The sequence below is a fragment of the Pollicipes pollicipes genome, unplaced genomic scaffold, assembly GCF_011947565.3.
Source record: "Pollicipes pollicipes isolate AB1234 unplaced genomic scaffold, Ppol_2.1 Scaffold_7231;HRSCAF=8579_pilon_pilon_pilon, whole genome shotgun sequence".
Taxonomy (NCBI): domain Eukaryota; kingdom Metazoa; phylum Arthropoda; class Thecostraca; order Pollicipedomorpha; family Pollicipedidae; genus Pollicipes; species Pollicipes pollicipes.
The window spans coordinates 20,677,212-20,749,300 of record NW_023597034.1 but is presented as its reverse complement, the minus strand read 5'-3'; the positions used below and the strand labels follow the sequence as shown (position 1 = coordinate 20,749,300).

Here is a 72,089-nt window from a genome sequence, read left to right as displayed (position 1 = left end):
GGTGTGAGGTGTGCGGCCCGTTACTGTCTACAGTCACCCGTTCACCGGAGCGGGTGTGAGGTGTGCGGCCCGTTACTGTCTGCGGTCACCTGTTCACCGGAGCGGGTGCGAGGTGTGTGACTCGTTTCTGTCTGCTGCCAGCCGTTCACCGGAGAGGGTGTGAGGTGTGCGGCTCGTTACTGTCTGCGGTCATCCGCTCACCGGAGCGGGCGTGAGGTGCGCGGCTCGTTACTATCTGCGGTCACCTGTTCGCCGGAGCGGGTGCGAAGTGTGTGGCTCGTTACTGTCTACGGTTCCCCCGTTCACCGGAGCGGGTGTGAGGTGCGCAGCTCGTCACTGCCGCCTCGAGTAGTGAGCCCGCCACCAGCCAGGGCGTCGCAGCGATTAGTGTCCGCTCCGGAAACACAGTCGTTTTGGAACAGCTGAGCTGTGTGCCTCTCTCATACCAACGCTGATCTGCCGAGGTGGATGCTTCGTGCCGGGGCGCGTCGGCCAGCGGAGCCGGCGGCTGGCTCGCAGCGGCGGACGTGAAGTGAAGCTCGCTGATGAGACGACGGAGGACGGCTGAAGCCTGCTGACGGGATGATGGAGAACCACTGAAGCCCGCCGACGATACGACGGGGGACGACAGAGGATGGCTGAAGCCCGCTGAAGGGATGATGGAGGACCGCTGAAGCCTGCTGACGAAATGACGAGGGACTACCTCAGCCCGCCGACGAGACGACGGAGGACAGCGGAGGACTATTGAAAGCCCGCTGACGAGATGATGGAGGGCCACTGACCGCGAGGCGTGCACGGTGCCGTGACGTCGGCGGGTCCGTGCGTGCGCGGTGCCGTGACGGCGGGTCCGCATGTACACGGTGCCGTGACGTCGGCGGGTCCGTTCGTACACGGTGCCATGACGTCGGCGGGTCCGTTCGTACACGGTGCCATGACGTCGGCGGGTCCGTGCGACTGTCAGCAACGATCGGCTCCTAGGCTGTCAGAAAGTTCTAACAGTTTTACCAGTTTGATTGGGGCTGTTCAGTTTCAGTTCAAAGATGTCACCGAGGCGGAGCCTCACGACGTTTAACCGAACCGGCCCACGGCGGTGCTCGAAAAGGCTGCACCCAGCCAAACAAAGATGAGGTCTGTGCGATATGTATACGAGCGTTCAACCAAACAGGGCGCCCAAACAGTCCTAAACGCAAAAAAAAATCCCAAACAATCCTATAAACAACCGAAAATCAGGGCCTGTAGCCACCGACAGCGAAACTAAAGTTTGGCAGCAAGTTTGAACGCTCAGAACCTGAAAGCTATTATCGGATATCGGGTACAAAACACGCGTAATGACCTGAAAGAAGACATCTAGGTGCTAACCTAGCCATCGAGGCCATTGTTCGATCTTTGAAAAACTGAGCTCGCTCGGCTGCAACATCCAGCTGAAGAAGCATGTGTCTTACTGTAATAATGCCATCAACACCTGGCGGATGAAGAAGAAAGATGAAAGTATCAATGCGCTGTTCTGAACGCCAGACGAGACGGAGGTGGATTGACCACGGCCGCGGCCCCAGACGAGACGGAGGTGGATCGACTGCGGCCGCGGCCCCAGACGAGACGGAGGTGGATCGACTGCTGCCGCGGCCCCAGACGAGACGGATGTGGATCGACTGCGGCCGCGGCCCCAGACGAGACGGAGAAGACGGAGGTGGATCGACTGCGGCCGGCCGACGTTCGCCGGTCCGGCTGTGTTGTTTCGGCGGGGAGCACGACCGGAGCAGCACCTGGACAAATCACCGTGAGGCTCATCAAGAAGGATGCCCCTTCAACGCTGGCGGCGTAACCATAAAACACAGCCGCAAAATTTCACAGGGTTAGAAGGTTGTCCGTATATTTGTATAGTCAGGGGGAGGCTCATTTAGCGACACTGTATCAACACAGGCTGTCGCCGAATTGGCGCGATAGAAATTAATTGTGAACGAGGTTCCCGCTGAAAGTAGACAGGGAATCCTTCAACGTAAGTTGGAAGAGAAACAGAGGAGCAGACTGCGGCGTTCCACGAAATGGTTCTCTTGTCTGCAAAAGAAATCAAAGGCGTTGCGAATTATGGAGCCAATGACTGGTGCCGGCTATATGAGCTTCTGCCTGTCAACAACACTGGTATGCGGAGGTGGCCGCGGTACCCGCTCATGGTTATGGTATACTTTTCAGCACTGCGAGACGCCAGTTTAAATTTTCTGTCGCGCCAAGCTGATTCCCTCTGATCTTATGTTGTCGCTGTGGCTTTACGAATCACTCAGTAACAGAGACCATGTGAGGTTGCTTGCCTCTCACTCTGGCGGGAGGGGCGGGCACCGCGGATAATCGAATCCCGCACCACTCGAACACAATCGAAGGGCACCGCAGAGAATCGAATCCCGCACCACTGGTTTTTCAGACGCGCAGGCACTGCACTGCCGAACCCTTCTCTGTGGTTGTGCTAAGTTGCACCTTAAAGCGTGCATCTGCTCCACCTATGATTGGGTGGCATATGGCGTGTCTGCCGTCTGGTCGACCAGCGTCTCGTCTAGCGCGGTGCGAGCCTCACCCCGCTGGCTAAACCCGCCGCTGGGCAGACCGATGACTTGTCAGTTCGTTCATGCCCCGGAACATGGCCCGAGTGCCACGGGACACTTCCTGTATACTTTATGGCGCCGGGGCTGACGGCGGAACGAAATTGGTAGCGTGCCAGGCCGGTCAGTTGTGAACTTCGTGGAATCGGATAGCCGCAGTCTGCCGCCGAGTTCCGCAGCGGCTTGGCTTTTCGGAAATGGTCGGCAGCGCCACATGTATTGGCCGATATGTTAACTGTTCGTACATCTGGAGAAAACAAGCCGGCGTAGTAGCTACGCTATCGCGAAACATGTTTTTTTCCAGAGACGGAAGTTGCGCCTCACCAACACGCGTTTTTCGCGTGATTCGCGCCACCGGGTCGGCGTCGGTGCGTCCATGCTTGGCAGCGGCTGGATTTCCTGTGCCTACCACCGCCGGTGAGCGGGGAGGGGGGGGGGGAGGGCGGACTGGACAGCGACCTGTCACTGCTGGCAGGTACCACGAGCACCGGATATGTGCCAGTCTGTCGCGGGCTGCGCATAACACCCACGGGGGACATCCGCAACTGAGCTGTCGTTACATGAGACGCATCTGCCGGAGTGCCACGCCACTCAGAGCTCGTTTCTCGCTGTAAAGTGGTTATGCGCCACCGAATATCCTGTCGCCAACGGGAGGGTCGATCTCAGTCCTGGTCCGTTTGTCAGGCAGCGCGTAAGAAGTCGATACCACTGACAATGGCAGAAAGTCGTGATTCAGGTGAAGAGGACAAACGTCCGCTTCGGTGCTGCCTACGTCTAAGCACCGACTAGTAACTTCCAAAATCAGAAATAAAACGCGAAATCTATATGAAGGTGAGCGCCATCTGTCGTAAATTTACGACTAAAGCAACCGGGTCTTTTGTCAATATTTTAAGATCCACCGAACGCACAAAGACGTGTCGATCCGATTGCAGTACGCCGGTTGACCTGGTAAGTGCTCGGGGTGACCTGGTAAGTGCTCGGGGTGACCTGGTAATTATACTGAATGACCTGGCAAGCGCCTAAGGGAATCTTAGATCAATGCAAGGTGCTACACGTCTGTCCCGACAAGGACGCTGGCGTGTCAAATGTACCGCTTACCGCTTTGCCTGGAAGCGGAAGAAAGTATACAACTGACTAATCGATTCTTTTTTTGAATCACTGGTGAGGGACCAAGGCATGGATGAAATGAAAGTTGAGTGAAAGGTGAGAGGATGGGCCCAGGCACACACAAACCGAATTCGTTGACATTCGAAACAGCTGTTACGTTAGCTGTTATGCTAGTTGTTAGCTGTCAGCGATAGAGATTTCCCCCAATTTTACCCAATCTAACCAGTTGTTTCCCGACATCCACACTGCCAGTCATAGCCTGCCTTACAGCAGCATAACGAAACAGATGGTGCAACCCAGCATGCAACATGATGGAATACAGAACACCAAAGGTATGTACCAAAGAGAATCATAGAGAGCAGGGAAGAGCCGAGCATAGCACAGGACGGGGCGGGACAAGACAGCGCTTGGCAAAGCAGGGTAAATAAATGGACAATAAAGGGTAGGACAGGGCAGGGCAGGACGGATCCTGCCTTGTTGTGGCTCTTTTGCCTGTTTTTGTAGTCCGTCCTCTGCTTTTTGCGCGCAGTCTTCGACCGTCTGATCTCCGCATTCTGCCCCAAGTCCTCTGCTTTCTGACCGCAGTCTTCGATCGTCTGATCTTCGCACTCTGCCCCAAGCCCACTGCTTTCTGACCGCAGTCTTCGATCGTCTGATCTCCACACTCTGCTCCAAGTCCTCTGCTCTCTGTCCTGCCTACCCACTGTTGTGCCCTATCCTACGTCCTGATCTGACATTCGTCCTGTCCTGCACTCTCCATCCATCCCTGTCCCTGCTCTGCTTGTTCCTCTGTCCTGCCTCGTCCTCTGTCCTTACCAGTCCTCTATATCATCCTGTCTTCTGTCTTATTCTATCTTTCGTCCTTTGAGCTGCACGAAGCGATGGTGAATTGGGATTAGGGCGCATCGACTACTCGGTCATGTGACCTCCAGGTAGCGTAGAGGACAGGCAGATGGCTACACATAGGACGGCGCAGAGGACATCGACTACACGACGGTAGAGGACAGGCCAGAGGGCTGCACACAGGGCGGGGCAGAGGACATGACAGGGAGCGTGGCAGATGAGAGGGCAGAACGGGAGGAGGGAGGACAAAGGATATGACGGAGAGCAAGACATGACGAAGCAATACCGGGCAGGCTAGTGCGGACATCGTGAGGCAGAGGGCTTAGCGAGGTAGAGGTGGGCGAAGGCCTGTTGGACACAGCACAGAGAAGTAAAACATGCTAGAAATTACACCATACAGGGTAGAGAGAGAGAGAGAGAGAGAGAGGAGAGAGAGAGAGAGAGAGAGAGAGAGAGAGGAGAGAGAGAGAGAGAGAGAGAGAGAGAGAGAGAGAGAGAGAGAGAGAGGAGAGAGAGAGAGAGAGAGAGAGAGAGAGAGAGAGAGAGAGAGAGGAGAGAGAGATGGAGAGAGAGAGAGAGAGAGAGAGAGAGAGAGAGAGAGAGAGAGAGAGAGAGAGAGAGAGAGAGAGAGAGAGAGAGAGAGAGAGAGAGAGAGAGAGAGAGAGAGAGAGAGAGAGAGAGAGAGAGAGAGAGAGAGAGAGAGAGAGAGAGAGGGAGAGAGAGAGACGGACATAGCAAGAAACAGGACAGAATAGACAGTTAAGAGCAGGGAGAAGGACAGTGCAGAGCAAGGAACAGAACCCGGCAGATAAAAGGGCGGTAAAGAGGGCAGAAGACTGGTGCAGGTAAGAAAAGGCAGGAGAGCAAGAGACAGAAAAGCTCAAGACAGGAATAAGGGGGACAAGATAGGTCAGGACAGGGACAAGATAGGATGGGATAGGACAGGACAGGACCAGGACAGGACAGGGCATAGCAGGTCAGGGCGGAGCTGGGCAAGGCAGGGCAGAATCGGCGTTGTCCTATTCCACGATCTGCCATTTTGTGTCTCATTCCTATCCACTGTATTTAGTACTTCTACGTCTCTGTCATCTTCTTCTTTGATATATGTTTTTGTTTCCTGCGAAATGCTTCGTGTCGTTCCGTTCCGCCCTGTCCTGCTGCCGTCGAAGGACATCTGTTACTGAAAGCAGAAAATAAAGCTGCATGATTTCTGTTTTTTGCATGCTTCACATAAATTCAGACTTTGAAGGAACAATGAAAGTGTCAGTAAACATTACATAATTCTAGCTCAGGCTGGTCCACCTATGCCCCAAGTGAGGTGCATTTCGTCCGCAGCAGCCTCCGCCTCTTCCACGCCACTTAAATAAACCGGTAGTCAGGGGGGGAGACATGTATTACCTCCTTATCAACTTTTTACATGCATTAACAAACAGGTGAATAAATGTAGAAGTTAGAAATATCAGCAGACACGTAAAGGTATATATACTAACAACCTGCAATGCTATTATTTGCCGCGTAGGAAGTTTTGCACACTTACGGCGCAGTAAAACTGGTTTCGCGGTAAAAGAAATATAGCTTTTCCTCCGCGGGGCGAAGGTCTAAGCAGCCCTTACTAGTAACTTGCTCCTCCTGGGTTTCCGAGTAACTCCCAGCGTAAACAACGAATGTTCATTTCCCTGGTTGGGTATCATCGCATATAAATCCTACCTTGCACGCTGTAAACGGGACAAGCGTCTCCAGAGACTTTCTGTCAGTACACGTATGCTGGGTAAACGCCTCAGGACATTCTTAAGCTATTAAGTTTCTTGCCTGAGTATGCTGCACGTTAAATTCGTGAATGCATTCATTCATACTCCCGAAGTTAAAAAGACGAACCTCAATGACGGCTCTTCGCCGCATTTTTCCATCGTCAGTTGCGTGTTAGTGAACCATGTTATTGTCAGTTGCGTTTTGGAGACATATTTCAAAGACGCTACACAAATGTGTCGACCGTCCAAAGGGCCTCATAACCCTACCCTGCCGCGGGCGAGGTCACCACCGGCAGTTGTCAGCATCCATATCCAGTTCGCCTGGCCGAGAGAGAGAGAGTCGCGAAAAGATGTCATCCTCGGCAAATGGTGCTCCTATTTCGTTTCTTTGTCAGCTGCGGTGTCGGTGTTGCGTTGAGTTACAATGCCCACGTGGTTCCTGGCTGACCACTGGTACTCCATCGTACTCATACTCTAAAACTTGATCCATGTGGTGCGGCCCCGCCCCATCTAGCTGCTCACGTCGCTAAAACCACACTTTTCCTGCTAATGTTTACTAACACATGAGCATGCACCAAACCCTCATCCGCGAAGCCAACCACAAATGATTCCAACACCTCGCCACGACGCCGCGTGTGTGTGCCGAACGATGGTTAGCGGTAGACATGAAACGAACGCATAAACGGACTTAGCGTAAGGCACGACAAAAAAACATGAACAGGAACACGCAACAATGATAAGTACAGCGGCCATTGCACACCACCCCGCTGCTTTTGCAGCTGCTTGACGCTGACATTGCACATGTGCGCTTGTATGACAGCATCGTTAGCGCAAGTGTGCGTGTCAATCGAAACATCGTTTGCCGGCAGCCATACAGTTAGTGTTGCAAGGGCGCAGCGGCGTCTAGCCTGATGGCGGCGGCGGGGACGGTGGCAATACACCTTTATGGGAATGCTAGCCAAGCGCTGCCCTTTTAACTTTCCTTTGATGTTCTCTGTTGATGACCGTCAGCTTATTTCATGCTGATCAGTGATGACATTCAGATCGTGCATGCACTGCCACGTCATATTTCAAAAAGCTAGATATAGATACAATTAGGCTGTGTGTTCACCAGGGGTTCATAGCAAAGATGACTGCTCACCTGGTACGGCATGTCGCGGTAAAAATGAATGGAATGCCTGGATGCCACCGCTGCTAAACACGCCTGACACGCGCCGAATGCGAACATCTAAACATTTCAGTGGCGCCCAGAAAGTATCACACTCTTAAGCGCAGAGAGAAATGACAAGTGATAGAAGATCAGTACACACACACACACACACACACACACACACACACACACACACACACACACACACACACACACACACACACACACACACACACACACACACACACACACACACACACACACACACACACACACACACACACACACACACACACACACCACACACACACACACACACACACACAACACACACACACACACACACACACACACACACACACACACACACACACACACACACACCACACACACACACACACACACACACACACACACACACACACACACACACACACACACAAATATATATATATATATATATATATATATATATATATATATATACACACACTCACACACACACACACCACACACACACACACACACATGCACGGCTAAGCAATTTGACCTGGCCACTGCGAAGTTGGCGCTCGCAGCGCCGGCTCGAGCTTCGGGCTGCGTTATGTAGCGTGCGTTTCGGGCGCTGTGGTCTTAAAGCTCCCATGTGCGTGGTCCGGAGGAGTCGCCAATGCGCCGGGTATCCCTGTCGTGATAGCCCATTGGGCAGTCCCACCCCAAGTGGTGACCTTTCTGCGGTGTTGCAGTCTGACCGACAGATGGCGACATGTCTCTTTTTGAACGACCTCTTACAGCTGCGCAGCATGCCACATGCGGTCCTTCACACGCTCCTTCGCTGTAGGTGGTCTAACTGGAAGACGTTCTCCTGAGTATTAAGCTGCTTCTGAAGTCTGTCCTGATGTTTTATCGCTCACAGGTTCTCTTGATCTTCTCTATCAAGCCCTTGTTTCATGAAAATTGTGCTGATGAAGCTGATCTTTCCTTTGGCTGCCCTGCTGACTCAGCATGCTCTTTGGACCTCAGGCCTACGAAACATTTAAACATCCGTTCCCGTGGAACGTCTCGGCTAATTGTTTTTTCCCTCTTCCTAGTTGCGTCATCATCGGCGATGGTGTTTACGTGGTTTTGATGACACCTCACAATGCCGTTCTTGACAGGGTCTGGATGGCAGGACTAGAAATTCAGGCAGCGACCGATTGCTCATGTCTCCAGGCTGGCGCACTTAGAAACGGTAGCCTGTTGTTTTGTTTACTTCCAGTAGTAAACTGGATGGAGGTTCGCAAGTTGTTGATATGGTTGGAGGATGCTGATGAGTCTTCCTGGTGTTGGCAGTGGGCGAATGTATCGTCGGTAAATCACAGCCACACGGATGGTTTGTGTGGTGTCGTTTCCATCGCCATGCTTCGAGACGTTTCATGTATATGTTGGCATTTGCCGGTGGCAGAGATAACCCAGGATGGCTCCCTTAGTTTGCTGGGGATATTTCGTTAGGTCGTCTAGCTGTAACGCAGTGGTGGTGACACACAGCGAGAGTAGCTTCATGACGTTGTCGACTAAGATGTTCTCTCCATTACCTTTTCATCGCTCCCCAACTTGTTCCGCGCAGCAGTTGAGAACTTACGTGTCGGTGCGCTGGTGATCAGACTCACCACGTCGAAGCTGATAATTTGTGTGCCAGGTGTCGGGCATATATGCTGCGCGAACGAGACGAAGTGGGCTGAGCTCTTGATGTACGACTTCCTACTTAAAGGACAGAATCTGGTGCCCAGAAACTGGCTCCGCGGATAGCAAACCGAGCCTTGGCAGCCGATTGTGTATTTTTAGGTACATATATTGTTCTTGTGTACCTTCGATTATTCGAACATGCGGGAAAGTTTGCTGTGATGCTGATGTCTACATCTGCATCGAGTATCTGCCAGGCTTCCTTCGCCCTTCTTCTTTAGGAGCTAGGCAAGTTTCCGTTCGTTTGTTGACTCTTGTCTTCTCGTCTTGTGCCGTTTTGTTGAGTTAAGGTCTCTCTTCAGTTTGCTGTATGCATTATTAGTCGCCATCAGTCGCTTGTGAGTGCGCTCTTTGTTCATAACTTCTGCGGTTTTACCTTTAAGACGATATTCTGACAGCAATAGGTTGGCCCTCCCAATCCGCTCAGCGGTAGAGCGCTGGACTCATAATCAGAACACCGGTTCCAATTTCAGTCTTTCCCAGGAGAAATTCTGCTTGTGACTGACACATGGATGGATATCCAAGACCACCCACTCCTTGGCAGCTCTCGAAGATGCCTGACGACGGCCAGACAATTATCTGGCCGGAACGTTGGGTATAAGCCAATACAACAGAGAAGGACGATAGTCCGGACAATATCTTTTGTGATATCCCTTGCTGCGGGTTGTTGGAGGCTCTTTCATGTCCATAAAAGACAAAATCAAACTAGCAAGAATAGCATGACCCCTGAGGCCAAAATAGACCATCCCTGGCGTAAGCACACCCAGTGATAAGCCTTTCGGTTCGTCAGACGCTCTGCTATTAAGAATTTACTGGAAACCAGTGACCAAGAGGATGTCCGAGAAACTAGATCTTGCTGGGACAGGAAGACTCACCTTCCGCGATTCGATTCACTTTCTTATCCACATCAGATGATCGAAATTCGGTTGCACCAACAATGTGCTCTAGATGAGGGCCACCTCGTTATCCATTGAACTTGAATGCCTGAGCCGAAAGACATGTCTATGATTTCGGCTCGTAAACCCGAAAGCTAAAAACCAAGGTCCCTCAGAGCCTGTTGGTGCGTACATCTGTTGCACGGATGTGGCAACACCAACTGCCTTCGTCCGGCCTCGGTCATTCGTTCATGCCATAAGACGTGGAGGTATGCTGAAAGACCGTGTATTTGCTGAAAATCGCAGAGCACCAAAACTATTCAACACTTAAAGTGCATTAGATTGGAGAGCAGCGTATGGAACTTACCTACATGGAAAATCAGCACCTCTCTTTATGTCCATGGGTTCTCGACAAGTGATGACATTAACACTATGCCAGCAAAACAATTGCTCACTTTTGCGAGACAAGTACGTTACAAGAAGTAAGTTTGTAAGTGACGTAACATATGACGTCAGGTTGCTATTTCGTGTCAATCACCACGGGTGTCGATTTATATTCTTTTGGGTGGGCCACAGCCCCCCCCCCCCTCCTCCAGTGTCCAATATGGCCCCCTACGGCGAGTTTGCCCCCCCCCCTCCAACCTTCTGCAGACTGAGCACAAGCAGAACATTGGAAAAAGTAGATAAAAATCATCTCAGTTTTAAAGAAGGGTACCATTGATTGTTTCACAGGTAAAAACAAGGACAATATGATATACGATGTTATGTTCAGTTACGTGCAGCTAACTGAGCTAATCTCACTTTTAAAACTTTGCGTTTGTACCCTGTTGACTTCAATTTTCAGCTTTCCTTACAGGATGCATGTTTGTAATTTCACGATTAGTACGTCTTGTTGACTCTGACGTGTTTTTTGCTATTGTCGGTTTTGGCACTATGCAGCGATGTTTCAGTTCCTGCAGGCAGCAGGAAGTCACGTTACAATGGCACGACGTCTTATCGTAACTTGAAAACAAACCGGTCGAATGTAAGATAAGATAACATTAATAGTCTTATTCATAGGAGAAAAACCAGGAGAAAGAATATATAGTTAGTTTCATATTTCAGCAACATGCATTTATCGAAACAATAGCAGAAGTGAATTGAAAACCAGCCATTGACACGATACGGTGCCTATCTAAGAATTGAGTAATTCTTATCCATAGATGCGCACTATATCCTGGTAATGGCTGGCAATAGCTCTTTGTTTAATACCCTGAACGTTGGTATCCTGTAAAAAGTTTGGCTTGCCCGTTCAAAAAAAAAAGCAAACTGAGAAATAGAGTAAGATCATCAGCAGGCAGTTTTGAATTCATTTCTGCTATTGTTTTGATAAAGGCATGTTGCCGAAGTATCAACCCAACTACATCTCCATTTTCCTGGTTTTTCTCCAAGGAATAAGGCTATTACTGCTGTATTATCTATGTGAGTAATGTTCCTCGCTAATGCACTGAACATCTTACGGTCGAATGTTAGCACCCAACCACGTGGCCGAGTTATTAGCCGTCTACGATGGGAAGAAGCCTTGAAATTTGCCGACATTCATCTGTATAAGTTTGATATTGCCCTCTGAGGAGACAAACAGCAACAGCAAAACGAAAATAGAGATGTACACGTAAAGTATACCCGGACTATCTTTTAAAAACACGAATTGACATCCTAAGACATGTATGTGAACTCCTCCCGGACACGTCATGTTTTTAGCCAGCCCGCTGACCGCCCCCTGATGTTAGCCGCGGGCCAAAGCCGCGCGGTCTACGGAGACTGCAACGCTGGACGTTAGATTTTTGTTTGAAGACTTGCGGGGGCGCATATTCAAAACTATTCACACAGGACTCACCTTGCAAGTCCTGTGTGAGCCATGTGTCCCACTCTCCACCTTACCAATACTCCAGTCAGCATTCTATCGGGGCGCCCGCTGCGCATATCTTATAGCAGCGCAGCCCAGTCTGTGGTCCGCCACCACCCAGTCCTGCGTGAGCCATGTGTCCCACTCTCCACCTTACCAATACTCCAGTCAGCATTCTATTGGGGCCCCCGCTGAGCATATCTTATAGCAGCGCAGCCCAGTCTGTGGTCCGCCACCACCCAGTAAGCTATCGGGGCGCCCGCTGAGCATACCTTATAGCAGCGCAGCCCAGTCTGTGGTCCGCCACGACCCAGTCTCTTAGATAAAAAAAAGGATTAAGCTGCGGTACTGCCCAGGTTAAACCAAGCTTACTCCCAGCTGGGCATACAGTGCGTTTTTTTACCGCGAATGCCGTCGCGGAATGTGTGTGGGATCTGGCCGGGCCCAGACTGGTTTCCCAGAAGTATTCAAATTCTGGCGCAGCTTGGAAGCGAAATCGAAACTTGTTGAATCGTACAAATATCCATGCAGGCTAATTGCATACCTATTGGGACACTCGTCGGCAACATGCAGCAAGACCAGGTAAGTTCAGAAATTACATTTCAACCGTGGATCACAAAACATTGGCTTTACGTTACCTGTTCTTGCAACAAGCTCTACTATAAATTATCAAATTACCACTATTACACAATGGTGGTGATGAAATTAAAAGGCCACTCAGCCTGTGGCTCCCGGTCTTTCGCAATCTCGTTCAGTTATCCGAACAACCTCACTTTAACGGTGTGGGCAGTGTGGACTGTCGTACACGATACTAGGCCAGGGTGAATCGAGCCTAGTTTTCAGCTGTTCAACTGCGGATGGCGATATTATTGGCGGCGGGGGAACGTTCGAGGGCCAGGCCATCAAGGACAACATGAGGAGGGAAAGGGGCCAGTGGCCTTTGAACACGACAGTTCACCTTAGTATCAGCAGCAAATACCCTGGCCGCGACTCGCACTTGTGGTAAATCGTCGAGGGAAATTATTAACGGGATTGGGTCCCAGCGCCGATCCTGAGGGGTACTACTAGCGACGCCGGTCCATTCAGACTTCGGGCCATGGACCCGCACTATCCGCTGTTGGATGGAAGCATATTTTGTTAACCTTGACAGATTACAGTTTTGTCTGCAACTTTAAAGGGCTGCGGGATATTGCAATCGAATTATTGTCCAGATTCAAATGTCATGCTTTGAAAGGTTGTCCAGCATTTGCAAACCAGCACAGCATATGGCCGAGCTGAAACGGCAAAAAAAAGGATAATTGTTCTTCACACTAGCATCATTAGACAGGGGTATAAATTGGTACCAAATCTGAAAAGCACGAAAACCGGGAATAACAACAGCGAAACCGTGTAAAGCGATACAAAAGTTGCATTCGATGTAAATAATAGTGAGCACCCCCGTGGCAACGCTACATTTCTGGATGTCATCCATAAACGGTCTCCTGGCGAAGCCAGGCCATGCGCTATCCCCCACACGGCCGGGTACGTCTCTGGGGTGGCGCGTCTGGTGACGAGGCGCCAGTCTGGGCTCTATCAGTCACGTGTCGCCGGTTTAGGACTGTTCCTGTGTTGGCATCAAATCCGGTTGGGCGTCGGTGCTTTGCAGCGGCGGAGGAAATCAAAGAATGGAGGCAGGGGCTGGCCGCCTCGTGGCGTATTTCATGCGCTACGGCGTACAATCTCAACCGCTAGTGTCCGGTCAGCTCCATCATTCACCTTTGGTGACTGCTTTGTGCTCTTATTTTCCGGGGCGTTGATGTTCAGTAACATATGGCTGCAACAGACTTTTATCTGGTCCAATTAACGAGGCACCTCCTACCCCGAGACAACATCTGCTCTCAGACATTTACACTGTTCGTGAAACAGCTTTGTCTGGGATTGCGGCGGGCTATATGTGCTACCGCCTTGGCTGATCGGTGACGGCATACTCTCAAAAGGACCAAAAGTAATATCATAAGTGATATCGTTTTGTAGCTTGTTATTTAGCTTGTGGCATTACTTGTTGCTCTTTAGCACGCGTAATTAAATAAATTTCCTTTTCTGTTAAACCTTTCAGAAGACAAAAGAACATGGACTTTTGAGATTAAGACTGCTTAATAGGCCCTTTTAGGATAGGATATATGCCTAAAGTGAGACAGCACAGTGCTAGAAGCTAGCTTCTTAGCTTGAACGACCTGTGCTTTGGCCCATTGGTGTTAGGGCCCAAATCGTGAACTTTAAATCAATTACAATTTTTGGACTTCCCAATACTGGAAATGTTGGGCTAACCATTTCACTGCGTTGGATGCGCTGTGCAATCCATGTACTCCGCTCTGCTGCGCAAGGCTTCTTGCTGGGCCCATCCCTGGCACGGACTTATACCCAGCTGGTATACAGCGCGTCTATCAGATGGAGACTGGCAAGGTTCCAGCTGGAGCCCAGCGTCTGCTCGGGCCACACCGATACCCTGATATTTTACTAGCATGTGCCCAGTTGGTGCCCAGCGAGGCCGCGGGCAGACGAGCAGGATCTGGCCAGGCCGCGGCCCATCAAACAAAGTTGCAAGGGCCATCTGGGGTCGTGCTAGACATTCTGTTACTGCCTACCCAGTCTGCCCTTCTCGGGCCCGGCCGGGGTCACTATAAAATGCTAGCTAGGCGTAGGTGGGTGAGCTCATTGAGTACCGACCATGCGCACCCATGTATAATTGCATGGTCGCTGAGCAGCCAACTCAACTAGCAACGCTGTTATTGACGGGAGTTTCACTTGCCCCATGTTCGAACCGTAGCGGCTGAGTGCCGCTTCCCTTCATAAGCACAGCAGCTTGGAACGGTGCCTCCCGAAAGTGCAGCTGTCTCGCATCGCATTTGAAATGAGCGGGGAAGGGGCATTCTCAACAGGATGGCATCTGCCTGAACGTATTGGTGGGAGGTTTAACGGCCATGTTTTGAGCTGATGAGCTGATGTGTGGGGAGTGCTAATGTTTTGTTTTGACATCAGCTGAAATGCATACGTTTTATTGAACATTTTGGTGTGTTAAGATTGAGAACATTAGTGTCCACGACTTATGATAACCATGTATATATATATATATATATATATATATATATATACATGTATATATAGGTATGACCTATATTTACATATATATATATATATATATATATATATATATATATATATATATATATATATATATATATATATATATATATATATATATATATATATATATATATATATATATATATATATACATAAATATATATATACATGTATATATATAGCTATGAAAACCCTATATTTACATATATATATATATATATATATATATATATATATATATATATATATGTATATATATATATATATATATATATATATATATATATATATATATATATATATATATATATATATATATATTTATATATATATACGTATGGTGGGCGCTCTATTCTTGTGAAAACACTCAGAAGCACTAACGAATTTGCCAAGCACATGCGATGACTTATGCGCAGATTTCCACTCCCAGTATGCTGGAGAGGTGCGGGTGCACCTCTTCAGCTTCACAAAACAGGTGCGTTTATAAGAAATTGATTCAAACTGCCAGCTACCCGCACGTGATTGCTGTGACTACGCACATGAGCTTTAAAAACAGGTAATTAATGCGTATATATGTATACATGCATAATGAACAGTTAGAACAGAAGTGGACGAAATCCGAAAAAATTTGTACCGGTCTCCTTATGGTGGCTTCCAAAACTCTCCCAATCATTTTGAGAAATCGACACCCATGCCATTCGCGAAAGGTAGTCTTTACATCGTGCTTGCAAGGCCATACTAATTGAATTATTTTCGTATGCAACATGGATTTTAAAATCGTCTCATGCACACTATTGCCGTTAATCTTGATTATCAAGCCATGCAAGCCGGTTCTTCTGGAAATTTGCCAAAACATGATTTTCCCGGCCTGCTGTGCAGTCATGCTGGTAACAAACTTCGCAGAGATAGAAATAAGTAATGAAGCGATGGACAACGAAGAAATAAGAATAACAACAATAAGAGACATAACTTGAGACATCAAAATGCAAACGTCTAAGTGTATCTTACCGTGTAAAGGTATATTACGCCTAAACTTATTTCACCGTCTACACGCATTTTACTGCCGAAACGTTTGGCTTATGATGCTGCTGCCCCGCATTCATAACATGTATGATGAATATTGCAAAGCAACAAAATATTACCCAATTTTTGCTAATGTACTGTTGGCAAGCTTACGTCGATTGTTAGGCGCATTTGCGAGGAACATTATGCACATAGATAACGCGGTATTAATCGCCTTATTCCTGTAGAAAAAACAGGAGAATGGAGAGATGTTTGTGAAATTTCGGCTACATGCCTTTATCGAAACGAATATCGGTAGTAAATTAACTGACTTCTGATATTCGTTTTCATAAAGGCGTGTAGCCGAAATATCGCGCCTGCCTCTTTATTCTCGTGTTAATTCTACGAGAAATAAGTATATTGATACTGTCTCATCCACTCATGGCAAACGATCCACTCGGGTACGACTCGGAACACGCCCATCCGACCCACAGTGCGGGGTGTGTGCGTCACACCAGACCCGTGCGTCGACAAGATAGTGTAGCGAATGCAAAATCTGCCTTCCACAACACCTCTCAACACTTTTGAGAACACCTCTGCACAAAAACTATTTTCAAATGTGTCATCCGTTCTCAGTGTGCTGCAAAATGCTTACGGTCTACATGGTGGTTTATTGAACAGAGTTTGCCCCTGATGGAATGAAAAGTCGACTGTTTACCTCCCAGGTCTCGTGGTTAACTCCAAAGCGGAGCGCCGACAGGCCTTCAGCACTACTTCCCACACTGATCGGCTCAGAAAACACCGACACGTCAGCAGCCATCGCACCAACGCTCAGCCCGAACCCATCCACCGCGCGCCTCACCAAAACCTGCGCCGAGCCGCGCGCTTCCCCTTTCTTGGCGGGAGGCTGCTCGCAGCCCGTGCGCCCCGCTGAGGACTGCTCGCAGCCCGTGCGCCCGCCGGGGACCTGTTTGCAGCCCGTGCACCCCGCTGCTAACTGTTTGCAGCCCGTGCGCCCGCCGGGGGACTGTTTGCAGCCCGTGCGCCCCACTGTGAACTGTTTGCAGCCCGTGCGCCCGCCAGGGAACTGCCCGCAGTTCGTGTGCCCGCCGGGGGCCTGTTTGCAGCCCGTGCGCCCCGCTGCTAATTGTTTGCAGCCCGTGCGCCCGCCGGGGAACTGCTCGCAGTTCGTGGGCCCGCCGGGGGCCTGTTTACAGCCCGTGCGCCCCGCTGCGGACTGTCTACAGCCCGTGCGCCCGCCGACGGCCGGTCGCCGACGCCGGCCGTCGGCGTCGGCGGTGGGGCAGTCAGCCGCGGGGCAGGGCCGCGTCGGGAGGGAGCCGGTGCTGTTCGAACCGTCGCCGGCCGTGCGATGGCGACACGCTCCGCCCTCGCGGTGGCCACGGTCCTGCTCTGCAGGTACGTCGCTTGGAGGATGTTTACTGTTCAGATAACAGGGCGCGGCGCCCGACGCTACGGCCGTTGCCAGCTCTGGCAGGCATGTGTTGGCAAACATAATCTCATGGGTGCCAGATGCATTCCACTGTGCATTGTGCTTAATCACAGGTAACTTTTTCAATTAGAGTTAGGGCTAGGGGACCAAAACAAACAAATGATATCAAGTTCATCATTACCTCACCGCTGAGTTCATTGATGTCTTAATAGTTCAAAAAGGCCAGGAGACAATTGCGTCAGACGGAGAGAACGCCGCCCGTTGCGCTGAACGTGTCGGGTGGCCGCTAACACAGTCCTGTGAACGCCCGTTGCGCTGAACGTGTCGGGTGGCCGTTAACGCAGTCCTGTTTCTCGGCCAGGGAATGACACTTTGACACCGTAACGTCGCGCTGCATGCAACGATAACGTCTCTTACGCACTAACAAACGGGATAGCTTAAGGTGCCTGAGTTAAACGGGTTGCGATGTTCAAGCAACGGGTGACTCTTAGCAAGTCTCCCAATTCGTTCAGAGAAGACAATAAACGGAAGTAAAAAAAATGTTCAGAGTACCGCAGAAAAAAAATAATGAATAAGGGAAATGCGTATGTGCGGATCGCACTGCTTTGGATTTGTTTGCGCAGCCATAGTGGAAAGTGAAAAACATTCAACGTGCAGCAAACATTCCACTGGCTGCCTTTGCTCTGCAAATCGTTCGCAATGTTGTGATTCACCCCGTACATGGAGTAACATCGAGTACCTTATAAACGCTTTGCTCCTTGCAACATGTGTGCGGAGCGGTCTATTGTATGGTTTCCATAACTGTATCGATGACTCGCTCTAATGGCACTGTCGTCAGCTTCGTCACGGAATGTTTTAAAGCTCAATATTGTATCATTCGCCGGCTGGCAGTAAGTACTATTTGCATGCCCATGGCCAACGTTTTAAAATATTTATTTTGTTTACAGGATGTCCTTGATTTTCAGCCTACCAGGTAGTTTCACCCTTGAAGTACTTCAAACCAAACTGAGGGCATTGCAGTATGACGCGAACCAGTGGCCGACTTTCAACAGCACGCCAGGTGGGTTTCCTTTGTGTAGCATTCCACCGTCCTGTGCTTTTTATCGCATTTCCTGTGGTGATTTGTAATAGAAAACAATATTATCTTGTCATGGATCTGGTCGATCTCCCAGGAAACCGCGTGCAAATTAATTGGTAACATTCTGATGCTTCCCTTTCCTTTGGACCTGCATTGCGAAACTTTCAACGCTGCCATGAATCTGAACAGAAAGGTGAAGTGCGGAGCCGGTCGAAACATTCATTCCACACTCCATTGCACCATCCGAGCTATTGATCCGCTATGGGCAGATAATCTGAGTGGGGTTCACTTGACTACAAGCAAGGTGTCTGAATGTCCAGTAGGACATCTGGCCGGGTTCCGGGAGCTGTCACTCTTGTCAGGTCGTTACGTCGTCATCCAGTCGGGCTTCCTCGTAACTGCTCCAACTGCAGGCTGCTGACGAGTCTATTTTCAGCGGCGCTCGTCTCTGTGACTTCACGCGTGTAGCTGTGGCATGCTTTGATCCTGTTCATGCGATGAATTTCGTTTGAAGTCCCTACAAAGGGGGTGGGGGACTCGGCCCAGCTCGAGATATAGGGTTCTATTTAGTCGATTTTGACGGCAGGGCATAGCATTGTTTCTGTTGATTTGAACTAATTCTTCATTTGACCAGGACACTAAAAACAATTATACAATGTTAATGGCACTTTCATGGAGAAAAACATGCGCATTTCCCTGCCTTGTTCAAACAATCAAACAATGTATTATAACTAATGTACCGTTTCACAGTTAGGCTGATTACAATGCTTTGACTAGCCCAGACTAGACTACTTTAGGTTTTGCAGGAAACCCAAAGTAAAACCAATTTTATATTTTGTGATCGGTGGCGACGGCAAGACCTGGCAATAGCGCGTAAATTGCAAACGATAGTGTAACCATCCCCTACATGTGGTGACACGGATCTCCGCCTATGAAAGACTCCCGACCAATGACGGATGTAGGATGTGCAAAATTGATGGAGAAGAGCAAGATGCGAAATGTGTTGGGATGTCTGAACACTACAACATCTGCCGTTGGGATGTCTGAACACCATACCATCTCCCGTCGGGATGTCCGAACACTACAACATCTGCCGTTGGGATGTCTGATCATCATACCGCCCGCCGTTGGGATGTTTGCGCACTATAGCATCTGCTGTTGTTCCCACATTCCTGCACCTGGCACCGTCTGGCGATACCGTGGCTCGATGCAGCCACCTCGGTAATGCCCGATACCGTGGCTCGATGCAGCCACCTCGGTAACGTGAACGCATGCCGCCGCAACCGATGTAATCATTATTCTGGTAACAAAAACGGTCTCTTCCAAATCATTCACAACTGAACCTGATGCTGTTTCCAATAAGCTCCTCCCGGTCCGCCCAAGTCCTTACCTTCTTCCGCCCGTCGGCGATGCTCGTGCTTTACGCACCGAACACATGACCAGTAAGATCTCATCAGCTACCATATTAGTGAGCGCGAATGGACGGTAACACTGAAGCCAGCGGCCATTCATGATAATGTTCCCAATACGACGTATCCCCTATCTATGCACATGACAGACCAGGATTTTCAGCATACGTGTCCGTCCCAGTGAGTCAGCTGATGAGAGCGCCTGCCTTCCGGCCCACCCGCTCGGGGCGCGATGGGTTCGAATCGCTTCAGACGCTTACAATTTGCTCTTGACAGGTATGACCTGCGGCCGGTGGCAGGGACCGCGCAAGAAGTCAGTTGATGTCAGAGGACAGGGCGGACCGTGCCGAACATTGCGGCACGTTGAACTTTTGCCACCAGATCGTGCTGTTAACCTGGAAATGCGCGATCAGATGGTAGGAGTCATAGCTCACACAACAAGCATGTTATTTATGCATGAAAGGTTATAAGTTCATTCATGTAGGCTCTGATCCCAGACATTTATTCATTCGAATGGTTCGGATTTAATCTAAGAGAAGAGATGGCAAATGATTAAATATGATAAGGCTGAGGACATTAAAGCTTATTTCAGCCCGATCTTGGTAGCCAGCAGTGACCAGCAGTCCGGCAAAACTTGTGCGTGAAAAGGCTGTGAATCGTTACGTCACGCCTGTCACGGACCAATCTGGTCAGCCGACCAATAGCGGTGCGAGCCGAGCTGTCAGCTGGGGCATTCGCCGATTGGCTGTCGCCCCAGGTGGCAGCGCTGACGGATTTATAATGCGAAGCGTCCCATGAATGTTTCAAGCGCTGTCATTGGCTTTGGCGTGCATGCCAATATATTTGTCGCTGCTAGACGAGAACGCCTAAAAGTACAATGCGATCTTTCTGCGCCACGCCTGTCTCTTAGCAGCTACATGAACTTTTTCATACGGGGTGTCCAAATATCTGGACTGAATATGTAAGAGTGAAAGCCAGGAGCGCTCAACAGAGCTCAACATAGCCCGAATGGTTTGATGATGGGATTGAAAAGCAGGGAATGAGGGCTGAATTGCGTCAGCTAGGTTAACAGCGCCGACACGTCCTCGATTACTCAAAGTTCCGACCATCGGACCTGGTAAATGTTGGAAGCACCCCATGCTAGTCCACCACTTCAAACTGCGGGCTGTGTGGCCTGTGAAATTGCCACCTGGTCGTCTTCTGCAAAGGGTCGTTTTCGCGGCTGACCTGGCCAGTTGGAGAACAGCTTCATGGCGGCTACGGCTCAGAGATCCCCCACGTAAAGTGCCAGTTGGGGGACAGCTTCATAGCGGCTACGGCTCAGGGATCCCCCACGTGAAGTGACAGTTGGGGAACAACTTCATAGCGGCTCCGGCTCAATGATCCCCCACGTGAAGTGCCAGTTGGCCGCTAACCACCCCCACCTGTCCACGAGTGCTGCCTGCCCGTCGCGTAGGCCGCTGAGCGTCTCGCGGGCGATGACGAACATTTTCGCCCACGTGTTGGCTTTGGACGCGGCCGCGGGCTGTCCGTGTGGTGCGTGCCGAGCTGTCACCTGGCGAGACGTGACGCACTCGCCGATCGACTGCTGCCCCGGGAGGAAACGCTGACGGATTTAGGATGCGAAGCGTCTCATTAATGTGTCAGGCGCTGCCATTGGGTTCGGCGTGTATGCCAATATATTTGCTGCTGATGGACGGAAATGAGTAGAGGGTTACTATGTAGAGGGTCGCGATGTTTTTATGAGTAGGGGGTTACGATGTAGAGGGTCGCGGTGTTTTTATGAGTAGGGGGTTACGATGTAGAGGGTCGCGGTGTTTTTATGAGTAGGGGGTTACGATGTAGAGGGTCGCGATGTTTTTATGAGTAGAGGGTTACGATGTAGAGGGTCGCGGTGTTTTTATGAGTAGGGGGTTACGATGTAGAGGGTCGCGGTGTTTTTATGAGTAGGGGGTTACGATGTAGAGGGTCGCGGTGTCTCTATGAGTAGGGGGTTACGATGTAGAGGGTCGCGGTGTTTTTATGAGTAGGGGGTTACGATGTAGAGGGTCGCGGTGTTTTTATGAGTAGGGGGTTACGATGTAGAGGGTGGCGGTGTTTTTATGAGTAGAGGGTTACGATGTAGAGGGTCGCGATGTTTTTATGAGTAGGGGGTTACGATGTAGAGGGTCGCGATGTTTTTATGAGTAGAGGGTTACGATGTAGAGGGTCGCGATGTTTTTATGAGTAGAGGGTTACGATGTAGAGGGTCGCGATGTTTTTATGAGTAGGGGGTTACGATGTAGAGGGTCGCGGTGTTTTTATGAGTAGAGGGTTGCGATGTAGAGGGTCGCGATGTTTTTATGAGTAGAGGGTTACGATGTAGAGGGTCGCGGTGTTTTTATGCCCCACTTGTCGCGTGGTATCTGAATGAGCTTCGCGAAAGATAAATTACAGCCCTTCTTCACATGTCATACTTAAGCTATCTATCAAACTCCAACACAAGCTAGGGCTCATTGCCACGGGTGCCTGTGGGCTAGAGCTCATGGTCGCGGGTGTCTGTGAGCTAGAGCTCATGGTCGCGGGTGCCTGTGAGCTAGAGCTCATGGTCGCGGGTACCTGTGAGCTAGAGCTCATGGTCGCGGGTGCCTGAAAGCTAGAGCCATTGTCGCGGGTGCCTGTGAGCCAGAGCTCATGGCTACGGGTGGCTGTGCGCTTGAGAGCGCGGCCATTTAGAGCAGCTGGAGTTCTCTGGGTTTGCCGTGTCGTTGGGCCACGCAAGTGTTGTCAGGTGGGCGCTGGATTTGCCTGACGATTGGTCTATTTAAACTGCGCGTACCAAATCGAGTTGTGTCTTGAATAGAAAGTGTACAAGTGTTCAATGCTGCTCTTTTTATTAGCTTCGATCACTCGTCTTCTCTTCCGCAGCCTTGAAAATGTGAGCTAAAACTAGACGGGTACATTCGCAAAGTCTCATTTCAGCGCCATTGCGACACCTTTGTGTTTTGTATTGCACAACCCCATCCGTAACCCGTTGTAAAAGAGGTGGCTTCGTCAAGTCTTCATAGCAGACCTTTGGCTCAGCTTACAACGAAAAACATTGGCAGACATTTTCAACAGAAACATCAACAGAAACATAGTTTTCCAAATGCACTTAAAAATCAAGCGTCTTCAAGCACAACATGCCTGGCTGACCGAACGCCATGGATTCTTAGAAACACTTGCAATACTACAGCAGAGCTCCATATACAAAGCCTTTCGGAACCAGTATTGAAAACTGAACGCGAGTAGGACCGCCGCTCAAAGGAGCTCATGGAAGGTTGGAACAAAGTGATTGCGAGCCCTCGGTCGATGTCTGCCTCCCATTTAAGCAACATTGAAATGATGAACATAGAATCGATGTGACATGGCCAATTTCTCCTTAACTCACGAGCCGCACCTCTATTTTGGCAAATCTAAGACGATTATAGCGAACCCAAACTGCATAGCCAGTGATTAACAAAGAACTTTTATCACATGGTCAGCCGTGTTCACGTGGTTGCAGTTCGGTGAGATTCCTGCAAACGCTGTCACGCTGCCAAGTCAGCGCCGCGGCCTCAGCGGAATGGCCCAGAATCACAGGCCAGCTTTGCACGACAGAGCGGCAGCATTCTCGATTCTCGGCACAGTCCGCGGTAGATTTACGTGGCGTGTTTTCAGACAGAGAGGAATGGTAGGAGCACCGTGCCTTCTGCCGGCGCCTTCTGAACGTACGATTTCGAGCACACCTTGTCTTGACAGCCAGCACTTAGCCGTGAGTCACGTCGCCCTACGCATCACAAATTTGGCACACAGTGTTTTTCGTTATGCAGCTGCACACACATGAAGGGAAGACGCTCATGGAACTGAAGCCCGCATGTCTGGTCGTGAGATACCCGTAAGATTAAAAACTGGCCAAGCAGCGCAGCATGATTCACAACATACCGCGGCATATATTCGCCGCATCGGACTTAGATGACCGTTTCAGTCATTGCAGAACCGAAACCTACCAACTCCGCAGAACTCTCCACTTTTCCATTGCAAATGGTCTCATGCACTCGTTCCTCCGCTGAACATGATCGAGGCTACCTCTTACGTTGCGACTTGATGGCACAACATGCGGATATATAGGACTATAGGACTGGACTATATAGGATATATAGGACTATAAGACTGGGACAAATGGATCGCTTACATTTCAATTGCGGAAACGAAATGTTGGGAGAGGGACATTTTACACTGTAGAGATCCTTGGTCGTTTAAATGCATGCGGCTTCTTGCCCTCGCTCCGGGCTCCGTTGGCCGGTTAGGGCGGCTTGGTTGGTTTGATCGAGTTGCAAGTGGTCGCGAGTGAGCGGGGACGGAGGACTCTGCCATGGGCCCCAAGACAGTCAAGCGACCCTTACACGATGAAGAGTCCACGCAGTCCTCACATTACACGACCACCGGGCCGACACAGGCACACTTGCCCGCGACACTACGCGGAACAGTCTACCAACCAGGAGCCACGCGACTCGCGACCGGCACAGTGCAGCAATAAAACGGTTTTCTACAGATCCTGTACTTGCCAAGCGGCTCTGAAAATCCCATAGGTCAAGCGCGTTTACGTGTCCTAAGAGGGTCAGACGACCGCTGAGACCTTCGGGCACTGCTTACGTGCGGACACTCCCAATACAGGTGTGCCGTTTGAGAAACAGCTGCGCGGTTTCCAGAGCCGACACCCTTGTTATACGAATCCAGTAAGGAATCTTGCTAATCTGCTGCGGTTTTAGGTGTTGATGCCACGGCTAATCTAACTGAATTGACAGCAGCCCGACTTATGTCCCTCGGGTAAGTTGTGAGGACAAAAAAGTTTTTTTTTGTCTTCTAACACAAGAATGACTAAACGAAAGTCGTTCTGTGCATTAGCAAGGAACACTATTCACAAAGATAAGACAGTAGTATTAGCCTTATTCCTCGAAGAAAAAGCAGGGAAATGGAGATAAAGTTTGGTTAATATTTCGGCAATATGCCTTTATCTAAACAATAGCTGAAGTGTTGTAGCTCTTCTGCTATTGTTTCGATAAGGCCATGTTGCCGACATATCAACCCAACTAAATCTCCATTCTCCTGGTTTTTCTCTGATGAATAAGGCCAATGCTACTGTCTTATCTATACAAAAAGATATTGAGGCATGCGCTGCAAAAATTTAGTGGTCCGTTCACAAGAATAGTTGGTGCCTGCCCCGAATGCGCTACTCGGCTTCAAACTATTAACCATGTTATGCAACCCAAAAATCGTTTAAACCAAAACAATCATAAACCAAACCTATGCTTTACTTTTGTTGGGTGTGTCACGCTTTTCGACAGCTGTCACTGCCTCACGTTGGATATGCTTCCTGCGTTTATTTTTCATTCGTTCACGTTGTATAGTTCTTTCGAGAAGGGGAGACCACCCAAAAAACAATCGATTGCATGTTTGAATGTCTCGATTTTGTTTGTAGGCGATCATTGAATGTATATTTTTTAGCAGCGAGCTTCGTAGGTCCCTCATGGAACAACACACTTACAGGCAGCAAGTGCATGCAATGACATAAACATCGCCTCACTCATGCACACAAGCACACTCAGCGCCAACAACAGAAATTTAGCGATGAATGAGAAATGGACAGTTCAGTAAAAAGAAACGAAACCACGTAGTAATGCCATACAAAAAGATTACAACAATCGACATGACAAGCGCGTGGAACACAGCACTGACGGCGCGCTGGGAGAAATCTGGAACGACAAGCGCGGTCATCATTTCCTGAGAAGCACGTTAGATCTGAAGGTGGGGCGGTTAAGCTTGCTTGAAGATGCAGTTCCCTTAGCTAAGGTGGCGATCAAGACGTGCTTTGGATGAGTGAAAAGAAAGACTTTTCCTTACTGCGGAAGGGAGCGGTTGTTAAAACTTAAGTGAGTCGGTTTGCGGCGGCGGCCATGAGACGGCGGTCACGATGGAGGCATGAGACGGCAGCCATGACGGAGACATGAGGTGGTGGTTATGGCTGGACAAGAGACGGCGGTCATGGCGGAGACATGAGACGGTGGTCATGACGGAGACATAAGCTGGTGGTTATGGCTGGACAAGAGACGGCGGTCATGGCGGAGACATGAGACGGTGGTCATGACGGAGACATAAGCTGGTGGTTATGGCTGGACAAGGGACGGCAGCCATGGCGGAGACATGGGACGGGGGTCATGGCGGAGACATAAGACGGGGGTCATGGCGGAGACATGAGACGGCAGTCATGGCGGAGACATGGGACGGGGGTCATGGCGGAGGCATGAGACGGGGGTCATGGCGGAGACATGAGACGGAGGTCATGGCGGAGACATGAGACGGCGGTCATGGCGGAGACATGAGACGGGTGTCATGGCGGAGACATGAGACGGCAGTCATGGCGGAGACATGAGACGGGGGTCATGGCGGAGACATGAGACGGCAGTCATGGCGGAGACATGGGACGGGGGTCATGGCGGAGATATGAGACGGGGGTCATGGCGGAGACATGAGACGGCAGTCATGGCGGAGACATGAGACGGGGGTCATGCCGGTGACATGAGACGGCAGTCATGGCGGAGACATGGGACGGGTGTCATGGCGGAGACATGAGACGGGGGTCATGGCGGAGACATGAGACGGGGGTCATGGCGGAGACATGAGACGGGGTCATGGCGGAGACATGAGACGGCGGTCATGGCGGAGACATGAGACGGCAGTCATGGCGGAGACATAGGACGGGGGTCATGGCGGAGACATGAGACGGGGGTCATGGCGGAGACATGAGACGGGGGTCATGGCGGAGACATGAGACGGGGGTCATGGCGGAGACATGAGACGCGCGGGCATGGCGGCGGTCATGGGACGATTGGTGGCGGTTGATTGATCGCAGCTTTCTTGTATATTTTATTACGGATGAGTCAAGCGGATATTTGAACCCGAGGAATGGCTTGTACTGTAACGGGCAGGCGTCTTCTTGTATCGCAGTTTTCGCTATCGGGTACGTATAGTGCGCCACCTTTTCTTGACGTCATCCGCCTTTGACATCACCTGTGAAAGGTGTAAATGCGGTTCCTGTTTTCAATGAATTCAAAATGGATAGCAGAAACTATTCCATACAGCAATCTTCAGAATGATAAAGCAGGTTAGTTTTGGCATAGGGCTGATCTACATACTTGACCCCAGGTCAAAGGAATTTCTTAGTTCAAGTGTTGTGTTGCATAAGCAACTATCTCAGAGATGTATGGCCTCATCTAGCACCCCGTTATTGCATCAGATTGGGAGATTCCCTAGATATCGTCTTCGATGCATCCATGGCCTGACTTCGACGTGCCTAGGTCAGTGCCCTTGCAAGGTTGATCTTATTTTTTACACTAAACGATACGCTATTCAGTTGTCTACAGCTACGCAAAATGTGGCGCGTATGTGGCGCGCCGTTCGGAAACCATTTGAAAGAAAATCGGGAGGGGTTCAATTTGACCCACTACTTGGACGCGTGTTAAATGTATATCAGTTGTTCATGGCAGTGTTTGGTATGGTGCGTTTGCTACCGTGCGCAAGCCATGGAATTTCCGCTTTTAGGACGTTTTCTAAGAATTTAGGTCACATCTCAGCAGCCAGAGTAGATGAAGGCGTGGTGCTGACCGCGCAATTTAAACGAAGGCACCGGTTTTAAATTAGTAATAGATGTCCCAACGGCCCGACCCTGAGACGCCCCAGTGAGCATATCGGTAACGGCCAATGCCTCCTTTATAAAACCCATCTTGACTGCAGTAACCCCTTACTTAAAGTAATATAGCTGCTACCATGAAAACGGCATAACAAATGTATATCAGTATGTTTGTCACAACGATCAAAACCGTGGATCGCTGTGCCCCATCCAATTCGCTTATCAAGCTTGCCCAAACTTTTAGAGACAAAATTAGTCAAAGTTGGCCATTCTCGAAAGGTAGGCCTTTTGACACATTTATCAGCCCGATCGGTGTCAGTGGCCGAATGCATCTGGCTCCATTAGTTAGTTTTGGGCATCATCCATGTGATTTTAGCTGACATATGGCGCATCTGTTGGTGCCTCGCCCGTTCCACGCCGCCCACGGCGTCGCACTAGGCTAGGCATTCGCCCAGCTAGGTATTCCGTGTTTGTTGACCATGGGTTTCCATGGCAAGCACGCTCCGTCGGGCTCTACATGTAAACGAACCTTTGGCCACCATTGCCGGAAGCCTACGTGACTGGGCATCATCAATGAAAAGGCTACACAGATGATTAATTATGGGCGCTGCAACAACGGTTACCATTGTTGTTGGACTACTGTTTGCCATCAGGTGTCGACTAGAGCCTCCAGCGTTTGGCAAGTGCGGTGAAATGTGACGAATCCTTACAGCATCATTGATATGTTTATCATCAGTGCTTAGTTACTAGAAATCGTTCGTAGAAGGAAATGAATGGAAGCAGTTACGCATTTCCTTACAAGTGTGTGGTAATGGCTGGAATCAAAAGCGAAAATGTTCCGTTTGCAGTATTCTCTGTTGTCATTAACGCCGTAACTGCGTACCGTGCCTATTGTATTTGTGTACGTTGTCCTGTCTTGGCATGCATTTTGGCATGGCGCAACTTTTTTAATCTGGTTACCGCCCTTGAAAGTATATAAACTGGGCGATCGTATTATACTGCTGCCACAGCGTTTCGACCAGCGCGACTCATATGTTCCTGTGTTTACAGCTGCGCCAACTAAGGTCAAGATTACAATTCATGTGAATAGTTTCGGAGCGCCGCAAGCATCTACAATGGTAAGCGGCGTCGCGTCATGAACAGCGAGCTCAACCTGCGTTCGAGCAGAAAACATAATGGACAGTACACGCACCTTAAAGTAGATGATGAGCGTATGATGATGATGATGAGGATGAGGAGGAGGGGGAGGAGGAGGAAGAGGAGGAGAAGGAGGAGTAGAGAGAGCGTATGGCTGCAACACGGCCCTCAACGCCAAACGTTGCATGTCTGGTGAGCCAACGTCCTTTCAGCCCAGTTGATTTGCGATTTGATCTACTGCGTTTCTCGACTGAGAGCACGTAATGCAACGGTGACGTGAGAGAATTGTGTGCGGGTGGGTGGGGTATACCACAAGTGTATATTGATGCCATGTATATTCATAGCCAACATGGCGGGATTTTTCTGTGATATGGTGTTGATGGATAGATAGGTATGCGATGCATTATCGAGGCATCGTGATAGTCACTATTTCTTGTTTGGTAAATGATGTCAGGAAATTAAAATGTTTAAGATGCTGCGCATTATTTACGGATAAGGCTTGCGCCGAAGTTGGAAATCTATCAGAAAACAGCACGAACCTTCATTAAGGTGAAGCAGACATCAGCCATCTTGTCTCGCTGTGACCGCTTGCCCAGCAGCATCTTTTTGCGGCAAAAGTCTACCATTTTCATTGTCGAAGAGAGGAGTAAGGTAGTGAAATGGTCAAGCACTTCGCGTCCTCGGCCTTCACGCAGGAGGACGGGTACGACGGGTCTGAGGACGGGTACGACGGGTCTGAGGACGGGTATCCCGTCTGTTCTGTATGGCCCTTGTGTTCTAATGTGGTCACCACAGCAGCCGGTGCTCCGTAAAGAGACTGATTTGATTTGATCTGATTTGATGTTTACTTTCGATTATGGACATTAAGCGGTACATAACATGAAAAGTGGATTGGTGCATAAGCGGAACGCTTAAATCTGAGCGCCTCTCCTAGCAATAACAAGGTATGGTCATCGCCGGCAGAGAACCCACGACACGCCGCCCACTCGCCCGATCCGTAAGCCGACACGGGCCAGGCGCCCGCCGCCACCCCGGTCTACACATAAACCGTCTCGCACATACTGCCGGGCCGACGGCGGACGTCCGGCCCGGCAACGCCACCCAGTGGCCCGTCTGCTGACCGCGCCCGCTGAAAGCGTCTAGGCGAATCGCTTGGTCAAAAAAAGAAGTGCTTGGAAAATTTTTGCCATGTGCTGCCCATTGCGATCCTGTAAACCGTTACCTCTGAGAAAGATACTTAGTCGCTCGTTGTGAGTGAGCTCAGAAAGGTTTGGAATGATGCGATCTCTTTTACGTAGCATTAAAATTCGGATTTCATGATAGCGAGGATAGTTAAGTACAAAGTGTTTAGGGTCTTCATATGGATAGCCACATAAGCAAGAGGGACTAGATGTATTTGGATTTTGAGTTCCGAACAGGTGGGCATTCAGGTCTGACATTCCCAATCTCAGCCTAGTATTTGGGATGTTACCACGCATGGATCCAAAGCTGTGACACACCGGAGGCACGGCCACACCGCAGAGCCGGTAAATGTCCCGACTGAAGGAACGTGAGGACTGGAGGGATGGCACCTCAAGCGAGAGCTGGTTCCATCTTCTCGTAGTTGATGAAATATAGGATTTTTTGGCATGTTGAGGTTTTGTTCGGTGGTAATGTGAGTGTCATTGCATTGCGTAGTGGGCGTCCTGTTGCAAGTGCTCGTGTGTCAGGTAGAAGTGCAGTGACGTTTGTTGGCAGCAGGTGTTGGTTGTGTATGAGGGTGTGGAACAGTGTCAGTTTGCGCATGTTTCTTCGTGATTTGAGAGTGTTCCGTCCCAAATCGTCCAACAGCGCGCGGACGTGTGTTCTGTGGAGTGCACCGGTGATTAGTCTTGCTGCTCTGTACTGTAATCTGTCAAGTCTAGGGGAGTCGCTGGTTGTCACAAGTCCGTTGTATACCACGTCACAATAATCAAATAAAGGAAGAATGTAAGTTGTATATATGTAGTTGAGGATATGCCGAGGGAGAGGTCGCGATAGTGGGTAGAGAGGCCAAGGGCTCTACTGATTTCGGAGATGGTGTCATTAACGTGCTGATAAATCAGTATTTTGTTGTATACTGATTTAATACTTATTATATTATTAATAAATATTTAATTCGTTGTATAATCAGATAAATTGGATAAGTAGACATCGTCAGGCCAGGGAGTTTGTGCCTTGTAACGGAAGGAATTCGTTGGCCATCAAATGCCAGCTGCGGTGGATTACGTGTGTTTCTGTTGGTAAATGTTTGTTGAATTGTTTACGTGGCGTTGAACGTGATGAGCCAGTCTTTGCCAAACTCTTGAATGATATGTAAGTCGTGTTTGAGTGCCGCTTGTACAGTGACTGGGACGTATGAGTGAGCTGTGCATAGCGTAGTATCGTCGGCAAAGAACAATACGTCATTATTATTACGTCATCATTATTACGTCATCAGTTTTGTCGGCTGGGTTGTTAAGATGTATAAGCGCAAGGAGAGGTCCCAGAACAGACCCCTGGGGACACCCAGCATGTATGGTCCTAGCCGTGCTGAAACTGTTGCCATCCTTAACTATCTGCTTACGGTCTGAGAGATACGATTCAAGCCAGTTTAGGAGAGGTCCTGACAAACCACAATAATTTTTGCACTTGAGTGGGAGGCCCTCATGCCATATCTTGTTAAAATATTTACTAGTGTCCAAGTAAATGGCTGTTAAGTCATTACCTCGGTCCAAAGCTGCTTAAATATTGTTGATTATATATACCAGCTGAGTTTGCGCTCTATGTTTTGGACGGTATGCACTTTGCCTCTCAGAGAGCAGCCCATTCTCAGTTAGGTGTTGATAGGTATTATTAAACGTAATTCTTTCAAAAAATTTTGACACACAAGGAGGTAAACTGATTGGTCTGTAGTTAGTACGATCCGAGCTTGACCCTTTGTTTTTGAAAATGGGATAAACCTTTGCTTCTTTCCAGGTGGAAGGAAAAATACCTTGGCTTAGTGACATGTTGAATAGGTTGGTGGGTGGAGTCTTTATCAATATGGCGGTCGTTTTAATATTTTGCCGGAAGATTGTCAGAACCGCATGATTTTTTTGGATCGAGAGTGTTGAGTGCGCTCAGTAGTTCATCCTCTGTAATGGTTATGCCATCTAACGTGGGTGGTGGATCCGCAAGCGCGGTCTCGGGGACAGGTAGGTCGTCAGCTGCGAGTTGTGATTGTCTGGCAAAAAAGTCACATAGTAGGTTAGCTTTATAGTAGGTTAGCTTTAAGTCTTCTGTCAATGGGGTTGAATCAGGTCCTAAGAGCGGTGGCACTGTCTCAGCTCGTGTCCGTTCTATCATTTGTTTAAAAATGCGATGGAACTTGTGTGGTTTTTGCTTTGTATGCAAGAGGTTGTTTGCTTGATGCTGCGAGTGATTGTTCTTAAGTCGTCTGTTGCATGTGGTGAAATTGCTGGTGAAATCTGTCGTCATGCATGTGGTGAAATCGCTTTGTTGTCGTTAGCGGTCCCTGTTGTCATCAGCATATACCTCTGAGGAGGTCTGAAAGGTCTGTCTCTTCTAATCTCTTCTTTATTGCAGCATCGACCCAAGGTTTGTCACTGTTTCTCATTCTGATTTTCTTTGTTGGGATGCCTTTAGCAGCTGCTGCGAGCATGGTCCGCGTGAATTTATTTGTCGCTGTGTCTATGTCATGATCAAGTACTCTGTCGCAGTCTGTTTTTATCAGAAGTTGTGAAAGTTTGTCTGCACCCATGTTTATGTATTCCCATACTTGTTTGGCTGATGCCCTTACGGGTGGCGATGCAACCTTGATAATGACAAAGGTAGGAATGTGATGTATTAGTGAAAGGGGAGGGGGGGGGGGGGGGGAGAACCCCATTGCCGGCAATAATGTTTGTGTTCAAGGTCAGTATTAAGTCTCGTAAGTTGGCTGTGTCTTGTGTAATGCGTGTTGGCTGATCAGTGTGTTGTGTCAGGTTGAGTGATTCAACTGTGTGTTTCAGACTGACTTGAAATGGAAATATATCACTGTGTTTAGTAGAGTAAGCCTTAGTTAGATAGTTATTACCTGCATTAAAATCTCCTAGCATCAATATCGATGCGGGGTTGTACGTTTGTGCCATGCCAACACTGTCTGACAGGATACCTAAAAACTGTCAGTTGACTGCTAGAAAGATTGGGTGTGGCATGCACACAGCAAACCATAATAACTTCTGATTTGATTTTGGTGAGGGACCAAACCCATCCAACTCCCTCCGGTTCGAGATAAGGTAGTCTCTTTGCTGGGAGTGTTGATTTAAAGTACGCTGCTACTCCCCTTCCATGTCGAGTCCTGTGCTGTCATTGGGTTGTGGTAATTGTGTAAATTGTACAAGCTAGGATGGACCTGTGAGTCAAGTTTGGTTTCAGTCGGAAGCAAGATGTCAATGTCGTTATATGTGGTGAAGAGAGCAAGCTCGTCCAGGTGTCCTTGAGATGTGATGCTGTTGACATGGATGACATGGATGACAGGATGACAGGATGACAGGATGACAGGATGACAGGATGAGGAGCGGTGTGCCCCGCGCTTCGATAAAAAATCAATTGGAATGATGAGATGGTTTTAAGCTTGCCCATGGCTCCGATGTATTTCCGTGGGTGTGGGGGGGGGGGGGGGGGGGGGGGGGGCGAGAGAAGGGCTCTCCGGTCGCACCGTCAACCCCGGGCGGCTGTCTCGAGTCACTCAACTGACGCATGGCAGTTTCCTTATCAGTCACTGTACGTGCGGCCGCATACTTGCGACCGGATGAATATTTTAGCGGACATTTGCATCATGAGAGCTGTCTAAAACGCGCCGAACTGGCTCGCAGTATGAGCACGCCTGGGCACGTGTTACGTTTTCTATTCCCTTTATCAGCCTTGAATGACACGCACTTTTCATTGCACTGTATAGGCAATTTTCCCGGTTACTTTTCCTGTTTCCGACACGCTCCATAGCTGGGTGAGAAAGCTGCTTATATGCCTAATACAGGAAAGGTCTTATTCCTCTTCCCACGTCACCGGATTTTGACACGCGTCGTGCGCCCGTCCAACCTGCGTGCAAATAGAAGCGCGTCTGTGTAAACAGATCGTTAGTGTCTGACGTTGTGAAACGTTTAGTGGTGCATCTTTCACGCAGCCTGTTAGTTTTTCTTTGCCGGCACCACGTGACTGGCTTTGCTGCACGCACCACCCGTATTTCTGCGTCATCGCGTCGTGCGTCATAGGCATTGCGCCCACGCTCTGCAGTACAAGTGTGCCGCTTCGCTACGCGCATGCGTCAGTGACCAGCCGCACCATTTCAAGTTGAATCATCCCTAGCTTGGGGCGAAGGCTTGGCGGACCGATATTCGTCCAATGCAAAGGGAAGCGTGGGCTAAGGCTCGGCCACTTTTTGGTCCGGAGAGGTCCCGTTATAGGCAGCAGTCCTGGCAGCGTGCCGTTGTGAGCCGTTGTGAGCCAGCTGCCGAAGGCTCGGACCCCTGATTCCGGGTGTGTCTGCAGAGCCGTGCGCCCGCGCGAGGGGCCGGCTGGATGACGCTCGGGAGGGTACGAGGACATGCTACCCGGCCCAGCCATGACAACATTTCAGGGCCATGGATGTAGCTGCTCAGAGAGGTCAGAATGGCTTCTAGAACAACTGGCTTATAGTGCGTTGGGGCTGACGACTGGGCCGAAAATGCGTCCAACCGAGAATCCGAGAACATAAATTCGTTAAGCTATATGTCCTGTTGGGCGTAACCTTGCGTCGCTGCAGCCTTCCCTTGCCGCGGGACGGGTCGCCGCCGAATCGACCGAAATTCATCCCGTAACCCTCCTTCTTCCTTTACCCTGCATCCTCGCGACGCCCTACCTGTCCGGGGCAGGCTGCACGCGCCAGCCACGAGTGGGCCGAAGGGCCCCTGGTGAGGGCCCGTCCGAACGCTAAGCGCACACCCCGCAGAGGGGTCACCCGTACGGGCTTAGTCTCGGCGGTTGGGTCCCCAGGTGCATGACGCTCTGCCCCACCGTTATCCATTCTCCTCTACTCCATAACCCTGAAATGGTCGTTACTGACCGAAATGCCTTGAATTCAAATAACCAAACAAACTCGGCCGACCCATGACAAGACCGATCGAACGAAAACATTCCACAAAATCGGGTAGCTGCCGGCCCGTGCAGGCATGCGGACGGGATACAGGCAGTCTGGGGGCTTCAGGTGGAAAACACGCTGCGCTTGAGGTGCACGCATTTGTTGCGCTTGTGCGAACCGAGAGCCGAAGCGAAGCACGAAATTACCGGTCAGGCCACCGCACGATGCGGCGGCGAGCATCGCAGCAGGCAGCTACCGGCTGACGACGCTGCATGCAGCCATGGGATGCCTTCAGGTCCGCATCGTCAGGCAAGGTAAAGACGTGCCACACTTGAGTATGTTGTGGCGCCGATTTAAGCTCCTAAGACCACCGTGGCACTCATTACCAAATACCAATTACGAAATGTTGCCGTACGTCTCAATGCATGGAATGTTTTCTAAATATCAGCTTGCTTTTGGCAACTGGAGTAAAACGCCGAACAAAGCTTACTTGTGCTGCATTCAACATTTTGAGATTTTGGTGACAACTTACCACCGTCTCAAAGCGCTGTGCATCTGTTAAAAGTTGTTAAGTCAAGTGATTGGCAGCAGGCGTCTGTTTTCCAAAAACCTACATTTGAATGGAGCAACCTCATGAGAACAGCAATACGGTACAGTACCATTCGACAGTGTTTGCCAAAGAAATGCTTGGATGTGTATAGCTGGTTTAATTATGTTCAGCCAATAGGTCTCGCAATGTTTTTAGAAGGCAGCGAGGCCTGCCGAGGACACTCTCCAGGACGACAATAGACAGAAGGTGTCCCGTTGTTGCCTTTGGTACTGCTCCAGACAGATAGCAGTTACTGGCTGGTGAGAACATATTGTCTCAAAATAGGACATGTAGAAGTCCATTAATAATTCCGTTTGGGATACCATGGCAGTCACGAGCCTCACGCAACTTGGCAAAAGTATGATAAGGTCTGAATTCAGCTATCACAATACAGTGAACGAGTTGCACACAGCGTCGTCCTTGCAGCGTCATCAGCTTCCCAGTCTTAGTATCAAAATGATAACGGCACCAAGTTTGGTGCTCCATCTGAGGAACTAATTGTTGCAATGTACGTGGTTGTGGACGCTAATTGCCTCTGTTCGAATATAAGTGCAAATTAATTCTCCTCTCATCTCAGCTTGGAGAATTGAACCGCCCATGCCCTCACTATAAAACAATGTAATCGATGTCATCAGGTCACTACGTACTCCCGAGGTAAGCTTAGATAGATAAGTCCCTAGTAGTTGCTCCGATCGTCCCTTTCTGTAAAATATATGTGGGTTGGGGAAAAGTCCAAGTTCTAGGTGGGCATTTGTGTGCCCCGGCATCTAACCTTGTCGTCTATTCCATTGTGTGAGAGACAGCGTCGCAATGGTGCTAGAACGCGGTAACTTATGAGCCGCCCAAACCGATCATGGATCTCTTCATGCGCTATCATTATTTCCAAGGGTAATCCGATATGTGAACCGAAGAACGGGTGCTCAAAACCATGCCCCATATTGACTTTTAAGATGATCGCCAATGATCCATAGCTTTTTATGCCGTCAGGCAATGTATTGATCAAAATCACTACTCATTAATGTATTTATATGCTATTTTCTACCGCATACTGCTGTGAAAGAAAGCAATCCCGGCAGGTGGTTCTGTTTTCTGCGCACGATAGCACTTATGTGCACCACGACACCAGACAGCAGACATGTGCCTGGATCCCAAGGGTGGACCCTGGATCCCGTGGGGTTCCATGTTTATGGGATCTCAAGATCCGATCCGGGGATCTTTTTTGGGCTCCCAGTCGTCTGCCGGGTGGATCACAGCACCGACAAGGTCGGCTGTAACATGGCAGAATAGGAGATGACAGTACAGGAGTGTTTCCCTACGTCTATGCACACAGGCTTCCTCGTCAGTGCACCGGGAAGGGAACCGCCCCCCCCCCCCCCGCGGCAGCGTCGGCACTGCCCGGCACCACCAGCTCTGGTCAAACCCATTCAATTCTGGTCTTGTCGATTTTAGGTTATTTGGATTTGCGATCGTATGCCCAGAATGCATCGCAGAATGCTCAAAGAAGGCCAATTTCACCTCATCCGCCAGAGAAGCCACCCAGGTGCTGCCGCCATGTAACTTTTACAGCCCTTGTTGAGGCACCCTTGGACGTTTACGACCGCTGCTGGGACGCGGCTCGGTGTTGATGACGTCCGCAGCACCCGACGCTGTTGTCGAGGCCTGCCCGGGACGGTGCGAAGCTGGATGACTGCCAAACGTCGGCGCGGGAGGCGGTGGCTCGGCGATCAGCTCCGAAGATTGTCAGTCACGTGACGTCGCGGTTGTGCGCCTCCACCACGGCGGTGCAAAACGCTGTGTGACTTGTTTTATGCGAGATGCTATACCACTCTCAAAATGGTAGCATTCCGAATAATGCGGAACCATTTAAAAGTGTGCGCCAGCTAACGGGCAAATGTACGGTGTGCTCTCTCATACACTATTCAAGACTCTCAATCAATCAACAGACAAACCTGCGCTTAAATCGGCGATGATGTTGGGTAAAACATTATGTTTTACGGCCGCAAATATGACGTCTCAAAAATGTCACGCGTCCTGCGCCGATAGCTTTTTTCGTTTTAGCACGAAGTACTACTGAAGGTGCGGAAATACTCAGTCCCGCTGTCGCGAACCCCTACTCCGAGTCTCCCAAATGGACGACGGCAAACAGGAAGCCATGAGATGCACTTGACTAGTTCCGACGTCACAGGAAGGTCCCATCAGTTACGTGAATACCACAGTAAATCGCAGAAGCGGGGATGCCGGAAGGTCATTGACCGGCGACAGGAAGCCCGCGGGTGGACACCTGCGGGGCGTGAGCGGCGACTGGGCACATGTGTGATTCGCACTTGGCTCCCAGGCTTTATGATCATAGATATGCGTTAAGTACACCCAAAAGGGTTTGTGTCACTCCCAATCTCACTACACCGGGATCGCTGATAGCATCGGCAAGGCGGATTTGGGAGCGGACTGCTGCAGTCTGAAGCTGTGGTTCGGCACTTGGCGTCAGTGCGTGTCACCATTTGGGAGCGGACTGCTGCAGTCTGAAGCTGTGGTTCGGCACTTGGCATCAGTGCGTGTCACCATTTGGGAGCGGACTGCTCCAGTCTGAAGCTGTGGTTCGGCACTTGGCGTCAGTGCGTGTCACCATTTGGGAGCGGACTGCTCCAGTCTGAAGCTGTGCTTCGGCACTTGGCATCAGTGCTTGCCACCATTTGGAAGCGGACTGCTCCAGTCTGAAGCTGTGGTTCGGCACTTGGCGTCAGTGCGTGCCACCATTTGGGAGCGGACTGCTCCAGTCTGAAGCTGTGGTTCGGCACTTGGCATCAGTGCGTGTCACCATTTGCGTTGCCCATCATTTGCAGCCTCTCGAAAGCATGTGTGCAGCCCAGTCGTAGACTATTGAACCCCGATCTCCCGCCGCAGCCCGGCCAGGTGGAACGCCGTTGCATCGCACAGCTAGTGGCAGGGACCCAACCCATGACATGGCAGAATATTGCTCCAAGTTTAGCCCTCCTCTTTCTCACAACAGATAGCTCCGTATCTCTATCATGGAACCCTTCCGCGGGACCATGCGGTAAGGTGGCCCGGGCTGCCGCATGGCAGCCAAGCCCATATTTCAAACTGCCCATCGCCAGCCAGTGATGACGTGGTTATGACGAGGTGCAACGGCGGCAGCCAAAATATCTCCAGGCTGATTGCTTATCTGTCGGCCCTTCCGACCACTCACCACGCGTCATTCCGGCGGCCTAGTGGCGTGCGGCTTGCTGATGGCGAAGCCCGAGGAGCAAGTTTTGTTTAACCTGGCACCGCTGTAGCGTTGCAGACGCCTGTGATGCAGCTCAGCACAGTTTCAATATCTAACGAGTGCTACATCGTGCCCGGTGCAGTCTAGTCCCATGGGAAACCGTAAACTGACGTGTTCATGCATGCCAGTGATATGCAACTGCTCGACATCGCTGTTCTACCACGATCAATCACCAAAAGGCTCATCACCAGAATCGCGTTTTTAAGATCTTGAAAAACAGTATGGCTTTCACAATAACCAAGCGCTATCGTGCCGCAGCGTAATAAACTGGCGGACAGAAACAGGAAAACCGTTTTGAGACGAGCAGACTGACAGAAACCGGACAACCGTTTTGAAATGAGACCTTCTTCGTCTGTTAGATGGATATCACTTGCATGCTGGTACATGCTGGTACATGCTGGTACATGCAGTGTTGGTCAACTCGCAACGCCAGGCCATACTCTGGCTGCGAAGGAACACCACGCGGTCGCACGGTCCCCGCCCGCCGGCCGGGCCCGCCCTGCGACGCCTGAACGAGCGCTGCGGCTTGCGGCCCTCCCCATTACTGGCCCGCCGTTACGGCGAGGCCAGTAACGTCTAGGTTACTGCCGAGCACTGCGGCGAGCACCGCGGCCATCGTGCGGCACCCTATCGACCCACTCACGTGAGACACCTGCCGCCAGGCCGCGGCAGGCGTCTCACAGCGACACTACTGCTAACAGTGGCACTCACTCAACACTCGGCAGTATTACGACGACTGGCGCGACGACACATTGAACCTCGTCTCCAACTGCGCACACGTACTTTCAAGAGAAATTGTACGTTGGATTGTACGTTGAATTGTATTGTATTGGAAGCCACAATCATTTGCAATCATGGACACGCCAGGATATTCAGGGCAGCAAGAGCAAAAAATATGTGTACAGTCATGCTGAACACCATACCTTCATAACACTCGCTGGCGGAACGCCAGGCCCGCCGCGTGCTTCGGCGGCTGGAGGTTAATGAGCTCATCCTCCACCACCTGCAAAGGGTCCGTCTGCAGATCACAGCTGCGCGTGCCCGACCCCGCGTGGCGAGGACCGCTCTCGAAATACGGCTCTGGGGCCACCTCACAGAGGGTGATCACTCCTCACAGGTGGTCACCAACTGCTGCAACGGAGGGATGGTGTCGTCACGACGCCCTCGGCCAGCACGTGCGGTCAGCGATCGGGTTGTGACGTATTCATCCGTCACGGTTTAACACACGTCGGCTGTGCAAAAGATCTAAATAGATGATAAACCGCAATCACGTTGAATTAAAGAAGGTGGTTGAATTTTAAGTTCTACACATACCTCACAGCAGCTGAACCTCCAGTACTGTATACGTAATGTGAATACGCATATCACCACTAAAATGAAAGTAAATGCATAGATGCCGGGGATACATACACAGATGTCTCTGTGTTATGCAATCAGAGGCAGAAGATACCTGGAGAAGCTGCCACGCATACTGAATGGGAAGGACAAAAAATAAACATCAAAAACGCGTTTTAGGTCAAGGAAAAATGGCCGTGTATCAAGACGGAAGTTATAATTCGCGTCTTGGAAGGCGATATCAGTCCTTTAGCGGCGTTCATAAATCGCTTTGATGTTGTGTGCAGGAAATGTAACAAGCAAACAGGGGCCATACCGAATATTCACGGAATAAAATGGGAAATTTAGGACAGAAAAAGGAAGCGGGAGTATGTATACATGGAGCTTTTCCTTCAAAAAAGGCTATCATCCAGCATTCAATGGAAAACTTGGAAAACGACGAATGGAAAACACTAAATTGTGAAAGACATATCAAATACTCTCAAGAGATAACTTAGGGGGGGGGGAGTTAAACTTAACTCACGCCTGAGGGTGCGACACGAGGTGCGACACGCTCTGGTGGGTGCGTGGGGGAAGGGGAGGGGGCAATCCCGCCCCATCAGATCTCCTAAAAACATGAAAGAGCTGTATACACAAATTCACGGTGCTGGTAAACTTGTGTGGACTCACTTGCTTCAGATGTTTAGGTCCCTCAACCATACCAAGTCCGTTTTATACCAAGCCAACATTCACGTCTATTGTCAATCTCCAACGGCTGGAAATGCTTTCATTAAGGCGGGAGTGATTTTTCCCAACGAGCGCGAAGCAGGTACTGACATCACAAATCCACTTTTAACTTTCTTCAGCCTAATTGATTTTTTGTTTGTTCTACGCTTCTGGCTTTGCAAAAAAACCTTATCATGCCGACCAAGTGTTGGAAATTGGCATTATTTTTCTGCTCTCGAGATGCTGCCTTCATGTACTCCTAGCCCAAAACCTCTCGAGTTCTAATGCTAGGAAAATTGGGACCCACTCAGCTCGGGATCCTTGGGAACACTCATGGGTGCATTAACACCAGGTTCCAGCAACTTCAGGCAACAAAAAGGGCTCGTAGGGAGATTAGGTGGTTCCAGAAAGCCGGGGGCTACCAAATGACAGAAGACACGAAGTGCAAATGGTGCCCTGGCGGGCAGAGCACCACGAATTAACACATATTTCTCTGGAAACTCCTTCTAATCCCAAGATGTCCGTAACATCGTTAGGATGATGTGAAGCTGACAACCTGAAAATGTTTGCAACAAAGTACTCCAGTTGTTCGGGGACCCTAACAGGCCGAGGAAAGCTTCAGGAAGGGAAAAGTGGTCATGAGGTTAGACAATGTCTGTGGAGTTTCTACGGGATGTAGGATATGAAATATGAAATCTCTATTGGATGCATTCAGGGATCCGGCAGTCACATACTCCAAGAACCGACGAGTACCCAATAGATTTTTAGAAGCCCGATAGGAAGACGGAACAACAGTGCTTACCCGATGACTTAAGCATTACAATTGAACGAGTGACCCCGCTGATGTCACGGTAGCCGAGATGGCCGGCAGTACGTGCGAACCGAACCCAGACGCTAAAACGTTGAAACAACCATCACTAGTAAAACAGCGACTGCTGAGCAGCATTTCCGTGTTACATGACTGACACAGAGCAGGAAAACGGAAGCACTCGTGCGATTCTAGATCGTTTGCGACGGGCTCCCCAATTGGGCCTAAGCCTGTCATGCTGTTCGGGAATAAAATTGCCCTTGACCATCTAACCCAGCGTAAAGAATTTAGCCGGTCACACGGGCGCGTGTTAATGTCGGGTGTGGCCTCATCACTGGCCGATCCCCGTCTGTCCACAGGACTACGAGCTAGACATCTACCTGCGCCAGGAGTGGCAGGACGAACGCCTCAGCTCACCTGGTGACCAGAACGACATGCTGATCGTCAGCAGGAAGCACGTGATCGATCAGCTCTGGACGCCCGACCTCTATTTCCTGAATCTGAAGGTACGCCACGCGTCGGGATGAACGCGTGTTTGTTGTGTGGTTGCGCCTTGCGTCGTTGCGGGCAGCGGAATTCTTTGTGGGTGTGTTCGCTTTGGCGTGCGATAGGTTGCTAGCTACAAAATGTAAAATGATAAATAATGCTTCAGTCACGTCATTCATGCTCAAATGAAAGCAGGGTAACAATGTATTTGTTAAAAAGGCTCGTATGAAACGTGGGCTCTTACGTACGCACAGACCTTAACGCTCTTGTTTTACTGGGACTATTTCAGGATGCGAAGTACCACGAGGTCACAATGCCGAATGTGTTGATGAGGATTTACCGAGATGGTTCGGTCTTCTACAGCATTCGGTATGTTCGTCATTGTGCATTTTTGACATCAGGGAGAAGCAACATACATCTGCTCTCGTTTTGTGTACCAAAAGTTCTTGGCGACCTGAAAACTATCGACTTTTAATATCGTGTGATTCAATGATATCATATTAATCTTTCGAAACAAGTGCAATCATCTCACTCTACCAACCACCACTTCTTCATGCTGCTCATCTCTCCGACGCTTTTTACCGACAAGATCAATTTTGAGCTTATCGTTCTTATGGCGGTAAGATTCGCACCAGGCGTGAGCTTGTATGCGCTCGGTTTGTCCAGCATTGGGTGTTCCAGAGCTGCGTAGACATTCTAAGTCTGTCTTTGTTTTTGTCGAGGCATGTGTTCATTGTATGGGAACTGTGGAGGCCTTACATGCCTGTTGTGCTTTATAAAAATTGAGCCTTTTTCTTGAGGTGTATGTAAAGACCACATTTTTGACATGTTTCTTTGAATGTCCAAAATCTGCTAAGCGGGTGCGACAGCATTGACGTTTTGGGAGAACATAACTTGTGTGGAAGGGCCACATGAGCGACAACGCTAGCCTGTGCCGCTAGGATTGTTAGCCAGACGTTGCTTCGAATGACCGCTTGGTGCAAGTTCTCGTGCCATTACAGCCCAAGCTCAAATGTGCTATGCTTTTGTACCTTTCGTTCAAAGGAAAGTCCCCTCGACAATAAAGTGGGCGGGGCTATTGCATCCCACTGAAGCTATATGCTGTACAGCATATGTTTAAAATCCATGGCACGAGACAGTATATTCTGCATAACTTTGAAGACTGCATTTTGCATTCACTGCTCGTTTCCAGCAAAGAGAAAACCGTGGTGCTTGGCCTTAGAGTTGATATAGCTTTGGTGTCAAAATAGATGTGAAATCCTGTGACATAGATCAGCCGAGAACACGGAACAACCAAAATATTCAAACGCCCTTGTTACCCGTAGGAAGCTAATTATTGCCGTTAATATTATACGCGGCATGTCCTGTGTACGAGGTCGACAAGAAACCTGCGTTTAATACCTGTGAGCAGCATAGGCCGTCCATGCTATCGATTCCAACATGTTTGGTAAAGACTTGTATTAACACGCGCCCAGGTGGCCGGCTAGATGCCCTTCGCTCAGGTGGGTGGTCAATTTGACCCCCCTGAGATCTCGGGAACTAAGAAAGCTAGAGACGCCACATTTACAGAGTGTGTTGACCTGTGCGTGAACTCATTTAGGTCAAAGTTTGAGGTTCCGGGGTCATGATCTTCGGGTCAGATAAGGTCAAACAAGGTTAAATTCCAGGTTGGTCTCCAAAGTGCTCCAGAACCCGGAGAACTGCTCCCAAGCAAAAGGTCACATGCTCAGCTAAGGTCATGGTGACCATAATTATACAAGACTGTCCTGGGTTTTGCATTTGAATAGGCGACAAAAAATACGCCAGGCAGTATGTTTGTAAAAAATGCTGACCTGTGTCATTTTAGGTCAATGACCTATTCTGACCTCTAAGAAGTCCATGGAAGATGCATAATGCAGTTCCTGCTATCAATAAATTCGGAATGAACATCAGAAACTATCCCATGCAGCAAGCCCTAAAGTAATAAAGCAGGTTGGTTTCGGCCGTGGTCTGACCCTTACACCTGACCTTAGGTCAACGTGATTTACTCATCCAATATGTGTGTTACCTAAGAAAGCCTCCTAGAGATGTATGGCTTCGTCTAACACTCCACCGTTGCATATGATTGAACGATTCCTTAGAAATTGACTACGCTGAAACCATGGCCTGATTTTGACCTGGCCTAGGTCAGCGACCTTACAAGGTTCATCTTGTTGATGCCAAACGATCCGCTATTCAACTGTCTACAGCTAGGAAAAAATTGGCGTGGCTGCGCCGCGCTGTTCGGAAACCATTCTGGAAAAACCTTCCGGGGGTCATCCCCGCCCGAGCGCGTGTTAAAGGATCGTCAACATGCGTGAAGGACGAGCGGCTTTATGCTGATGTTGGTTTGATTGACGTTTACATCCCTACTGTAGTAATATGAACAGCATTAAGATAACACAGCAATTGGTGCAGTCAGTCTTATCCAGGCTTGTACAATGTTGTAAAACAAAGCTGCGGCATGTTTGTTCAAGATCGCCAGAGGACCAAGCAAAATGCAGCTTTACTGCCATCGATCCTTCTGGATATCAGTGTCGAGTGGGTTAGAGTCCAATCTCAAGACCAGCATTTTTTTCGACGTGTTACCCAAATTGGTAAGCCATTGAGATCTTTGTGCTCCTCAGCATTTATGAAACCTGTAGCTTCAAACATGATAGCAGACTGCAGGTGTTAATATTCGGTTATCACAAAGAGTAGACCACACTCATCTACCTCGCTTGGTTATGCAGGGCCTCAGTGCCTACCTGCATATGTGATACATCAATTGGTTCGTTTATATCATCCCATTTACATCCGAAAACAATTAATTATACGCTATGCAGAAAAAAGAAAAGTTATATCACGGCGTCCTTTTTACTGAAAGATTATTTGTACGGTGATGCTCAACGGCCTGTAAGAGGGTGTAAAGCTGGTCAATGTCCTTTGCGCCAGTAGCATATTTTTGCGTAACCTTGAAAGCCTTTTCGCCAGGTCATCGACGTTTTTTACGTTCAAAACGAGTGTCTGTAGCTCGCGGTACCCGACATGTAAGGCCTAGTGGCTTGGCTTCACCTGCAGCCATGTTGACTCAATATTAGGATTTGTTGATGTGTTCAGGATCGCAAACCGGCTGGGACAAAAATTTATGTATTTATCAACAGAACGGAAAACTTAGCTCGGCTGATGGCAAAGTCAGCTGAGCATTCGGTTTTGCGGATGGTTTTTGCGACCTCTTCATTCACGTGGTCTGTTGGGACTGCGCAGGCCGATTGGGACCATCTCCTCAGTTAGGCACCATAGGTCGTGTGACAAGACCCCTGGCGGCTTCAGCTACCGCTACCGCGCCGCCCAGAGGCGACACCGTGTAACGCATCGGCGTACGGCGCGGACCGACAATGATGGATGACCAATGATGATGATGATGCAAGACGATGGATGGAGCCATTCGGTGCACTGGCTAATGTCATCGAATATGGCACGCATACCAGAGCCGTAAAGGTGCAGAAGTAGTCCAGTTGTCGCACCGTTTGATCATTGTAAGCCATTTATCGACTCCGGGTGAAAAATGACATGCATCATTCTATTGTAGGCTTTCATGTTCCAGATAATATGAACAATGCTTACCGCCATCCTAGTAAGCGCCCTTGCGCCAAAATGGTCCTTTCCCTCCTTCTTCCCTCCATCCAGCGCCACATGTGCAAACCTTTCCTACATTTTCCGTTCAAATCAGCCAAGTGCTGCCATGTGTTTGTGGCTACGCTCATTTGCACCCCCTGACGCGAAAGCGGAACATGTCTTTGTCGCATCATGCATCCATTGCTAGTGTAATTGCTGTTTAAAGTACAACAATTTGCATTTGGATAGCTGATTGCTGTCTAAAGTGCAAAACTTGGCATCTGGATACCGAAAGGTGTACTTTCTGTATCTGCATTGATGGCACTTAATTCAGTTCACACAAAAGGGGTGTTTGAAAGCGCTCCCTTTTTTCGAAGCTCCAAACCGCTTCTGTCGTGCTACTCTTGTTTTATTACAACCACCATGGTCATGTTTCAGTTGTCTTATTTACGGAAAGCACCACGTATACCTGTAAACCCAAGGTAGTATGTATTACCGCTGGAAGATTGCCATCTGGGCGTGATAACCAAACTTCACTGTATGTCCCTTGCAATACTGAACCCTGCAATCACCCCTGCGCATGCCATGTACTCATCATTTTAATGCGAAATAAATGCGCAATGAGCCAGAAAATTTCAAAGACCTGCTCGAAATTGTTTCGTGGAAACCAACAACACCCGAGAGCAAAATTTGCTTCCTTCCCGCCAGGAACAGGGCTAATGTTGACCTGACGTAGTGCGTCCCCGACTGGCCACAACATATGACATCGAACGCCGTTGAACTGATTAATCACCAGAATGTGTGCCAGCCCTATTTCACAATCATAGCGTAATTTTGGACGAAGTGACGAAGGCGTGTCGACCACCCTGTATGCAGGTCCCGCTCGAATATTTATGGCATACATTTTGAAGTGACTGCTGCCTCCTTGCAGGTTAAAACTATCATTGTCATGTCAGATGAAGCTCGAGGACTATCCTTTGGATACACAGCAGTGCGGTATTCAACTTGCCACGTGTGAGTATTTGTATGAGTATCTGTGGGGTGGCAGAACAAACAGAAGTCAGATGTGTACCGATTATCTTCAAACATATGCTTTCTTCCACTTTGTAGTTTTATGCAAGTTCATCACTCCATCCAACATTTGTATCTTTTGGTGTGTTCCCACCATTCATATGAGTGCCATCAGTGGTATCTTTTGGTGTGTTCCCGCCATTCATATGAGTGTCATCAGTGTTATCTTCTGGTGTGTTCCCACTGTTAATATGTGTGCCGTCATTGGTATATTTCGTGGTGTTGTTGGCTCATTGAGGGCTACCCAAAACTTGTGGGCAGTGTTATACTTACCCGGATTCTACACTTGACGATCATATGTTTCAGAGTTCCTTGGTGTCTAGGTTCCAAAATATATTTACATTTTTCTTTATGTTATTTCTCTAGGTGCGGGAATTACATAGCAGGCTGGGAAAATTGGTGTCAAGTTGTAGAAGAATGATAACTCAACCCAAGGGATGATATGAAACTGTCCCACATCTTCCTTTCAATCAGTCAATATTGTATTAGTGACAACATGCAAAGTTGCATGGAAAGCTGGTACCATTAAAATTTTACCTGCTAGGTGTCCCAAAATCACAACAAGCGCCGATACAAATCACGATCACCACACTCGCTAAACCAAACAATGATGTATTTGTGTTTACCAACAGATTACGAACTGTTCGCGAACGGTGCGTGTTCGCGAGCACCAGACATACCGAAAGGCGCAAACACAGACGAATGCAAATGAGTAGAAATTCGTCATCTGTCCCCGAATTATTGGCGACCTCCAACCATTTTATCATATATGATAAGCAAGAAGCATAACCCTGCCAAAAGTGCGTTGCAAGGACCTTCATTCATACAAAACGGCACATCACATTATGTAAAATGGTTCATTTTGTCACGCCGGACAACCGTGGGTACCTTGGGGCTGGGATCCCAACGTCCAATGTTCGTCTTATGACATTGCGGTGTTAAATTTTGTGTATGTTTGATCCCCAATGCTTAGTGTTTAAGGGCTGATGAAAATGATAAAACAGAGATCCGCCGAATTTTGCACAGCTGATCACTTTATTCTAATTTTGTCCAACACCAAGTGTAGTCTCGGAACATTTTCATTCAGTGGGCCATAGGACCTGTAAAGTTCACGCCAAAGAGGAAGAGAATTGCTGCTGTTTCCAAACATAAACCAGCTGCTTCTGCAAAAGCGGCATTTACCGATCAGGTGGCGAATTGAAAAGACAAATCATATCTTAGTGTTCAATTGGGGCCAATGGCCTATGCGTAACTTTTCCTTAGAATGTCTCTAGCAGGAATGCTCAAGAACAGGGCTATCACAGAGGCCAAACCCCGAGGGCGGCTCCGACATAGACACTCACAGTGCTCATTTGTCAGCCAGCAGTGTCGTAATACCACATTGCCTTGCGCTGCTGTTCCCCGGCGATACGTTCGGTATACTGTAGGAAACGGCGCGTAATTAGACGCCCGTAAGGTGTTCTTTCTGACGTGCTTATCCTTGACGCCCGGAATCACGCAGTTGGTGGGAGGGGGCATCAGCCCTAATGTTTCTTGCTTGTGCGTGCATCGACTTTCTAAGCAAATGTTTCACAGAACACCTTGTCTCAAGGACAATGCCTCGCCTGTTGCGTTACTAAAGCGCCGCTTTAGCTGCGGAGCGGCACGTTTGTATATATTGCGCTACCAACTGATATAACAAGTCGGGTCGCTTGTTGGCATGAGGAAATCAAACGTAATCTCACAAGATATCGTTGACTTTGGCCCTAGCCATGCGTTTGGTTTTAGTTCACATCTCGCGCTTGATTAAGAGCCAGATTGTTACGCAATGTTTACTTTCTTGCTCTCCGCTTGAAACGCCAGTGGAATTGCACCAGCCTGGCGAAGATTATGCAATGGAAGATAACCGGCACGTTTTGCGTTTTCAAGCATGGGATATTTTAAGTCGAGAAGTCGAGATACTCTCCGTGGTCATGAAATGCATTAGCTTGAGAGGACGTTTTGTGTTTGGCCAGGTTAAGGCAAAATCGTTAAAACGAAAGATTCCGGGTAGTTGAAGGCCTTTCGGACAACGATGCGCTTCTGATTCCGATGAATGCTTGCTATTGTTTTTAGGCTAGGCAGCAGCCTAAAGCTTTTTTGGAGATGATTGCCCATAACTCTTTTGATGCAACACTTCACTCGAAACGGACTGGCATCCTGATGGGGCACAATATTTGAGCTTATGCCGAAATCATCAAGCCACAGGTGAAAATCAAACCCACAAACCTGCACTATGAGTTCAGAGTTCTTTGCTGACAGTTATGGATGCTTAACACACGCCCGGGTGGCCGGCTAGATACCCTTCGCTGTGGTGGGGGTCAATTTGACCCCGCCCCCCTGAGATCCCGGGAACTAAGAAAGCTAGAGACACCAAATTTACAGGATGTCTTGATCTGTACGTGAACTCACTTAGGCCGAAGTTTGAGCTTCTTAGGTCATGACCTTTAGGTCAAATGAGATCAAACAAGGTCAAATTCCAGATTGGTCTCTAAAGTGCCCCCGAGACCTAGGCAACTGTTTGTAAGCAGAAGGTCACAAGCCCATTTGTGGTCAGTGACCTTTTTTGACTTTTTGAAGGTCATGGTGACCAAAATCATATAAGACTGCTCTGAGTTTTGCGTTTGAATACGCGACAAAGAAAACGCTGGGCAGTATGTTCCTAAAACAAAATGTCGGCCCGGGTCATCACAGGTCAATGACCTGCTCTGACCTTTAAGAAGTCAATGGAAGATGTATAATGTAGTTTCTGCTGTCAATAAATTCGAAATGAGCACAACAAGCCATCCCATACAGCAAGCCCTATAGTAATAAATCAGGTTGGTTTTTTAACTTGGTCTGGCCTTCATACCTGACCTTAGGTCAACGCAATTTGCTCATTCAATATTTGTGGTGCCTAAGAAAACATCTCAGATATGTATGGCTTCGTCAAACACTCCGTTATTGTATCAGATTGGACAATTCCATAGAAATGCCTTCGCCGAAACCGTGGCCTGACTTTGACCTGCCATATATCAGCAATCTTACAAAGCACATCTAAATTAGTGATGCCAAACGATCCGCTATTCAATTGTCTACAGCGTTGCAAAATCCGAACGGCGCGGTTACGCCGCGCCGTTCGGAAACCATTCTGGAAAAACCTTCGGCGGAGTGTCAATTTGACTCCTCTCGAGCGCGTGTTAACACACTAGAAGGTGCTGGTTAAACGACATAGTCAAGCAAACATTAGTTATATGGTCAACACGAGACATTTCAAGCTATAGTCATGATATGGACTTGCACATAGCACATGATCCGTCGTCACGAAGTGTTATGTGCAAGTCCCGGAGTGCGGGCCGGCCACGCCCACTCCCGCTGGGAACAAACAGTTATCTTGCATTCACAACCGAACTGTGCACAACACACCCTGGGGACTTATCAGATGGCCGATATGGTAAGTGTGCTCTGTTTCCCTCTTTCCTCATTGCTGCGAGTCCCGCCTATAGCCATAGGCGGCATTCGGTAGTAAGGAACAAGACGCCTACAGCAGGAGGTGGCGCACAGCGGTAGCGCCGGTCGCCTAGCTCGGTTTCTTCGTTAATTCTGGAGATCGATGGGATCCTGAGCTTTGGTGATTATTGCATGACCGCTCAGTTTCGCTTTCTAACAATGCAGTACAGCGCATGATCACAAGTCCACCAACATGTGCGTTTTAAACTACATTTGCACTACGCATCAAAGGAAGATCTATGAATAACGCGAAGTTTCAACTGGCGGGTAAAAACCAGCTCAAGTTCATGAAACGCCAGACCACACTGCCTCTTTCATGTTTCCAACACATCTGGTGCGCTCATCCCAAAAATCTTTCCTGCGGTGATCGGGACGCGGAATTAGGCCACGGCCCATCGGGCCACCATTGCGCCGCTGCTCCCCTCAGCCGTCCAAACTGAGCCACGGCTTGCGAAGACACGGGGAGGTGACGGGAGGATCCCGTGACAAGTGCCCAGCAAATCCACACCAGGCACGGTGCGCCGAGAGCGAGCGCGCGTTACCAGCCCTGCTCGGCCCGTGATCCCGCATCAGTCGGGGGCGCTGCAGCGCAGACACGCGCGGCAGCGGCTTTGAGCCTGTGCCAGCCGTCGGCTCGTACCGGGCGGCTGAGCGCGGCTCACTCGTGCCGGCGGCGGCGGCGGTAGCGGCGGTGGCGGGGCCAGGTGGCTCATGCGTGTCAGCCCGCCGGTGCCCGCTCGGCGCCCGCCTGACGCCTGGCATCCCGGCCGAGCTGGCCGCAGCCGCCTGATTAATCCCCGCCTGATGGATCCGAGGCCGGGGCGCTGGCGAAACGGCACATCTGGAGGGATGAAGGATGCTTTTAACAGGCTCTCGGCTCTAACGAGGAACGCGAAATACGCACTTGGCGACTGCCTGGAATGGCTAGGTAATTAGCAAAGCTGTCCTGCCCAGGCCCATTTTTCATCACAGTCTATTTCGACGTCTTCACTCGTTCGCATTCTAGTTCAGCCGTGAGTGAGCACCAGACGCGCCTGCCACCTCTCTCAAAGCGGGGTCATTGATAGATGTGATGTGCAGCATGCCAATATAAGATATGGCGGGGCTCTTTGGTACTGAACACTCACGTATCTTGTGCGCCGACAGAATGGGGTCCCTTGGCGCTATAGGATGAGATGAGGCCACGTTAGGCCGACTATATATGGTTATGTCCGTAATCACACATGTCCGTGATCGTTTAAGCACGTCACATTATCGCACGCACCGTGCAGGATGATAAATTGGGCAAATCCGCCCGTTTACGTAATGTGGCTTTTTGCCACCAGCTCATTCTCAGGAACAGCTTCTTATTATGTACGGGAAACACGTTGGTCCGCAAAAATCGATTGAAAGCGTCGACAGGGTGATGTTGTTACAAGCTGAAAAATGAAAGGCACTTAGGGCATGCAAAACAAATTTGTCTTCATTCGAATGCGGTTGGGAAAGATGGCTGAGCATCAGTGCGTCCCCACTGACAAAGCACTAAAATGATGACACAAGAATGCAAGGAGCCCTTGTATAGAACAACATAATTGGTATGCATTCTGTTGATCATCCCAAAAGAACAGGCAGTTTTTATGGAAAACGATGATTGAACAACATGGAGCAAATCCATGCTGGAGGCATGAGATGTTAAGATATGCGAGTAGCATGTTGTCTACAAGAACACCTCAAATCTCAGAGAGAAAGGAAACGTGCTTGATTTCCGGTGTGGGTTGCTATAGAATGAAACATTTTGGGCGAGAAAACATTCAACGAATGCCATTTGCCGTTGATAAAGAAAATATGATAGATGCAAAATGCACCTTTTCTCCCCTCCCTAGAATGCATATGCGGCTTAGAGTAAAGAGTCAATGAGCGATTACTTTGATCAGCTAGCTGAATGATTATTGAGTGGGCCACCATCTCAGCCCACGCTTGGGCCATCTCTCGGGTACGTCTCAATAGAACAGCATCGCTGAGGCCTGTGCAAGTCAGCAGGACAAGTTCTGGGGGAGCGTGCATACAAAACCGAGCACAAAATCTGGGATATGGATAATGGACGTGATAGGCTGAACAATAACACGTGGGCAATATGTAGGCACGTAGGTAATTGTAGGCAAAATGGTTAAAGCATGACACATGTGACTCTGACGTGTTCAACACAGATTTGTCGCATGTTGGAGAATTGCATTACAAAAAAACAAGTGCTATGTGAGAGACAATTAGCAAAATGTCATTAATGACAAACCAACTGAGCGTCCATGTCACTAACCAGAAGCGGATTTGGTACACCAAACACTGATGGGATAGAACATTCACGAAGCCCCACAGTTTACCATGTGGGATGGCAAAGCATCCTCGTTGAGTTGTTACTGCAGAGAAGGCTGTACTTATTTGGCATGACGTCTTTTTGCAAAGACGCAATCACTGAATCACTACGAAGCCACTGCAATCTTTGCATAGAGCTTGGCTATCTCAATCTGTACCAATTTAGCTCAATTAATCATGTGCGATGAGCTATTTGGGCTATGCTCCTGATAAAGGCAGTGCAGTGATGAATGATTGCACATTGTCAAGCATGGTTTGTTTGGCCAGGTGGTCAAGCAGGCACGTAGTCAAATTTATCGCAAGGTGGAGGCAAATATCGAGTTTTCTTTCAGATCCTGCGAATTTGTGTCCAACTCCTGCGAAATTGCCCAGTATTTATTGTAAATTTATTGGCTCAGGAGGTGGCCACCCAACACCCCACCCGAGGGACGCACGGCTCTCTCGGGTCTCCGCTCGGCTATATCCTGCATGCTTTGTTCCAAGCAAACACATCCCCTCCCAGTATTAAACCCCTACTCTGTCCAAGCACATCTATCACTCTCCACTCCAAACAGTGTCAGGCTCATACCAGATCACAATTCAGCAGAGGCGGACAAAAAGACCAATTTGGAACAGTTTTAGGAAAAATTGGGCCACATCTTCCCCAGAGTGTTGTCATCCATCGTAAAGTGAGCAGACATCATTCACGCACATAATGACAATAAAAGCCATGCAACGGCGTGCTGCTCATTTGGGGTCATTTCAGTCAGAACGATTCTTATTTCTAAACGTTTGTCTTTCTTGACTGTAATGTCGACTCCTAGTGTTTAAATAGTTTTAATGACACTGCTCAACTGTTAATGTTTCCCCGTTTTTGTTTTTGTTTTGTTTTGTAATGCCGAACGATTAGAAATCCCTGATGCTCAGAACCCCTTATGAGAGCTGGCGGACATGCAATTTTCACCCATATTAAAACATCATTACGCACTCTCGTTCGCATTTTATCGAAGTCTATCACGTGACAGGGGTACAGGGGTACCCTGACGTCTATCACGTGACAGGGGTACGGGGGTACCCTGACGTCCATTACGTGACAGGGGTACGGGGGTACCCTGACGTCTATCGCGTGACAGGGGAACGGGGTACCCTGCAGTCTATCACGTGACAGGGGAACGGGGTACCCTGACGTCTATCACGTGACAGGGGAACGGGGTACCCTGACGTCTATCACGTGACAGGATTACGGGGTACCCTGAAGTCTGTCATGCGACAGGGGTACGGGGGTACCCTGACGTCTATCACGTGACAGGGTTACGGGGCACCCTGCAGTCTATCACGTGACGGGGTTACGGGGTACCCTGACGCCTATCACGTGACAGAGGTACGGGGGTACCCTGACGTCTATCACGTGACAGAGAACCCGCTAAAGCTGCTTGATCATTTGCGTGCGCCCGACATAAGTGTGAGGGACGAGCCGCGGTTAGGCAACGTTCGTGATGGTCATCCCTGACCAGGTATTAGTACAAGGTGGCCCGAAAGACGATGGATTTTCATATGAAAGGAAGCGATCGGCTTGCCAAGCAGTTGATTCGTACACGAGACCCGGTTTAATCGGCATCATGGGTGCTGGGTGCAGGATGGGGATTGCTGGTGTCCGGTTTTCGGCAACGTTGGCTGGTTCTGGCAGGTAATGTCATGAGAATGGTCCACCAAATGTGGCAGCCGTCATTCGAATCATTCGTGGTGCGATGGGCGCCAGGGTCCAGCTTTCACCCCAAACCAGTTCTGTTCCGCTGTTCTGCGCTTCTGCCTTGATTTGCTTCCAGCACTGTATTTAGGGTTTGTGCTGCGCACCAGTTTTTGTAAGCCTGGAACCTTGGTCTGCTGTCGGGTTTTCTCCGGTAGCTTATCCACCGGCTTCACCGTGGGCATGCCCATGTCCTATGCGTGCGCCATGAGCATATTATATCTGATTAGCGCTTCTGCTACCTAGATTTCTGTAGATGGCTGTTCAGGATGTGCATTTATTTGCTGCTTGTCATTGTTTTGCGCGTGTTCTGATTCAGCAGTATTCAGTTGCATGGCACAATCTGTGTGCTTTTACCTTTCTTCACATAACCTCTTCTGCCTCCCAGTACCGCATTTCCCCTTTGTCTGCCGCCCATTTTCCCCCTGCCCTTCCGTACATCTCTGTTCCTGGTTCCGGCCGCTGGCAAGCGCTCCCGCTTCACGACCAGAGCCTCGGTCCCAGTGGAGTTGGCCAGCGGCTGCACGGTGCTGGTCCTCTTCTTTTTAAAGGGAGCGTGACGCGCGTTGTCAGGCATATGTACATGGAGCGCACACGACCGCAAATGTCAATAAGCAGTCGGGTGCTACTGCTCTACTGGAACTCGAACCCGGTCCCGATAACGGCGAGGTCCGTCCGCGGGCCGGCAAATACCCGGCAGGATAGCGTGCGCGGCTGCCACTGGACAGCGGGGCAGCGGCCGCCTCGCGCTCAATGGCTGCCACTGAACAACGGGGCAGCGGCCGCCTCGCGCTCAATCACGTAGTAACGTGAAAAGGTGCCGTGCTCACGAATCAGGCCTCGGTTACGGAATGCATTTACGGAAACTTACGACGAAAGGAACCGCTTGACCCAGTTTAAGCGCTAGTGTTGAAAATACGCCTCAAACTGCCTCAGAGGAAAATAATTGAGAACGAAGTGTCGTATTAAAAAGCCAACTTCTCCAATCGCTTCAGTGGTGGTTTTGGTTTCTTGTGACCGTGGTTTCTTCAGACCGTGGTTTCCTGTGGAGAAATGACCTTAACCCGAACATAACTGACCCCTCCGCTTTTGATGGATGCTTATAGGCTGGTGAGTTACATCGAATATAGGAGAAGAGTCGGTGGTAGACATTTTCGGCATTCGCCACGGTCAAATGGGTAGAGGTCGGAGAAAGGGGAGGAAAAGGGAGATTACGCACGCACCGAACTCCTGCTGGCCTTGGTCTCCCGCGCCCGCTTCCTCTTCCAATCTCTAGCCACCTGGTGGTGGCAGGCGCCAAAAGTTCGTGCCTGCTATTCTTCCTCTTATCTTAGCCGCCACCTACCAGCTTGCAGGCCTCCACCACCAGCAAACAGATCAGTTCGATTTGGTTTTTAAGTAATTTACCCAACGTCGCCTTAAAGGGGTGTCCCACCTTTAAGGCATATTTAAAATAAACATGCTCCAGTGAAAACGCAAGGCCTTCAGAGGCCCGCAGTTGAGAAGCGCATTGGTTGAAGTTTCAGCCAGCGCGTCACTATGAACCATGTGATGCTTTTATTCCCAAAATCAAATCACACATTGAAAAGAGCTACAGAGCTAAACGCCGTAGAGAAGAAATCAAACTCATTGAAAACATAATTCGTTGAATTCGTGGGGCAATAGCTGCATGCTCGCGTATCTTCTTGTCGAAACAGCGTGGTTCAAGCTTTCATGGCATTTATTACACAAAGGTTTGGACAAATTAGAGTGTGGCAGCCGTTGCAGAAGACACACGCTGAAAAAGCAAGGCGAATGAAATGCATTGCCTTCATAATAGTGAGCAGAGTATCCAATGAGATTTTTCCCGCAGGAGCGGGTACTTCAAATTGGAATTCTGAGCTATTTGGAAGGATCTCGAGAAAACTGTTACTTCTGATCACACTATCATACTTGTAATTATCAAATCATGCTTGACTGATCCAACAAAAAGTGAACACCACGAAAAGGTGTCACATTCCATTGTTATAAAAATGGAAACTCTATTTGTTCTACCTCTCTCAAAACACAGTCATTTTCGGATACCTTAGTGTCCTCGTAACTCCATATTCTTCGGGGTCAGCATATCTTTTAAAACTCCTTAGCCTTCATGCGACACTGGTCCCTACTTTTTTGTCTGTGAAACGATTTGAACAAACCTTCAGTAGCAGCAATTAAACAGGGTAGCCACGCGGCGCCTTCCGCAGCACATTTCGACAAATGTATTCCATTACCGAGGCCAGATTCGCAAGCACGGCACCTTTCCACATCACAGCGCCATTGAGTGCGAGGCGGCCGCTGCCCCGCTGTTCAGTGGCAGCCATTGAGCGCGAGGCGGCCGCTGCCCCGCTGTTCAGTGGCAGCCATTGAGCGCGAGGCGACCGCTGCCCCGCTGTTCAGTGGCAGCCATTGAGCGCGAGGCGGCCGCTGCCCCGCTGTTCAGTGGCAGCCACGTACGCCATCCTGCCGTGTATTTGCCGGCCCGCATACGGCCGACGCCTTGGAGCCGGCACTCAACATTTGCCAGATGGACAGGGCGCCATTAGGCCGGCGTGGGCGGGAGGGGGGGGGGGGAGGGGGGGACGCTGGCCCACCGCGCGTCATGAGATTATTCATCGGCGCGTGCTAATGAGGTCATCGTCACGCGTCAGTCATGCGGTGAGGTGACGGAATGCGCAGCTGGTGAGATACCGAACGCAGGTCTTCCTGCAGCTCGTTGTAAGCACCGGTCGATTTGATAGGTTCCGACTTTAATGCATGCTTGAGGTTATTGTTGTCAAGTTCTGCGTACGTGCATACCGGCCTACATGGAATTCAGGGGTGGCGCCACAGAATTTTCAAAGACGACAGGCAAACCGAGAGGGTCTCCTAAACAGATTTCGCGGACTCTGAGCTCAACCCTCACTTAAAGTTCTGCTCTCGGATTTCAACCGTTGTTGTCAAAAGGGCGTAATAGTTAGGTTATGTAATTGAAAACAACTTTTCATTGGCATGGTGGCGACTGTTAGCTCTCCTTGAGTCATTGAGCCTCCTCTTGGGCCGGCTGGCCTTTCTGTTTTTTTATGTTGGGCCTCCTATGCATCTTTCCCATGGATCTTCTGAGGCCTTCTGTGAACTAATGGAGCCTGCTGGCGCTCATTGTCGGGCACATGCCTTTTGCGTGTCATAAGGGCCCTCCTTTGATTTTTTGGGGTGTTCTGGCTGGTCATCTGGGTCATCCTGTCGGCATGGTGCGGCCTCCTAAAATCATGCAGGGGAACACACATGTTTACTCCCTCCGCAAGTGAGAAGGGAGACGGGAGGCGGAAATGAATCAACGGAATCCACGAGCTAGCTGTTTGAGATCTTCAATATATTGATATATATACATATATATATATATATATATATATGCATTTATTTTGAGCCGCATATACATATATACATATATATATATATATATATATATATACAATATAAATATGCATATATGTACATTTACATTTATATATATATATATATATATATATATATATATATATATATATATATATATATATATATATATATCTGCATATATGGATGTGAGGTATGTCTTTTTTAGGTTTTCTCGAGACTGATCTTTTTTGTTTCCTATTCTGCTGCTTCTGGAGTTCCAGATATGGGCTACCGTAACAAATCGCGCCTTCAAAACTTTCAGAGAATTTTGTGATGATAATGCCTACGTAGATGTCCATACAATTTGTTTTGTAAACCTTATAATGGTACGCGTGCTTTCGCCCGGACTGTGCCAAATGCGCCATCCGAACGCGTCGTAAATGCATCCATTCGGCCCAGGCAATCTGCGTGTCAGTCCAGCCCATGATGACGTGTGATACCCAGTCCAAACGGCACGCACACCTCTCAGGTGCACCAAAACTTGTCCGAGATGACAACGTTAAAACACACTCCAGCATGGCCATGTCCGCACTGCTCGGCGAGGGGCATGCGCTCGCTCACCCTTACCGGCAGTGCAACCGTTCTTGGTCGAACTCTGCAGCTGGAGTCAGGAGGAGGGCGTCGGGGAAGCCACACAATCGGGTACGACACCGTCTTCAAGATCGTTCTCAGGCGGGGGCTGAACGGAGAAGGCTTGGTGACAACAGGCCCAGCCTTTTCGGGCGACACATTTGGAGCTTTTATCGCAGACTAACATCGGCAATTAATTTTCCATGCGACGACCACGCGCGAAATGTCCGTACATTGAAGCGTACTTCATCCGTTTTAGCGGGTTATCATTCCTAATTCCAGCCGTCAGTGATGTTACACAATAGATTGGTAGCCGGATGTGGAGAGTCATCCTTTATGTACAGACAGATAATAAATTTGGAGCACCTGTGGTGAACTCAGCCTTCTGGCTACGCGGTAGCAACTTTCCGCCACACTCTGGCCCGAGGAAAGGGAAATCGCTATCCGTTTCGACACTATCCGACATATAACACAAGGGACTTATTGGAGATTCCGGGTCAGAAGTGTTAATTTGTATGCAGTGACTGTCACTGTGCAAGTTGATGAAAGAGCCAGTTTCTCCAGCCTGCGTGTTGTCCGGAAACGTAACTTTTCCGACGTGAGTTGTCAGTTCCACTATTCTTCTGAACAGCGACGCTTTCATAGTGGTGACATGGGAGAAATTGTCTCAATACGTGCTCAGAAGAAGAATCATGCATATCCATCCTCTCATAGAACATACTTATCCTCAGGTCCGTTGGATGTGCTTAGCATGTGACCGCCCGGTGGTAGGATACTATAAGTTCAGCCACCTGCCAGAATGAATGCCCGATACAAAAAAATTAACAGGCCACGCCTACTTCCTCCCTAAAAGAGAGATCTGTAGCAATAAAACTCTTGTTCAGCGAAATGGAAATGCACCTTGAAAGCAAGCATCTTCCAACTTCGACAGCTATGAATCGCTATCTACCCACGGTCGCCGGATCTACCTACCAAGTATGTACCTACCAAATCCCAAATCAAGTCCCCGTGATTCGCGTGGCCCGCCAGCAGGTATGTGCAATAGTGAGCGCTAAAAATGCCCCGAAACGCCGCATATTAAGCCGTGAATTTTACAAGCTATTCCGTCAACCATAATTAACTATGGAACAGCCTTTAGCAAATAAAAAGGTAGGCCAAACTAAAGTGACTGGCATGATATAATGACGGCGACTTTATCGTGCACCCTGTGAGGCAAAGCAAATATGCATCCAAAACCAACTTGAGCTGAACAAGGCAAGACCAAAAAGGTTTCAAAATTATTAAATGCGTTGGAGGATGCACCAAAACTCCAAAACTCCAAAACTCCAAAATTCCAAAACTCCAAAACTCCAGGACATCGGCAAAGGACCAAAACTCGGCACTGAACGTGTAAAATGCCAGTAGAGGCAGAATAACTGGCAAAATGCAAATTTCAACATACTTTCATAATTCATTTGTGTCTGCGCACCGCACCATTCTGGAAAAGGGCTTCTGCCTATAGATGAAAACTCAGCTGATTCTGTGCGCACCCATTCTGAGCACGTAACTGACACTACGACAATGCCGCCAATGCAGCTGAGCTCCTTTTCACAGATATACGCAACGGGTAGGTGCAGGCAGCCGCAAGTTCAAAGCCGACATTTTTAAGCAGGCCTCTTCACCAATGCTGCCAATTCTCTACGAGCTTGTATATTTCAGTGACCTTTACTTGACCCTGAGGCCCATTTCTGAATTGAACAGTGTTGTAAAACCCACCGTGACATACAGACTGGCATTTAGCTGACATAAGGGAATGTAAATTCCCATTAGATTTTGATGAAGAATAAATAGAATGCTATCTATGGAAAAATACCGGCAAACTTTGTGCGTGGCAACGTTCATATTCACTTAAAAGCTTTGCGGTTGTGCTGGGAAACCCAACGTTTTGAAGCTGTGCTCAGGGTAAGATTTGTTCTCAACAGTCGATCATCAGCACCCGAATAAAAATTCACTCTGGAGCATGTCGCACGAAATGTGTTGATTCCATCTGTTCTCAACAGTCGATCATTAGCACCCGAATAAAAATTTACTTGAGCACGCCCTACGAAATATGTTGATTCCACTCCACCACACCCTTTTTGTCATATGGCTTGGCAGACGCTACCCCACCGAAGTGTATCGTGAATTGCCCCGGCGATGATGTGACGGATGGGGGATCGCTGGTGACTACCGCTGTTACTGGCCGCGCCTTGTCAGTTAATTGGCAGTCAAATGCCACCGCAGCCATGATTATGTGACAAGTTCACTTGCCGCTGCTGAGGGAATCTCGGTATTCTGTTATTTGGGTCATCCTGTGCTTTTTAAAGCTCCCGCAGAAAGCATTGACTGCAGAACTGTAGTCAATTCTTAATCCAATCCAGGTATTACCACGTGAACTCTGGCTCAACACTTACAGACTGGCCTATGATACGAAAAGGTTGGCAAGACAAAAACATTATGTACTTGCAGGACACTTTTTGGTACATGAACATGATATAGTAATTCGTGTAGGTGCTTAGTGTTCTACTAGTTAATGCAATTTTCCACGTTTCGTAGGCCCAGTATTCTCTCCTTGCCCATATGCATCGAGGGGCCTCAGCGTAGCATTGGGTGGGTGGGGGTGGGGGGGGGGGAGGGGGGGAAGTCAGCAATGAGGGGAGGCTCAGGCCGCCCCTTAAAAAACATACAGTGACGCTACTGCCCAGGGTGAGTTATGGCTGTGAGCAACTGTAGCGAACAAAGCATTGAACTTTACGAGTGGATGAGGTGCATGCAGGCAGCCGACGATGTTCAAGCCCCATCGAAATAGCCATCTCCATGGACCACGACCACCACTTTGACCACCACCAATCCGGGTCAGACTTCCTCCAGGCTGCGAGTCATGCATTACCATCGTCTTGAAAAGTCAATCCGGCATACTTTGGAGCAAGGCGGCCCTGCAGTAACCCAGTACGGCTTCCAGGCGAGCTATACTTAATGCGGGAACTTCGAGCTGCATGCATTTGCCGATCACCGCTGAAGTCTGGGAGCCCTGACAGCCATGCCATTAGCACAAGCCATTGTACTTCGGTCGTACAAAGTACCCGTATAACGGTCTCATTGGTGTCAACGGTAGCTATGGCAGCGCTTAACAAACCCTCCCTGCGATCAGGCAGTGAAGACGAAAACACGAAATTAACAGATGATTCGTTTCAGATGCTCATCCGACGTCTGCTTTGGAATTTGAATGGTCCCGTAAATCCGGCTGTGATGGAATATGCTACGGCAATTTGGAGATCCCTCAGTTCCACCTCGGCGGCGTGCAAGATCTAAACAAAATCACCCTGAAATACGATACTGGTACGTATTATGATATCCATCCAAAACGTATCCCTGCAGCCATATGCTGCAAATCCATGCCGACACGCGCGAATAATGAGATATCATTCATCCCATAGCTTTTTGAATGACACTGAATACTGAATTGAAACCCGTTAATTTGAACATGGCCCAGACCCTCGACTATGCATTGGGTCCTCCATCGCTGGCACCAAGAACCCGACGGGCCCCTCAGGACCTGAGAGAAGCACGTCACCCTTGGCTGCGTCCCTGAGCGCCATATGTGGCGTCAGATTTGAACGGCGTGAGGCAGGTGTTCGCCTTTAAACTGGTACAGCGAGCTATCCGTCCATGGTTCACTGATTTATAAATGGTTATGGAAGAGAGGGTAGACACAGCTGCTGGATCCCGACGAGCTTGAAGTTGTTGAAACGTGGATCATTGAGAGATAAATGCAGTTACAAATGAGGCTAGTTTACTTTTGTTGGGTGATAGGTGTGCTGTGATTCGAGCCTGTGCAGAGTTCGTGGGGTTCGTCCTGTTTGTTCGGTTGGTGTAGCCTCGCGCGAAAGCCGACACTGTTCAAAATTTATGCATGTAACCGAAGCGTACAGTGAACCTGCTGTTCCATGAGCATGGGTATAGATATTCCGTTTCGCAACAGCCTCGTACATCATTCGTACACTGCCGAACAAATCTTGATCCTTGCTTCGTTTGGTGCATCACGTCGCTCTCCGTTGTTCCCAGGCAATTTCAGCGCCTTGTCGGCTTCGTTTACGCTCGACCGTGAAAACGGCTACCACATTCTGCAAACATACGTCCCCACCATGCTCATGGTGTGCATGTCGTGGGTGTCTTTCTGGCTGGAGCAGACAGCCACACCGGCCAGGTAACTGTCACGGATGTCTTTCTGGCTGGAGCAGACAGCCACATCAGCCAGCTAACTGTCTGTCATGAGCGTCTTTCTGGCTGGAGCGGACAGCCACACCGGCCAGGTAACTGTCTGCCATTGGTGTTCCGGCTGGAGCAGACAGCCACGCCGGCCAGGTGACTATGTGCACTGCCACATTCCAGTATCAACGAGGCACGGAATCGACCCGCCGGCTTGTTGTGTATTAATAATGTGGTTTGAGTTGCCGCTGAAAAGGCAACAGAGGCCCACACATAACACATGCTTTTCTGTATCAATAGTTTAGCCGCAGGATGAAGCACTGCGTGGCAAGCAGCTGTACTGGATGACGAGGGAAGACAATTTGGCACAACGCTGACAGTTCCCGAGCGACGGAAAATGCAGTTACTGTTTAATTGCGCGTGGTCCAGCGCTCCTCACGCCCGTGTCACAGCCGCTGTTGTCGGCGGCTAACGATGACTTGGGTTTTTGCAGAGTAACCCTGGGAGTGACGACCTTGCTGACCCTGACCTCTCTGGCGGCGGGTGTTCGGAGCGAGTTGCCACCAGTCTCCTACCTCAAGGTGATGTTTTTGGTATCCGAGCATGCCTTCAACGCTACAATGCGCACATATACGAAACAAATCGGTTTCAAGCCATGACATACAGAATATCAATCGCGCAAAGCAATGCATGTCGGAATGGGTAACTATGTGTAAGTAATTGTAATACCGCGTTTAAGCAACTTAAACACGCGCCAGGGTGGCCGGTTGAATATCCTTCGCTCGGGTGGGGCTCAGTTTGACCACCTTGAAATCTGGAAATAGAGAGGGCTAGAGACACCAAATCCACAGGGTATAATTCCCCTTACTTGAACCCACTTGGATCAAAATTTGACGTTCCTAGATCATGGACGTCGGGTCAAATAAGGTAAAGTATGATCAAACTCCAAATTGATATCCGAAGTGCCCCAGACCTTCTCATGCAACCACCGTGAACCTAGATACCTGTTCTAAGCAAAAGGTCACTGGTGCTCATTAAGATCAGTGACCTTGTTTGACCTTTTGAAGGTCGAAGTGACCAAAATCATACAAGAGTGCATTGATTTTGCATTTGAATAAGTGTTAAGGTTTACGCTAGGCGGTATGTTCCTAAAAGCAAAATGTTGACCTGGGTCATTTCAGGTCAGTGACCTATTATGACCTTAAACAAGCTCATAGCTCAAGGTCATAAACAAGCTCATAATGCGATTCCTGCTATCAGCAAATTAAAAGTAAACACCAGAATCAATCCCACGCAGCAGCCTCTAGAGTAATCGGACAGGTTTATTTTTACTTCGGCCTGAGCTTCACACTCAGTGTCCCAGAACTGCTGACTTTGGGTGTAAAGCAACACGCTGCGTGGATGAATTTTTCACTCCTTTCCGCAAATTTTATGGAAATTTTTCCCTCCTGCCTGGCATTTTCTAATCGCACATACCAAACCCATATTTCCCTTTCTGAGGCTCTCAGATGTCATCCAAAACCGAACTCACTTGAAACCACCAACTATAAACAATGCTCCAAAGAACCTGGACACCTTAAGCTATGTCCAGTCTAAGGCTATGTCCTGCCTCACTTTCATCTGGACCATGTCGAATGTATGCACAGAGCAAGGGCGCCAAATACCTCCAAGCCCAAGAACCCCAGCGAGTCCAGCCGCTTGCACGCGCTAAGTTTGGTTTGTTTACAAAATGAATCACAATCGGGACCTGTGTGCCAAATGCAAGGTTTTCACGTATCCCCTTCTTTGTCTCACCACCACACCACGAAAGCAGAGCCTGGCGCAAAGACCAGCAAGGCCTGGTAGAGCACTTTATTCCATGTATTTTTCCCGAGAGAACTTGACCACTAAATTGCATCGCTGCCGAAATGCAGGAGTGAAAAATTCAAGACATGTCTTCTAAATTAAATTTACAAGTGCATATCACCATTTGAGCGCTCATGCCAACAGATTTTAAGTCAAGTCAGCTGATGACAAAATTTTGCTGAAAAGTTATTAGTCATATATATATATATATATATATATATATATATATATATATATTTAACTACCTTTGTTTTTCTTGGTATCATACGAGTGTGATACCACCTAATTCTTCCTCCCTTTTCGATTGTCTTTAGGGGTACCATCTGTTGCTTACAATGTTGACCAATTTTTCTGCAAGATGCTCCAGCCGCAAATTTTCACATATTTCGTACACAAATTGGATTAATTCGCCAGCCGCCCAAACATGTTTGATATGTACCCAAGAGTAAACAACTCGCAGGGAATGAAGGAGACAATCTGGAGCACGGCACTTTTTTGAAGCACCCGTTATTGCCCTTGACATGGGTTGACCATGCCAAGCAAAATGAGTTATTCAGAGTAATTTAAAGCGTTTTGATTTGTGTGTTGAGAACTTTGTCTGATGTCAACAACCATACACAAATAAGCTGATTAAAAACGCAAGTTCAAACCAGCCAAAAATCAGCTTTATAATGTTTTTATCGCAAGTGCTGCTGTCAACAGATAGGTGACTTGAGATTATGTTCAACATATGACTACTCTAAGTTGGGTTAAGTTGGTTAAGTGCATAACAAGTGGCAATAAGAGTTGTGCAAGAATCAGTAACTCACAACTGCTGCTGTGATACAAACAGGTTAGACAGGATGAGATGAAGTAAAGCTTCTTTAGGTTAAGCATAGCTAGGCTACTTGCATGGAGATAAGTATTGGTATTTTGTAAGAAACAGTGACAAAATATTTGTTTTCCCTGACCTCATCTTAACAGAAGCCAGGGATATGTCTAATATGTTTGACTTGGTGATGGGCTGATATGTAAGAGTCCGAGTTTTTTGTTTGAGTATTTTATGCTTGTTGAATTTTCTGTTGTTATTTTGTTATTGAATTCCCTTGCTTTGTTTTGTGTTAAAAGTGTTGTGGAAGGGAAGTGCAAAGTGCAGCATCAAATTATTGGTGTTAATAATTTTTATGCTCATTACACTGTCATGAAGTTACTATGCTTCAATGTATTCTGTTTCACTTCAATGACCTGAGATGTTAAAAAACAGAACAGTTTTGTCAGGTTTATGATATTACGCCCATGCCAACTTGACATATATGTCTATTTGCTGAAGCATCAGTCATGAGCTCAAAGCTCCATCTTTTATGAATCGATTTTTTCACTCCCGCACGGTCTTTTTGCGATGAAATCTTTCACTCCCATCCGAGTTCAAAACCGATTCTAACTCACTGTTCATACTTGATCCTAGGTCAACGGAACTGAATAATTTGATTGTTGTGTTGCCTAAAAAGCTATCCCAGAGATGTATGGCTTCGTATAATACTCCGTTGCTGCATCATGTTGAACGATTCCCTGGAAATTGTCTGCTTGATACCAGATGACCCAGTATTTATTTACCTGCAGTTATCCAAAAGTTGGTGTAACTTCCGTACGGAGATCATTCTGCAAAAAGTTTCGGGGAGAGGTAAACTGACTCTTCGTGTATTCATGGCTTTTTATGTCTAAGCTATTAATTTGATGCCATGCATATTTGACAAAAGCTGGTATGAAGTTCCATGCCATGCGATATGCTTTTTCTGGCTCATATGCACATTGCCAGGAGGAGGGTGAGTGCCTATGCCGCGCCGTTCACGGAAGTGGTAGCAGCGACTCTATGGCGATGCGCAACACAATTTGTATTAGAAGTGGGTTTGATCCCGCCCACTTTCAAGAAATGTCCACGCGTTTGTTCTGAGTAACAGCAAACAGATATCGCGGTTTCGAGCGAGATCGTTGTTCAGGGCAATGACTTATTTCAAAGAAACTCCTGTTCTGATTAGCGAATGTATACTATGCAAGGGTGCAGGCTTGCTTGCTGATGCTGCTGTCAAGACCTGCTTTTGATAAAGTGCATCGCAGCATTACACTTTCTAGGCCAGAAGCATGGAGCCAAGCCCTTAATTTTCGTAGGTCGCTCACCTCGCCGTCTGCTTCTCAGTGTCCGTGGTTGTTCATTCCCCATGAGCAGCTCGTCTGATAATGCTCTCCCTGCAGGCCATCGACGTCTGGATCGGCACATGCATGATCTTCGTGTTCGGCGCACTGCTGGAGTTCGTGCTGGTGCACTATTTGGCTAAGAAGCGCAAGTTCCAGGGCGATCGCCGCAAGAGCGTCAAGGAGATGTTCTTCTCGAAGGAGGAGGGCGGACCAGCCGAGCCACAGGGGCCCAGCAGCAAGAAGCAGACGCACATCATGCAGGCCAAAGTGGTGGATCGGGTGTGCCGGGTGGTCATGCCGCTTGCCTTCCTCACCTTCAACATCATCTACTGGAGCGTGTATGGCCTGGGCTAGATGGCGCTCTCAGCCGGTGTGTTGGACAGACTCGGTGGTCGCTGTTCAGCGCGGGATAACCCTTGCTCAGGACAGTCTCAAATGGAGCCGGTGTAGTTGTTGTGTGCCGATGTGTGACTACTAAAACCCATTGTACATAGAAAGCCATTAAATGGCTGGTCTATCCCGAGCTAATTCGGATGTTTTCAAATCATGTCCTTAGGGCCGTTTACCAGCCAGTCCATCCTCGCCGCGATGTCTTGCGCATTTGCTACGTTCCCCGAGAAACCCCAGGGTAGGGGGACCACCACTTCGAACATTTTGTTCAAAATTTAAAACGCTTAGTTATCAGGTCAAAGTTGAGGTGTGTGAGTTTTGGACCCATAAAGCACTGGATCAGAGTTTAGACCTTATTTAACTTCGTGTGCAAGTTTTGGACCCATAAAGCACTGGATCAGAGTTTAGGCGTTATTTAACTCACTGCCTTCCACTGCAGACATACACTAATTGGCTTGTTAAGGCTGAATAAATTATCGCAAGAACTTAAAATATTATAACAATGTATTCAGAATAGAACACAGGATTCAAGGATGACAAGTTTATCCGTTCGGTCAGTTTATGACCTCATGGCCTCGTGATGTCTTCTTACATATAGATGCTAACTTACATTCGATTTTGCGCCTTCTTTGGCGATGCATGTCCCATTTTACTGGCCACACCATTCCCAACCGTCAATTGTGGTGCACGTTCGCTTAAATTCCGTTACCAGATACGAGTTATGGGGCAGATCCATGTGAATGTCAAATATGGTGAATGCATTGTGTCACTGCAGGATAGCCTATATGAGTATGGAGAAAAAGCTCTCTTTCTACTCAGCTTTGCAACTGTATGGAGCTCTTGTGATGCCAGCTTCGACTTCCATAGCCTTATTCTTTCAGATAACAGGACAAGTTGACGTTGAGCGTTAGACTCCTGACTGACCTAATCCCTTATGCGTGACTTATGACCGAAACTGCCACGGGTGCGAGAAATGCATCACGCGTCAGCGAGCTTCAATATCTTCTTCAGGGGGTGTTGCAGACCGACGCCATCTCTCTTCTCTGATAATAGACAGACTTGTGTATGCGCATCGCTTTGGTGCGCGGCGTATCTGGCAGCCACGCTGGCAGGCCCGCTTTGGTGCGTGACACATCTGGCAGCCACGCTGGCAGGCCCGCTTTGGTGCGTGACGCATCTGGTAGCCACGCTGGCAGGCTCACTTTGGTGCGTGACGCATCTGGCAGCTACGCTGGCAGGCCCGCTTTGGTGCGTGACGCATCTGGCAGCCACGCTGGCAGGCCCGCTTCGGTGCGTGACGCATCTGGCAGTCACGCTGGCAGGCCCGCTTTGGTGCGTGACGCATCTGGCAGCCACGCTGGCAGGCCCGCTTCGGTGCGTGACGCATCTGGCAGCCACGCTGGCAGGCCCGCTTGGCTCCGTTGTTGTCTGTTTTACGGTTCCCTGCCGAATATGCCGGGTGACAAAAGAACGAAGCGTGGTGTATTGTTGGACGCGTGTGTAATGGGATGGAATGGGAAGAATCATTTGAAAAGATTGAGGTGTTTTGCCAACCGGAACTTGGATGAGTCGCTGCAAAATTGAGGTGAACGGATCGGTGTACGGTGATAAGTACGACCGCCTCTTTCACAGGCAATGTGTCGGTTGCTGTTTACCAGCGCAGACGGGATTCGTTCAGGGCCTAACCTGCTGCCATGGACCCCGCACTAACTTCAAAAAAGACACGCTCAGAAGGAGTCCTATAAGCCATCCATTGACTGCGCCCCAACGGCTTTACAAGTCGATCTCCGAACATCGGTGTTACACCGCGCGTCTCAAAGCCAGAACGTCACCACCGTCTCCAAAAGTGCTGCTTATTGGCAACTTTCTGAAGTGAATCGTTTACAGACGGTCTGTAAGCACATTGCACAAATTGGTCTGTTAGGCGAGTTGTTTATCGTGTTTGTGCACGATGAAATAGCGTGGTCACTGTTTTAATAACAGTTGAAAGGATAAAACATAAATATAGGTAAGGCGATAACCAAAGCCAATGTATGAGCAATACTATTACAGCTCTCCGCTATCGTCTTCCTCGCCTGCTAGACCGCACAGCCCGACCACACGCTTGTTGCTGGGCACCTCCGATCACATCCGCTTCCAGGGGTGTGCTACCGTTCTGGTACCCGTCCGCCGCCGCTGCCAGTCCGGTCACCTCACCGTGACCGGGTTAGCTGGCTGTGGTCAGGGCCGCGGCTCACAAGGTCGGAGAGCCAGGTGCTCCCGATTTCAGTATTCTTTACCCGATAGAAAACTGGCACCCGGTAATGGAATAAGATCACACAGAGCAAATCACTAGTGTATTGCTGGTAGGAACGAGTAGAAATGTTAGCATGGGTAAATGAAGCCCTTCGACGCGAACCCATCTGAGGAGCACGACATTGCACGAAGTGTCCAAACTGCGCCAGCATGTACCTCGGCCTCGATCGCATAAGGAGGACCAGCAGCCGGCGTTCTGCTTGCCGTTACCCCTGAGAGGGGCACGCACCGTTAGGCCGAAACTCGTCCCCGCTTGTCCCGCGATCCCTTGGAAACAGGCAGCCGGCACAACTCGCCGCTGAGGCAGGTGGGCCAGCGTTCCGCCGGGAGTGAGGACGGAGCCGCCCCTCGGCAGGAGACGGACCCACAAGTGGTACCACCGGCGTGGTGACCGTCACCGTCTGCCGACGCACTAACGGTACTGCCACGGTGTTCACCGGCACTACAAGTGGTACCACCGGCGTGGTGACCGTCACCGTCGGCCGACGCACTAACGGTACTGCCACGGTGGTCACCGGCACTATCGGCGGACCCGTGCACGACGCGTCGGTGACACAGATGCCGTCGGTGACTCCGCGCTCATGATGTCAATGCCGCGCCGTAGCGGCCCCGTGAAGACGACACGTGTCTGCTTTTCCTCGTGGGTCGATCTTAGCGCCTTCCGAGGTTACCGCCAACCCTCGCTTGGTGTCTCTGTCTTTCGTGATCAGCCAGACCGCGGCGCTACCCTTTTGCGTGCCTGATCGCCTTATCTTCTGCTATCATCTGGCTAAATGCCGCTGCATACTGTGGGCCTCCTAGGCCCAGGTGTCGCCGTCTCTAGCCAGGATAAAGGCTGAATCCTTTTCCCACGGTGCATCTCAAGTCGAAACTCCGACGACCAGGTGTAGCGTCCTTGAAGGTGATTTTCCCGATGGCTGCCTTGTCTCACCGGAGTCGTCGCTGCTACCCACAAACGGCACCACCAGGGTAGTGGCCGCCACCGTCGGTCGACCCACCAGTGGTACCATCAGCGTGGTGGCCGCCACCGTCGGCCGACCCAAGAGTGATACCATCAGCGTGATGGCTACCACCGTCGGCCGGCCCAAGAGTGATACCATCGGCGTGATGGCTACCACCGTCGGCCGGCCCAAGAGTGATACCATCGGCGTTAATGGATTACAATCGTTAGTGCGTCCGCCGCCACCGTCGGCCGACGCACTAACGATACTACCGTCGCGGCCACCGGCACTATCGGCGGACCCCTGTATGACACGTCGGTGACACAGACATCTCCCCGCGGTCATGATGCCGTCCTCATCTCCGCTCCTTGCTCGGTTTCCTCCGGAGGCTTGTCAAGTGATTATTTCTACTTAGGGCCAGCGGCTCCTGCCCGGACATCCATGGCGCTTGTCCAGTCCGCCAGTGGTGATCCTGGGTTCAACGAATAACCAAACGAATCCTCTGGGTCGGCGATGGCCAGCTTGGCGTGGCGTGGGGAGGTAGGACCGATGAAGCTGGTGTAGTAGGTTGCGGCTTAGGTTATCCATTCCGCTGTAGCAGCCACCGGCTGTTCCCTCAGCTGCTGTGCTTTTTGAAGCAATGTCGCGATCTCCACGTCACAATAAGCCATCTGAAACTGAAATCAGGACAGCATTTCTCAACAAAACATCAACTCCGAAAGAACGATTCTCTTAGAGTGGCGGAATTTGTGGAGTCTTAACGACACGTATCCAGTATTCTGACAGATGATGGTAATATAACAAGGGAAATAGCTCGGCTATCGTATAAATGTGCTGCTGTTTCTTTTCACATGTGCATTATGCCTTCGAAATGCAAACTTTTCCAGATGTCTTGTTCTTCTTTTTACTGGGTATACATTCGGTTTAAATGCACGCGTGATATACTCGGATTACGTCAAGTATTTTTCGCATCCCCGATAAATTGATTTGCAAATCAAATTGTATAGTAAAGGTGGTTCATGCGCGGCATGGGAACGACAAGATACGGTGAGTGTAGATATCTTTGGTTGCCGTTTTTATGATCGCTTGATGTGTTTCCAAAATACAGTTGCGCTGTCACCCAAACGGTTGGAATTTTTCTACTGATCTGTGTTGTGTGGATAGGTATGGCATATGCATATTCGAAATACGTTGATGTGTGGATACCGGTCTGTATCGGTTAGTGGTTCGCTTTGTACATATGTGCATGCTCCCGTTTGTATGCATCCATGAACCATGGTGTCGCTCAAATGTTTACTCTCCCACAAGACGCGTTTGAAATAAAGGAATTCCATCATGTTGTTGTGTGTACTATGATCCCAGGTAAGTGTGGTACCCAAAACATTATTGTCTTGTTTCTATAGCATTCACTTTTGGCTCCAAATGCCCAGAAGGATGAACGAATAAAGTAACACTATCAAGTTAAATCCAAATGAAGCAGGGGAATAAAATGAGTAAATTTAGTAAAGTAAGTGCCCTTTCCAAGGCTAGGCTGATTATCAACTAGTATATAATAGTAGTGAATGCGTAAAAACAAAAAGTGGGAAGCAGACGGATCATAGGAAATAACGTAAAAAACTAATAGAAGTCTCGTGATGCAATATGCATGGCCAATCAGCGATCAGGAGTAGACACCTGCGTATTGATATCTCTGGTACGGCAGATGTCATTCTTAATGTGATAAGGTGCATAGGAGTTTATTACAGTGACAAATAATACAAAGAAGCATCGTGGAGAGGAAATGAATAACCGCCTGAAGCTGCTGTCAAATACAACACAATAACTAACTAACTA

At 49.1% G+C, this 72,089-nt stretch overlaps 1 protein-coding gene across 1 annotated transcript; it reads left to right on the top strand.

Moving 5' to 3' along the window:
* Positions 1 to 17,426: 17,426 nt before the first annotated feature.
* LOC119110632 (glycine receptor subunit alpha-4) lies at positions 17,427 to 68,181 on the top strand. The gene is made up of 10 exons (XM_037234534.1): positions 17,427 to 17,465; positions 18,465 to 18,559; positions 28,724 to 28,791; positions 41,987 to 42,133; positions 42,403 to 42,482; positions 46,660 to 46,742; positions 61,600 to 61,743; positions 62,470 to 62,611; positions 63,107 to 63,194; positions 66,688 to 68,181. The coding sequence occupies exons 3-10, from the start codon at positions 28,789 to 28,791 to the stop codon at positions 66,982 to 66,984; spliced, it is 984 nt and encodes a 327-aa protein (XP_037090429.1). The 5' UTR covers positions 17,427 to 17,465; positions 18,465 to 18,559; positions 28,724 to 28,788; the 3' UTR covers positions 66,985 to 68,181.
* The last annotated feature ends 3,908 nt before the right edge of the window (positions 68,182 to 72,089 follow it).

Coding starts and splice junctions, on each gene's coding strand:
- LOC119110632 (XM_037234534.1), top strand. Junction 46,743..61,599: donor CGGTATTCAACTTGCCACGT/GTGAGTATTTGT, acceptor GATTCGTTTCAG/ATGCTCATCCGACGTCTGCT. Junction 62,612..63,106: donor CAGACAGCCACACCGGCCAG/GTAACTGTCACG, acceptor GGGTTTTTGCAG/AGTAACCCTGGGAGTGACGA.